The sequence below is a fragment of the Rattus rattus genome, chromosome 3 (assembly GCF_011064425.1).
Source record: "Rattus rattus isolate New Zealand chromosome 3, Rrattus_CSIRO_v1, whole genome shotgun sequence".
NCBI lineage: Eukaryota > Metazoa > Chordata > Mammalia > Rodentia > Muridae > Rattus > Rattus rattus.
This window is the reverse complement of record NC_046156.1, coordinates 39,627,309-39,699,397: the sequence shown is the minus strand read 5'-3', so window position 1 is coordinate 39,699,397 and position 72,089 is coordinate 39,627,309. Positions and strand designations below refer to the sequence as shown.

General features: G+C 38.9%; 1 pseudogene; it reads right to left on the bottom strand.

The window, feature by feature from the left end:
- Positions 1-17,520: 17,520 nt before the first annotated feature.
- LOC116895755 lies at positions 17,521-39,344 on the bottom strand (annotated as a pseudogene).
- Between the last annotated feature and the right edge of the window lie 32,745 nt (positions 39,345-72,089).

Sequence of the window (72,089 nt, the reverse complement as noted above, 5' to 3'; positions counted from 1 at the left end):
ACCAGGGTGGTTTGATGGGGAAATTTTCTCAAATGAGGATCCCTCTTCCCAAATAGCTCAAGCCTGTGCCACATTACATAAGAACTAGCCACCCTAGAAGGCATCGAAGGAGTGCAATTTTTAAGTTATTTCAAGGATGGACGCCTCAGCATAGGACTTCAATTTTAGCCACAATTTGGTCCAACTTATATAAAGTTATTGTGTTGTGTGCTCTTCATATAATTTGGTATATATGAGTATGTCTGATATTCTGCATGTCATATGTCTAGAATCTTATAATTAAAATGGTTATTTCTGTGATAAGACACCATGACCAAGTTACCACTTATAGAAGAAAGAATGTATTTGGACTATGGTTTAAGAGGGTTGGAGTGTCTAACCATTACAGTGGGTAACATGGTGGCAGAAGTAGCTGAGAACTTAAATCTTGAGCTACAATCATAAGGCAGAGGCCTAGCTGAGAATAATCTGGACTTTGGAAATGTCAAAGTCAGCCCCAAGGGACATACCTACTCCTATAAGGCCACAAGCCCCAATCCTTTATAAACAGTTCCATCAACTTAGGACCAAGCATCAAACATATGAGTTTGTGCAGATCATTCTTATGCAAACCACCACAGAAGAGGATGGAAGATTCAGTCACCCAGTGTTTGACTAGAATAGCTGAGCAAGCAGCTCTGAAATTGAATGAGGTAAATAGTACAACGAATGGAGAAAAACAAGATGTGCTCCATTTTAGACACGTTGATTTTAAAGTGCTGTGAAGTTTCATAGTAGAATTCTGTAGCAAGGGGCTGGAACGATAGCTCATTGGTTAAGAGAATTAGAGTATGCACTGCTCTTGCAGAAGACCTGAATTGAGTTTCCAGCACTCATGTCAGGCAGCTCTCAAGCACATTTAACTCCAACTCCGTGAAATCGAATTTCCTCTTGTGGATTTCATAGGCACCTGTACTCATCTATAAAAGTTGGGTCCCGTTCTTCTTCCTAACCCAATGCTTCCAGAAATAAGACGCACACTCAAACTATATTAATAAATACCTCGGCCACATTGCTAGGCTTTTCTCTTATTAGATCAGAACTTAAATTATTGCATTTATCCTAATCTACATTCTGCCATGTGACTGATTATCTGTGCTCAAGTACCATCCATTTCCGTACATCTTCCTGGGCAGAACTCCTCTGTCTTCCTCTATCCCAGAATTCTTTCTGCTTCCCAGATGCTCCACCTTCTATTCTACCTTTTCCTATAGGCCATAGGGTAATGCATCCACACAACACATAAGATATTCTCTCTACACTTCTGTGTACACAAACATACAGAGATATACATATATGAGCATAATTTATATTTATCTAGTAGTCAACTAAATATATAAAAGAGAATTTAGAAGAAAAATAAGAGAAATGATTTTCAGAAATATATTCCAGATCTTTGCTTGATATGTACATATTATATATTTGATTTTGAATCATATATACTTATAAGATTTCATAATAAAATATATCTTTGAAGGAAAAATAAGGGGGGCTCATGAGGGTGATGAGGACAGACATTTTCATCAATATGAGCCCAGCGTATAAGAGCTGAGTAACCAAGAAAATGGAAATTTTCTCTATGGTGTGTGGGTATAGGAGAGTAGATAAGCAGGTATGATTAAACAGAATTTAGATGGATTGTGCTGGAAAGTTTTATGTCAACTTGACACAAACTAGAATTATCTGAAAGGAGGAAACTTCAATTAAGAAAATGCCTCCATAATATCCAGCTGCAAGGCATTTTCTTAATTAGTGATTGATGTTGGCCTTCTCAGCTCTTGGTGAGTGGTGAATTCCTTGGGCTGGTAGTCCTGGGTCTGGGTTATAAGAAAGCAGACTGAGCAGGGTATGAGGAGTAAATCACTAAGCAGCATTCCTCTCTAGCTTCTGGATCAGCTCCTGCCTCCAGGTTCCAGCCCTGCTAGAGTTCCCGTCCTGACTTCCTCCAAAAATGGACTGTGATCCAGAAGTGTAAGCCAAATAAACCCTTTCCTCCCCAACTTGCTTTTTGGTCATGAACTTTCACCACATCAATACAAACCCTAAGACAGGGATATTTTCACAATTCACATCTTTGCCTTTCTGTGGATGGAATAAGTTAAGGTGTTGAAGGTGCCATTCCAGGCCATGACAATATTTGTTTCTTAATTTAGCTCAGTTCTGCCATAGGACTTAGAATAATCAGACACTCAATAAACCTTGAGCGGGTAAACACCTAGGAGCTGTAGGTAAGCACATAGGTTGGAAGGGAACCATTGCACTGGAGCTAGTGAAGGGAGCAGACATTCATGTGCTGCCATGGCTGGCCTGAAAGTTACTCTAACGATGTAAGGCAGTGAGGGAAACTGAGACCGGGAGAGGAAAACTAACTACTAATAGTGTCAATATCGTCAACAATGGCGTTTCAAGCTTACTGCTTGCCAAGTACAGAACTTGCATACATCATCAGAGTTCACAACCATACCCATTCCATAATGCAGAAAACTTAATCTGAATAACAACAACAAAAACAACAAAAACAACAACAACAACAACAACAACAACAACAACAAACCATGAGCCTAGTTCCTTGAAGTAGGAAGTTTAGGTGGAGACTCAGTGTAGGAGCATGATTTGTTGAACCTGGAACAGGATTAACAGGATGTTGGTCAAGTTAGAGTTGGATTGGTTTATTCTTGAGGTCCAAGTTAAGGAACCAGAATCACTAACTGTGGAGGTAGAAGAACCACATGTTAGATCTTGTGTCTGGGGCATAATGTAGACTCCTGAGTTGTAGAACGTTTTTGTCTGGTACTTAATCGTGACCTTTATAACTTTAATCATACCTCTCTTTATAGCCATCTTTCTACAGAGGTTACAACCAGCAATTCGATACTATAAATGACCGTCAGTAGTACCTGTGGAGATCATGAAGCTGAAAACATGGCTTTATCTAAATCCAAAGTGGTAAAAATCCTTTAATGTGACTCCTTGTCATCATCATTTCTTATAGGTTCCCACAGACACCATGTGAAGCCAAAGTTGAAAACCGCTGGTGTAAAGTAACATTTCTAATAGAAGTGTCCACCATTTGTCTAGATTTGACTGATAGTCCTTAGAGAACATTACACATTTGTATGTTTCATTTTATTATTTAACAAAGATTTATAATGTGTGTGTGTGTGTGTGTGTGTGTGTGTGTGTGTGTGTGTGTGTGTGCGCACACACAGAATGCCTTTGGAAATCAGAAGAGGGAGTCACATCACCTGGAGCTGGAGTGTTTGTGAACCAACTGACACAGGGACACGGAAGCTGGGAATTAAAATCAAACTCTGGTCCTCTGTAAGAGTGGCAAGTGCTCTTAACTGGTGAATCATTTTTATTGGTGAGCTTTTTATTTTTATTACTAAATTTTTTTTCTGATTGCAAGCTTAAGATAAATTTAGGATAGGCAATTTGTAAGACATTAAAGTACAAAGAGAAAATTAAAGTAATCAATGATAACTAATGTCCATTTACCAACATTCATTGGATTTCATTTCAGTTCAATTGAACATATTTTTAAAATTGCAAATAAACACTTATTGGATGCAAGAGCTAGTTATCATTTTCTGACAATGTGATAAAAACCTGACTCACAACACGGCATCTGCCTGTGAGAGTTAAAGGCCTGTTTTGAATGCACAGAGAAATGTGTAGGAAAAGTTCAAGAAATTAGTCTGAGTTGCCCAAATCAAAACTGGAACGAGAGCTAAAACTCCTTTGTCGGGTTGGTCATTTGTTTCTACACTAGGGACAAGACGAGCTTTATACACAGCCTCTAATGCAGGTAAGGGTCTGGTCCTCTGGAAGAGGAAGGATTTCAACCAAGTCCTCTAATGTGTCATAATACCTCAGTAAGAGAAGGTGGCAGTAGCACAAGATGAGTAACCTTTAGTAGGCTCTGTTGGGTGACCTTCCTTCACAGTATATTAAGGTGTTTCTCTGTGTTTTCAATTGTTAACTCTGTACTGTCAGAGAACTAAGTGTTGGCAGGATTTTGGTATCGTCATTTTTTTGGCCCTCCACTGAATTTTCTATTTGTAAATGCTTGTCCTTCCACATGTGCCCAAAGGATGAAGGTCAAGCAGCCTTCATTGTCTAAAGGAAATCCTAAGAGATGGACCAAGCCTTGTCTTAGTGCTGATTGAGAATAATAAAGAGCTGACAGCAAAGAGCTGGGATAGATAGGAAGTAAGGGGGCAGAACTTTTGGGTAGACAGAGACAGGACAGACGAAAGCAGATGGGTAGATCTGAGGCAGACAAGACATGGGCTGGGTCACATGTCAAGGATGACAGCTGGGAAGTTGGGTCAAGTTAGAAGCTAGCTGAGAGTCTTCCTCAGCAAAAGTCCTAAAGATGTAAACTATATAGAAGTCTCTGTTGCTTATTTATACCACAGGTGGAACAGACAAAGGCCTACAATAAGGCTCAGTTCAATGGGCAATATAATAGACACAGTTTATGTGTAGTCTCCGATTTGCTTTGCCTCTCCTATCTCTGAAACTCTGGTGGCTTCCTTATGCTGCTGCCTCTGTTGGATCATCCACTGCTACTTCATCTGCTAGCATCTGGTAGGTTGTAAAAGGTTGAAAAACCTTTGCCATGGGAATGGTAGTGTTCCTGGAATGACACGCAATTGTATCCCAAGGAGACCTAACTCCTTCAACTATTTCTGATAAAGTACCAATTTACTGCTAGGGAAAAATTCAGTTAAAAATTGCTCATGATTCAACCCCATTGCTTCAGAACTCTCTGGGATGCCAGGTAGATGCAAAGAACGCACATTTTTTAAGCGTACTCCGGACAGATATACAAACTGAGTCTTGTAAAGATAGATAAACTAGGCAAAATACAAATTCACACTGCTAGACATAATGAACAGCACACAATAATAAGGCAACAAAGGATCAAAGGATTGCACTGAGAGAGAGAGAGAGAGAGAGAGTGTGTGTGTGTAAGGGAGGGGGAGGGAAGAGGAGAGGGAGAGGGAGAGGAAAAACACTGAAGGAATTCTTCAAGAGATCCACGCCATGGGATGATCAAATTGTGAACAGATGTTTTGCATAGAGTCATGCTAGAACAAAGGTTTGAATGCAAGCATCGTATGTGATAGCCAGTCTCAGAATATATTAATAGAGTATACAAAAAATAAGAAAACATATAAATAATGTGAACGTAAAATCCTGATCTTCCTAGAGACGTTCCTAGTATGACAGGGTAGGTTATCAATTTCACATAATCTAGAAACACTTGGGAGATGGGTCTTTGGGTATGACTGTGGGAGACTATTTTTGATAACATTAGTTGAGGTGAGAAAACTCATATGCTGTGGGTGGCATCATACCTGGATGGAATCCAAGGGTACGCAGTCAAGAAAGAGAGAGTAGTAGCAGTCGTTAATTTAGCACCATCTGTTTCTGATATGGATGCAGTTGCCTCATACTCCTGATAGCTTGACTTGCCTTCCATGATGGATTTTACTCTTGAACCATGAACCACACTCAACTCTTTGCCCTTACATTACTTTTCAGGGTGTCCTTTGAGAGCAAGATGACAAACATGCTTCGGAGACATCTTAACTGAAATACAGGCAGCTGGGATGTTTATTAACTTAACTCTGTATCTCATTGGATGAAAGTTGATTATGGAGATACAGGTTATGTTGCTCATCAAGTTTACTTGGTGCCTTTGTTAAGTATGATCCTGGGGTTAGAAAAAGCATAATCAGGAAAAAGAATTATAGATTTCACTCATCAGACAGGCTTCCTAGTGGTGAATGTGAAGAAAGGGTTATAAACGGAAATTTGAAGATTTAATTCAAAAGTCTATATAAGACATACATGTCACAATAATGACATTTAAGAACAAACAACTCAAGATATTTTTAAATCTATGGATTAGAAATTTGAGGCAGAGAGACGTAGTGTTAAATATTTTTTCAAAAGGCTGCACCATCCCACACTACCTCTGGCTGCTCTGTAGCCCGGCGGTCCTGACATATTGCCAGCTGACTTCCTAAGTTCCCATGGCAGGTCGCTGTCATGCCAGACCCATGCAATGACCGCTCATCTCGCAGTTAGCTGCCACAAATCCCTGTACCCTGGCAAAATCAAAACTCTAGAGGCTTGTAAGTTATCAGATTTATATTAGTAAATTATCACCTCACAAAACGTTCACACAATAAACTCAGAGCCAATTGATATTGATGTAAACTGCCCACCTAGATGAGACAAATTGTCCTGTAATTATCTATCCTTTATAAGATATTTATAGTTTTTTTAAAATAAGATATTCATAGCTACCTGTGACTATTTAAAACCACATGGATCTGGGTTGTCCTTCTTCCTTCATCTTCCTTCATCTTCCTCTCCCTACTCTCTGTCCAATCTCTAAAAATCTCAGCCAGCCTTTCTTTTTCACTGCCCAATCACAGGCCTTGCCTTATCTTGCCCTCACCTGCATATACCCACAGGGTAATGTCCAGAAATCAGTGTCCAGTTAAATATTAGAAAGAGCTCAGAAGAGCATCAGTGAAATTAAACAAAGACAAGAAAATATAGAGGATATAATGCAGATGGACTAAGTAGAAGAAAATATCCAGTACATTCAAGACCAAATTTCTTGGCTCAGAAGAAGTACAAAATCAGACTGCAGGCTTGATTCAGCTTGTCAGTCATTATTCCTTGATGCATTCATGTTGGGTTAAATTCTACTGTTTAAAACCAATTGATTATGCATTTAGTGAGCTATAGCAAGCTGTTGGTGATAAGCTATGGCATTTATATTTAATTGAAAATTATTTTAATAGTATCTTTTCAAAGAACATTCTAGATGTTTTCTAGGAGCTTAAATTCTAGATTGATAGCTTGTTCGCTAAGCTGTGAAGATGCTATAGTTCCATCCCTGGCCTTGAGCAATTTTGTAATATTTTCTTTTGTTTATTCACAGTTCTGTTATTTCTGAGATAAAGGTTTTAGTTGAGAGTCTATATGGTGACTTTTGGTTATATCTGTTTGAGTATATCAGAGACTCTTGACTCTGACATTGTACGTATTCTAACATGGTGATTAAATTATCAATCATTATCCCAAGAGATTTTTTCTTATTCCATTTTCTATATTCTTTTCTTTTCTTTTAGCTACACTTATATACAGTGATTTTTTTTATATCCAAGGGATTTATCCCATGAAGGAAATCCACTGGTTGGCCAGATACACTTGGACCATCCTGGCAGGAGTCTAACAAAATGATTATGTTGTATTAAGTCACTAAAACTTGTTATAAAAGCAAGTTTAACCCTGACTGAATACATATATGGTTCTGTAGATATTGTGGAAGAAAAATAAAGCATAGAGTGCCTGATGAATTTATTGAGACAGGGGAGGAAAATTATAAAGAAGCAGAGAGCAGACAGGATTATGATAAAGAATGTGGTAAATGGTGGTACCAACGCCAAATGTGGTAATTGTCAATAGAACAGAGATGCAAGTCAAAACAAGGGCCCTCTCAATTCAGATAGGTAACCAAACTGAGGAGTATGACATTTTCAAAATACCTTCATTCAGTAGGTACATAAAAATGAAACATTAAAGGCTGAGGATATTTGACAAATACTAAAGCAATTCATCAGATATAGCTGTGAAGAGAGAGACATAACTCTGTAGACAGTTATTAGACAGAATTACCTTAAAGAAAACAAACTTTGAAAGAGTAAAGAAGGTCAATATTTAATGATAAAAGTATAGTTCTATGAGAATATATAAAAATCTGAATGCATGTCTTTATATGTATCATTTTGCTACATTTATATATATAGAAAAGTGATAGACTCATAATAGAAAACTTTTTTATTTAAACATAAGTAAAAATACAGCAGATTTAGGGAACAATGTGAGATGTTTACCCAAGTGTCTCATATATGTTTCACTTAACTGGAGATCATGCATGCTTCACAAATACACGTGGCATATTTATAACCACCCAGCACATCCTAGGGTAATAGTGCATGCACAGGAATTGAAGTGGCTAAACATGTTATCTTTTTTATAAGTACTTAATTTAGGTGTTATTTGAATACCATTTTAAAAATCTACTTGGAAAGTACAATAAAAACATACTTGAAAATAGTTCCTGGATCTAAGAAGAAATCATAATATCCAATAAAAGGTGTTCAGAATTAAAAATTGAGGGTTGATTTAGCTCAGTGGTAGAGTGCTTGCCTAGCAAGCGCAAGACCCTGGGTTCGGTCCTCAGCTCTGGGAAGAAAAAAAAAAAGAACAATGTAAAAAAAATGATTAAAATGCCCACTACATTCTAAACTATAGGGGCATGGGTAATATATAGTGGCACAGTTAACATATCACTTAAAGTCAATGTAATATTTGTACTATAAAATATGAAAATTAATAATACAGGTATTAATCAGAAGTACTAGAAAAAGGACAACAACAAAAACTGAAGGCAATAAAAGGAGAAAATAATAAAACAAGGAAAAAAATGTCTTAAGATTCACACAGCAAAAGCACATGACTTTTACAGAGCCCACTAGAATGGCTGTCCCTGGCAAGAATGAATAAGACAAAAATCAAAGATTCCATTAAAGTATGGCAGAAAGGAGAAGGGTGGCATCATCCAAAAACAGAACAGTCAGACTTTATAGAAGACATTATAGATAACTCCAAGCCAAAACGTTCAATTTTCTGGACATGTACAGGTAGGTTATAGTGACTCAGATATGAAAACTCTGAGCTCTTATGATAAAAGATAATATTTTAGGGTTGGCCACTTGGCATTGAATAATCGTTTAGGAAACTAACCCTAAAAACATATTCTTATAAGAAGTACTAAATAGGTTCAGCAGGTTGCATTTATGTATGTATTCAAATAATAATAATAATAATAATAATAATAATAATAATAATAATAATAATGTGGCCATAAATTTGAGAGAGAGACAGGGATGGAGGGTGGATGAGACAGGCTGGAGGAGGAGGAGGAGATTGGGGTGATGGAAATCTATTTTAATTAAATTTTTAAAAAGAAAAAATATTTTGTAGTTTAAAAATGTAGCCACCAATCACCTCATTCTGAGCTAGTGAAATAATAACAAATTATTGTAAAAATGTCAGCACACTTTTCTTCTTGACTATGAAAGTACAGAGCGTTAAAGTAGTTAACACAGGGAAGGGTCTTGGTGAGGAGGACTGGGAGGGGGCAGCGCTTGGGATATAAATTACTTAGTTAATGCATAATAAAATAGCTAACATAATTTTGTTGAAGAAAAAAAAAACAGAATATGGAGACCTCCTTATAAATAATAGTACAAACAACAAATCCTATCTGTAGCATTATAGGAAATTTGACGGGAGTGAAGCTATTGAAAACAGAGGAATGTGTGGATGCCTTGCCCACTGGTGGAGAAGGCTAGACCACTGCTTATAAATAAAAATTAAAAATTGTGAACTCTTGTTTCCAGGAAATCCCCTGATCTCAAAGCTACAGTTTAAAATACTTTGGAAGACTGAGAGGAGATCCTTGTTACTACCTCAGCTGTTGCGTGAAAAAAAAAAAAAAAAAAAGCAACATCCCACGCTAAGGGCGGCTACTTTCTGACCCCTGCTGTCTTCATGGTCTCCAGGCACCCATAGCGGGTCGCTGCCACACCGGCAACAATGCTTCCAAATTCCCGTGTCTGGCTGGGGTGCCCAGCCACCGTATCTTTCTCAGGAACTCAGGTGAGTTGCTGCCTGAAGGAAAAGACCACACAAACTTAGTTAGAATCACCAGGCAACTCAATCGCTGGGCACAGCAACTAACATCCTAATTTTGTAAGCTATTCTAAATATAACTCCTCCTGTGGTGAATCCTGGCGGATCCGCCATCTAAACCAGTGGACTCTTGTTAGACACCAAGCTCTCCCCATCCCAAAAGCAAGTCACCTTTTCCTGCTGCTTCTCTTTCCCTCTTCGACCAGTAAGTCCCGCCTACTCCTCGCCCAGTAATTGGTCCCCTGAAACCTTTATTCATTAGGGGAAGGTTCTGCCATACCTCAGCTATCTGTTTACTTAGTGATATGAACTTAGATATTAAGATTGTCTAAAACTTTACACTAGTTCAATAATTTTATAATAGTTATTTCTGAACTGTTTTTATATTATATGTTACACAGTACTGATGTGTCATTTTGGTCTTAAGTAGAATACTTTGGTATGTGTATGTGTGTGTGTGTGTGTGTGTGTGTGTGTGTGTGTGTGTGTGTGTGTGTGTGTGTAAGCATAAGCAAATGCATTTCCTGGCAGGAGATGGGGTTTGAAGGTCAGAGGACAGCCTTAAGTGCGGTTCTCACCCTCTATGTTTGACTCTCTTTGTTTGTAGCTATGATGAGTGTGCGAGGCCAGCTGGCCCAAGGGCTCCCATGCACTCCGTCTCTGCCTCACACATCATTGGAGGGTCCCTGAGGTAACAGACAAGCCATGCGCCCTCAAAGCCAGCTTTACATGGGTTCCGGGACTCAAACTTGGCTTCTCACACGTGTATGGCAAGTGTTTTGCCCACTGTGTCTAAGCACATTATTTCAGTTTAAATTAGTCAATAATTTAACTCAAATAATTTTAAAGAAGAATTTAAATTAATATCGTTTTCAATTTTGTATTTTTTTCCTATGGAGAGTAGGAAAAATTAAGTCAGAAATACACACTTACTGAAGAGAGAGACAGGAGTTGATGCATTTAATTTTAACTAAAATGTGATCTTTATGAATCTATGTTTAAAATTTATTCTTGTGCTGATTATATAAATGGTTATTCAGCGTATACTTATAGGTCATATACTTTAATAATAAAATTATTTGGAGCAAAGGGTTATTGCATATTTGTAGTAAAATATTTTAATGTTCATTCTCTTTGGTTAAGTGCAGCACCCTAAAAACATTCTAAAATTCACATAGGATGCTTTCTATGTCATACTTCTGACAAAGAAAAGGGTACAACTGTTAATGACAAAGTGCTCTGTAATATCACATAAAAATAAAACCTATTTATACACCACCAGCAGTTCTATAGATCTAAATGTTTGGTTGAATTTGATTAAATGTTTGTGCCTATGAGGAGTCAGAACTAAATTAGAACTGTAATCCTTTTGTGCCCCTTGCCTCTTTTACTTTAGGTGACAAAGCAGTTCCATTAACATGCCTGTATGTTGGCGCCCTTAAATATTCTACCAGGGTGGAAATGCAAAACCTATTTGCTTTCATTCACTTGCTTGATGAGTAACCATACTCTCACTTATTTTCTTACATCTGCTAGGGCCACAATTCCCTCTACACCTTCAGACGTCGGAGACAATAAAGAAGGCCGGCGACTCCAAATGTTATCTAATCATCCAGGAGAAGAGGCTCTATGTAGCATTCAGTATCATAGTTTGTCTTATTAGCATGGGTATTTCTGAGTGACCCTTGCTAATATTTGCAAAGAATTTGAATGAGAGATGGGAGTAGGGAATATATTCGGTGCACTGGCTTTGCATGGTAATGTTCCTCAGTACAATCTCCATCCTTTGCGGTAGTGTGCCGGGCAGGCTTGTAAAATCACTTTCTGCAGCGAGCTTTGTGATTCAAAGTGGACACTCATCTAAAGCGATTTACAAGGCGTCTGGCTTATATGATGGAATTTTGATGTCATGTCATCAGTAGCGTTTGGAAACCATTTTAAAGGATATATATATATATATATATATATATATATATATATATAAATATATATATATATTTTTGTCGTCTCGCTACCATCTATTCTCCTGTTGTTTCTGATTGGTTTTGTCTGTTTCGTTTTGTTTAAATCAAGCGTATGTTTATATTTGCTTGGAGAAGATGTTACTTTCTCTCCTTTACGTAGCAAGGTCAGCATTAATGACAGGAAATTCATACTGTCAAATATATACTGTAAGTAGCCTTTGGGCACTGCGTCACAAAACTGTACATAGCTCACTTGTGGAGAGGCTGATGGAAGATTCTAATGGATAGCCACAATACAGAATGTCTTACCCGTGGTGAATTTGCTGTATTAGGAATAAATATGAGACAAGAAGTTCTATGCAGAAATAGAACCCCGGAGTCCTGCTCATTTCTGCTGGGTCACAGAGTATTCTGTCCACCAGGTATAGATCCTCCAGATAAACTTAGATGGAACCAAAAACTAGGATCCAATCTCTGTACATTAATCAGGATTAGCATTCAGACCCAAAGCATGTTCCTGGGGTTATTGGGGCAAACCATGCTGAGGAATAAGGCCTGGACCATATAAACACTGTTGAGTAAGTTTGATCTTGGCCAGAATGATCACCCCTGCAGGGTGAAAACAAGAGTGGTCAGTTTGCAGAATGCACATAAGAATGTTCAGGACACGTCTGGAAATAGCTCACCACAAGTCACGAGTACTTATGAATCAGTGGAGGACTATCTGAGGTAAAGAGTGAAGTGGCCATGGAAGGTATCAGCGATGCTTTGCCTCCATTGCAACAGACATGAATGCTTCTGTCTGTAGGTCCGGAAGAGTAAATGCTTGACAGATCTGCACTGTAGGGAGATGAGGATTTGGGCGTCGTTCTTCCATAATATCAAGAGGGTTGTGGAAATCTTGAAATTTGTCTGTATGCTGAAGTGGAAGTGAATTGTCCCTGGGACCCATCTTCCCTAGCAAGCATTACTCCTTCCCTGGGCCAGCTGAGAAATCTTTACAAACCTTTTTCCCCACAATTCTTTGTGTCTGACTATATTCCCCCAAGAGATGAGCAGCGTGTTGCCACAGTCATCTCTTGGTTCTGCATCGTTCGTTGACTTCCTCCAGCAGCTCCATGTGAGCAGTTCCTACTTCCTTCAAGGTTCCTTAGACCAGCTGCTCTTGTCCCTGAAGGTCCCCTGATGTTCCCTCTGATGAAGTCACAGCCAGCTTTCAGAATCAGTCTTGATTTAAATCAAGCATCCCAGCATCTATGCATCAGCCAGACAAAGTGCTTAACTGATCATACTGATCCATTTATAGTCCCAGTCCTCCTGAGCTTTGCTAAACAAAGTTACAGGAAGATTCATAGGACCATGACTTCAGTGACTCAGTCAGCACTGAGCCTCTGCTTCTAGTTCACCATGCTCAATTCCTTCCTTCCTTCCTTCCTTCCTTCCTTCTGTCCTTCCTCCCTCCCTTCCTCCCCACCTCTCTTTCTTCTACTGACTGAAACCTTCATTTTTTTCCACTCATGACTTTCTTTTTTCTATTGGATAATTTATTTATTTACATTTCAAATGTTATCCCCTTTCCCGGCTCCCCCTCTGGAACCCCTCTATCCCATCATCCTTCCCCCATCCTTCTATGAGGGTGCTCCTCCCTTACTCACCTACTCCTGTCCTGGCATTCCCCTACACTGGGGCATCAAGCCTTCCAGGACTAAGGGCCTCTCCTCCCACTGATGTCAACAAGGCCATCCTCTGCTATGTATGCATCTGGAGCCATGGGTCCCTCCATGTATACTCTTTGGTTGGTGGTTTAGACCCTGTGAGCTCTGGGGTTCTACTTCCTATGGGTTGCAAACCTCTTCAGCCCCTTTGGTCCTTTCTCTGACTCCTCCATTGGGGACCCCGTGCTTAATCCAGTGGTTGGCTGCGAGCATCCCCCTCTGTATTTTGTCAGACTCTGGCAGAGCCTCTCAGGAGACAGTTTTTACGAAAACATTGCCAGGTCTGTCTTACTATACCATTTGGCCTGATTGAGCCAGTTCATTAGTTAAGTCTTGCCCCTCTGGAAATCAATGGCAGCCCCGTGATATTCTCAGATGGAAAACTTGCCCAACCTTGTGATGAGCTCCGAATCACTGAGAATTTTAAGGCTGCAGAAGCTGCAATTGTTTCGTACCATCTCCTGCCTTCAATGTGGCAAATGTTGCATCTCTAACCCGATGACCAGTCTGTATCTCTCTTGAATGTCTGCCTGGTTGAACGCAGATATCTAGCTCTTGCATTGGGGTATGCAGACTAAGGCATCTTCATCATGGAGTTCTGACCCATGGCTACAGCTGAAAAAATAAGTTGAATCAGCAGGGCAAAATGAATGGTAAGAAATATCGCTCTGAGGAGTAGAGGCACGTTGGTGACTTATCTCCTGGGATCGGAATTTCCAGAAGTGAATTCTGGCTGGAGAAGTCTGTGAGGATGTTATTCCTGCATGAATGGTTATGAAGAATTGTTCATAAAGGAACAGAACTTGTTTCAAAGCCTCTGGTATTCTCTATGGTCAATTAACCTGGTTTCAGTTTAAAGGTCAGAAAAGTCCTCTGACTATAGGGCGAGAAAAGGGACTGTGTTGTTTGAACAATGAGGTTGAAACTCAAGAGCTCACAGCACCCAAATAAATTGGAGCCGTTCTGGTCATGCGTTGTACTTTTTTGCTTCTCTCTCGGCATCTGTTCCACCTAATATGTTTGTGGCTGTTCAGTGGGCTAAATTGTCCTCCTAAAATGAGCCACACTGACACACCCTCTGAAGCTTTTCTTTTTCTTTTCAGTAGAAGTGCATGGTGTTAAAGTATAAAATTAAAAATATATATAAGAAAAAATGCCATACAAATATATTCCTGTACAAAGTGTATCAATACACACATCGTTTGGAGGTTCAAGTAGCTCTATTATTATCACAATAAAGGAGATTTTAGTCCTGGGAATATTACCAGGGATAAGGAAGGTATTCAAAGTGAATTTGAAATCAAAGTAACACTAGGCAATGCCTGAGGCAAAACTGACCTGAGGAGAGAAAAAGACAAAATACACCTTCATACCTAAAAACATCAAGGCTGAGTTTTCATAAATATTTGACCAACAATATCAACAAACAATAAACTTACATTTTAAAACAAACAAATAAATCATACACACACACACACACACACACACACACACACACACATATATATATATATATATATATATTTCCTAGTTTTTAAGTTTTTATTCTTCCCTTGTTCTGGCCTCTGAGACGACGACTTGTTGGCTGGTGTTTTGAATCAATATAGATACAGATCTACAGCTATGTTTTCTTCTCTACAAGATAGAAAACTAGATAATTTCTGATTATAGTAAAATTTTCTTCAATCTACAAGTATCTTTCAGTGGTATCTCTTAGCTGAACTAAATGGAAATGGCTATCAATTTGGACATAAATCAGTATATTATAAACACTACCTGAAAAGTATACTCTTGGTTTTCTTCTTCCATCAATAAGCCATCATGAAGTTCCATGGGGTTCATAGGCAGGTTTTAGAAGTGTTGGGAAAGCTATAGGACCTTCAGACCTGAAGCCATGAGCCAATGAAGTCATCTTGTGCTTTTCAGATACGTTTCTTTCAGATTTTTACAATATAATGCTACAGGGTACAACTATATTTGAGACAGATAAAAAGCCACAGTTGTCCCCAAGGATATTTAAGTACTTGTTAAAACATTGCTTAATACCGTAGAAAGTCCGTTAATGTGTAGGAAAGGCCATTATCAGCACCAAGTTTAATGTTTTTACCTTCCTCAAATCACTGGACCCAGGATGACTGGACTTTTCAATTCACACACAGACCCTGAAACCCTGGCTTAGTTGTGAAGAGAATTACAATTCAAGCAGCTGGGGAGACTGCTCTGACACCAGTCTTGCTACTAGGGCATTCTTGTAACATTCGAGGAGGCTATACTATAACTACAGCTGCTGTTGCCAAAACACACAGAAAATACCTTATTAACCACTACTGTTTTAGACACATTAGAGCGGATCTCTTTGTCAACAGTCTTTGTCTTTTGCCTCAGTGAATGTTCGATAACCCTGCATCCATTTTCTCCTCTGGCCAGAGTAGGAGTTCTTTCTCTGTGTCCCTACAGAAGGACTGTGCTCTTCTTGGTGAAAATATAACCTTTTACTTACGTGAAGAATCACCTTGATTAGTACAGATGCCCTGGCCACAAGTCCTGTCTAGTTATATAATCAGAGTGTTGGGTTCACTTTCCAAGTCAACCAGGGTGTTTCTTCTTGTGCTGCTCCATCATGTGATATTAAGCTTAATAGACGCTTCCAAGGTGGTCTTTTCTTACCTCTTTTTCTTTTTTTTTCTTTTTTTTCGGAGCTGGGGACCGAATCCAGGGCCTTGCGCTTGCTAGGCAAGCGCTCTACCACTGAGCTAAATCCCCAACCCCTGATCTTTCTAATTAGTAGGGCAGGTTGATCTGCAACATGAAGAGGTGGTACCTGGAACAATAGCAGGGCAATGGCAGAGATAAAGGCTGGGGTAGAGATAAAAGTATCTCCAAGAGTCCTAAGAATGACTAGGAAGGTGCAGTAGCCAAGACAATGCAGCCTGTGAAGAGGCGAAGATGGCGAAAGGGCTCCGAGTACAAAGTCGGGACTTAAGTACAAAGGATTCCAGAAAACACAGCTCCAAAGCTGCTGTAATGAACACAGGCTACACCATTCACCACTACCCGGGTTGAGGTTTCCAATAGCTGAGATCCATTTGAGAACTGTGGCATTAACAAACACTGCCTGCTGCCGTCTGCTGCTGCTGGCTGCTGCCACCGCTCTCTCCTCCTAGAAGCTCATAGTTACAATAATTGCCAAGGGGGATGGGGCTGCCATTGCTAAAGCACGGGACAATATGCCTTCCATGAGTATTTAGATCCATAACTATTTGTGCTTCAGAGCCTCGAAATATAAGCTCCTAGCTATCAAGACTTGGGGCTGTGATCCTTTCTGTCTAGAAGTCCAGAACCAAGGACTTGGGCACTCAGTGCTCTAAGACTGTTGCCACTTCAAGAGCTTCTCTTTGCTTACTGATGATTTTTATCTAGTTAGAGAAAAAGGATGCCAGGCAGCTCGGTAGTAACAAATGGAAAATTTGGTGAATCAGTGACCAATTACCTTATAGAAGACATAATGGTCTTATAGTCAAAGATTTAGGAAACACCGGGGTCCAAAAAACCAGCCACGAGCTTATTTTCAGATGCTAAATACTCAAGGATGTAGCAAGACAAAACTTTCTCCAAAATTTTGTTAGTCTGAGCTATGATTCACTTTGGCTTTGTCTAAGACTATACAACACCTCTGCCCTCAAAGGATACTGCTAATACCCTTGGAATACAGTAGGTGTACAACCAATCAAAAAGGAAGTTTGTGCATAGAAGTAACTGGGATGCCTCATAAGTTTCCAAATATCCTTAATGTTGTTTCTCAAAATCAAAGAAACTCAACAAGGCCTGAATCTCCTGTGTGTACATGTTAGCAGACACAATATATAACAATATATATATATCACTATAGAGGCTATTCCAATGATCCCTCATCTATTCAAGCTTTAGCATATTCTGTGCTCACTCTATTGAATTCCTTTTTTTTTTAAGATAATTTTGTAATTATATTTATGTACAGAGAACTTAGTGTACATTTAACCCAGTTTAGTGGCAAGTTCTTTAGCCTTTGACTTTTCTAACTTGGCAATGAGAGCCACAGACTTAGGACCCAGAGCGTTGCCTCCCTGGTGATGACAGATCTTGTCATATCTGTCATTATAATTGATACTAATAGCTTCCACCAGCTTATCCAGAGCACCCTTGTTTTCATAGTTAGCCTGTGTGAAGGCAACAGTGGTGAAGGCAACAGTGGTGAAGGCAACAGTGGTGAAGGCAACAGTGGGCAGGTCTTTCTGTGGACAAGGAGCCCCAGTCTGGCCTTTCTCTTGATGGTGCAGTAGGGCACCCCCATCTTTCTACACAGAGCAGGCAGGAAAACCACCAGCTCAATGGAGTCTACATCATGGGCAATCACCACCAGCTGAGCCTTTTTGTTCTCTACCAAGCTAGTATTGACCCCTGCTTGGAGGACAGACGGTCTCTTAGTTGGGACGTCCCCTTTGCCAGCAGCTTTTCTCTCAGCACGGGCCAGCAGCCTTTGCTTCTTTTCCTGCTTTGTCTCTGGCCTGTACTTGTGGGTGAGCTTAAGCAGCTGAGTAGCTGTTTGCCTGTCCAGGGCCTGGGTAAACTGGTTAATGACATGAGGTACTTAGAGCTGCATATAGAGGATGGCTCTTTGTCACTGCAGCCTGATGTAGCAGGGCCATTGGGTGAAGCGTGTTAGACCCCTTTTGGGCTGCATGTCTTGCCCAATGCCAAAGTTTTTGGGCCTTTTTTCAAACAAAGGATTGAGCACCTTTTTGACCTCCTGGTTCTTAATAATGATGGGGCCTGGGGCCACCTTCTTCCCCTTGGCTTTCTTTCTTTTGGGCAATTCGCTCAGCTGGAGGAGAGAGCCTATTGAATTCCTATACGCTGTGTGTCCTACTCCATGGTTCAATTACTAAAGGGCACTCCTTTTTATTATATTCATTTAGAAAAGTGTCACAAATATAGTATACTTGGGATATATTCAAGATGAAAGGGGTTGATGAGTATGCTATGGCACCAGGAGAGTATTGATAGTCCCGAAACCAGACCATAAGGACATACATAGATTTCCTTATCTATGGTTTCATAGTCAGTGATTTCCATTTCCCATGGTCAGTAGCCTCCAATACCACAGGGCCACAACATCACAACACTGAACAAAGCACATATGATAACAGAGAAACTAAATTCCTATGAATTTTCATATATTATATTTTTATAATTATTTTATTTTATCAGAAGTAATTAATTTCCCACTGGATCTAGTATATAAATTAAACTTCATTATATGCATGTGTGCATATATGTATAGGATTGAAATAAAACATATACATTTAGTAGTTGTGATGAACAATTAATTACTGACTTGACACTTAGAATCACATAGGAAGAATCTGAATGGGGGATTGTCTAGAACAGGTTGGCCTATGGAAATGTCTGTGAGGGACTTTTCTTGATTATCTTAACTGACATGAGAAAACTCAGCTTGAAACTGGGTGGACCCATTCCATAGTTATGGACTCTGGACTACGTAAGAGCAAAGAAAAATAGCCTAACACAAAGTGAGCATTTATCTTTTTCACTCTTTACTTGACTGTAGATGTCATGTAATGAGCTGCTTCAACTATTTGCTGTTGTAACTTTCTCAGAATGGATTATAACCTGGAATTGTGAACTAATATAAACCTTTTTCTCACTAATTGGATAAGTCAGGATGTTTTACCAAAGTAACAGAAATGAAGCTGGGACAGGGCTATCTACTGTTTCAGAACCCACTGGAAGTCTTAGAATATATCTCCCACGAATATATGAAAGATTACCAGACTATTATACCTTGTTTAAAAAATTCTATTTTTGCTAAAAAAAATATACAAAAACATTTCAGGTCTGTTGTGTAAAATTTAAAAAAAAAATGCTGTCTTTTATCCAGCACTAGCTCTGGCACCATAGTGCCCTAAGATATCTGGTAGATATCTTCATCTCAGTCAGCAAAGCGTCTCACCCACTTTCCTCTATCCCATATCACACTGCTGATGGCTACTCTCTGAGCCTGGCAACATTCTCTCTACCCATCTAGTTCCCAAGGCAGGTTGCCATCATGCCAGACATACACATCCCAATTCTGTAGTGGCCCAGTGTCCCCAGTCACCACATACTCTCTTGAATTCAATTAAATCACCACATGAAAGAACATACAACACAATAACCTCTGATCCAATTGATGATATATAATTGCCCACCTAGACATACAAAGCCCTGTACACATCCATCCCTTAAGAATATTCATAACAACCTGTAAATGTGCAGAGAGGAATCTTAACATCCCCCTCCATGTTCTTTCAGCTGCTCTTCTCTCTCCCCTTGCTCCCATCCCTTCCTCCTCTCTAATACTTTTCTCCCTCCCATCCTTCCTTTTCGTCCAATGACAGGACTTGTTCTATCTTGTACCTGCCTTCACCTGCATAATGACATCATCCTACACAGGTCAATTAGGCCAATAGCTGAATTCTGATTGCTTGTTTCATTACAGGTGTGACATCAGAGATCCCTTTATAATCGGTTTCTCCACATATCCATATAATTTGATCTGTAATAATCTACTCTCATTGTCTATGACTCATTTGGCTTGTGAATCAGACACAAACTTACAAGAAATGGAACTATTATGGATATTATAGGAATATTTAAACTCCAATGGTTTTACAAGCCTGCATAATGACTCTGGAAATCATAATGCTTGCTCTGGTTTACGTCTCATGACAAGTGTGGAGGGAGGGGAGGAAGTCCATCATTGTTACTTGAGGTTTCCTACCTGTTGTGATTTGAATGCATGTGACCTCTCAAAATTCATATGTTCAAATATCACCTAGCTGATGTCAATAGTTAGGGCACATAGATGTTCAGTTAGAACTTGGTGATGGAGTGCACATCAAATTAGTTAATGCCTTTGTTAATAAAACAGTCGATGAAGCCCCTTTGCCTCTCCACCATGAAGACAAAGGTAGAAGACATCATTCTAGAACCAGCAAGTGACTTTATGTGACACTGAACTCATTGGTGACTTAAGCTGTGATTCCTCTTACTGAAATGTGAGCAGTATGTTTCTGTTGCTCAGAAATGACCTCACGAGATAATTTGTCATAACTCCTTCAATAGACTAATGCATTGCCAGAATAGAGGTTACTCTACGCTCAACGCGTCCACTCATTTTCTCCTACTAGTATCCTGAGTTTAGCACAGACGATGAAGGCATTTATTTTGTTCTGCCAATCTGTTTCCTTTATGGTCACAGTGTGAACTTGACCTGTAACTGCACAGCCTAGGACGACAGTGGAAAAGAAGTTTCTCAGTGATGCCACTGAGGCGTCATCATTTTTCGCTAAGATCCTGGAGTAAAAATTTACACTTATTTATTTCTCCACAGACAATCTCCATGGGCTCATCTGGAGCATCCAGTGGGTCTCATCAATATACCAATTATCATTGTTACAGGAGTCAGTTAACACAGTCATTCATTCTCCCAATGTCTCCTTGTCTGGTCCTTCCCCCACATCATCAGTGAACTACTTTCCAGCTACTTAGAGCAGCAGGTTTTTAACACTCACAGGCTTGATAGGGTAAAATTAGAAAAGATAATTGTATATAGGATCGCTGGCGTGAGCTATGCCATTATTGGAGGGAACCTAATGATCCACTTTGATTAAAAAAGAGATAGAATTGGGATAACAAACACATATGTTTATTCTTCTTATAGTCTATAATATCCTAGTTTTATTAGTGAAATCAAAGCAGGAGATAAGGAATAGTTAGGGACCCTGCAAATGAAGCCTGCATGGGCCAGTTTTATGTTGCACCCAGAAGAGTAACAAGAGCATGCAGAGCCAACGTGTCTGTCAAATCCCACAGCTCTTCTAATTGGATAAGATCTATTATCTCCTGCTTCATAGTTTACATGTAAATTATGCTAGTTATCTTAAAACTCCAAGTACTAAATTGCCCATTGTCTTCTCTTAGAACACTGCTATTCTCTTCCTATCTTTACTTCCCTATGCAACTATATATGGATTATTTGGTTCTATAGGGAATTCGGGTTTTTCTTTTCACATTTTTGTCTCATAATTGTTTTGTATATGTGTATTATTCATGTAATGTATGCCAACTGTTTATCTGTGCCTCTAGAAGCCAAAGGTGGATAGCAGGTGTCCTTTTTCTGTTTTTTGTTTTCTTTCTGTTTTTGTAACAGGATCTCTTGCTGAAACTGGAGCTCACTGATTTTCACTAGAATAGCTGAGCCTTGACCTCCAGGGGGTGCCTGTCTCTGCTACTGTGCTGGGGTTATGGGTGTGTGTCAACATGTCTAGCTTTCATATGGGATCCAGACTTAAGTTCTTGTGCTTGTGTAGCAAACAAACAGCCACTGAGCCATCTCCCCAGCTCTATAATTGATTTTGTATAACCCATTTACAGTTGCACTGTGCTACTACTTAATGTATCACGTGCAGCGCTTATAAGGTATTTAATAAAAGCAAGCATACATGATATATAGTAATGATAGGGACTGTTGTGGACTTAAACTCTGTAAACAATACTGTTGTTTTAAGACTATGTCCTCAAATATAAATCATTTTCATAGCCATGGCAATTACGAATCTAGACACTTATAAGTCATGACCAAACTGCATACATATTTTATCTCAAATAACCGATAAGACTATTTGCTAGCAAGTTCCATATTCACATTTATTTCTCAGTTCTTGTGGGAGTTGTAATATGATATTATTTCATTGAATCTGAACATGTCTTTGGTTTAATGATTTCAGTTTGGGAGCACTAATGAATGAATTAATACATGTTTCTGGAATTTTGAAAGACATCTAACTGATCATGTGTAAGCTGGAAAGACATGTGGACTCTGAAGGAAACTAACATGTCCTATCGTATGTGCAGGCTGGGTGTAAGATGTCTTACGGGATTTAGGACCATGACACATATACTTAACATGCTTCTGTGAATGGATTTCAAAACAAAGGATCAGAATTTCATGGGTGGAAGATTTTTAGAGTAAAAAAAAATGGGTACTTTTTTTAAAAAAGGAAATCATTTGTTTTTTTCCTTATTTGGCAGGAATGACTTACTTTTGTATATAGCAAGAGAAGATACATTTTTCTGTTTGTAATTTTAAAAGATTGGCAGCATATCAAGAAAATTCTATGTCATCCAACTGATCCATTCTGTCTGCTTTATCAGAAAGTGAAATATGTCTTTTAAAAGGTAAAGATAATTTACCCAGCTTGGTACAAAATCAGCTTTGGTAATGTCAGACTGGTGGTGCATTACTGTAGCAGTACGAATATGCCTGATCAAAATCTCCCAGAGCGAAAAGACTGTTGTTATTGGAACACCTCAGCGCCAGCTGACATCGGTGTTGAGTGTAGCTTCCTCAATGGCAGTTATCTAGTGGGAGACCTTGAATTATGAAATGATGCCTGTATCATCTGTCATGTCAAGTTCACAAAGAACTCACTGAAAGTTGCTCTCTTTCATGGTTTTGACAATATTTCAGAAAGATTAACAGTGTGTCAATACTGCATAACAGTATGCAGACAATGAAGCTCTATGTAGATGGCTAGTCTTCAGAAATGTTTGAATATTTTCTGTAAATAACAGAATAGTTCCATAACTCCAAAGATATAATGGGTATCACATGACAATATCCAGTGTAGTATGACTAAGGAAAGAATAAGATAGGCCAATAAGGGTGTTTGTGAAAGGTGCTGTCATTAGGGTTGGATGGCAATGGTACACACCTTTATTCCCAGCATTTGGGAGGCAAAGTTAGAGGCCAGCCTGGTCTAGAGTGAGTTCCAAGGCTACACAGAGAAGCTCTGTCTTGAAAGAAAGAGAGAGAGAAAGAGAGAGAGAGAGAGAGAGAAGGAAGGAAGAAGAAAATGCTCCACTACGTTCATAGCAACCTTATTTATAATAGCCAGAAGTTGGAAAGAACCCAGATGTCCTTCAACAGATGACTGGATACAGAAAATGTACATTTACACAACAGAGTACTGCTCAGCTATTAAAAACAATGACTTCTTGTAATTCTTAGGCAAATGGATGGAACTAGAAAGTATCATCCTGAGTGAGGTAACCCAGTCACAAAAGAACACACATGGTATGCACTTACTGATAAGCAGATATTAGCCCCAAAGCTCGGAATAATCAAGATACAATTACAGATCACATGAAGCTCAAGGAGAAGGAAGACCAAAATGTGGATGCTTCATTTCTTCTTAGAAGATGGAACAAAATACTCACAGGAGGAAATACAGAGACAACATGTGGAACAGAGACTAAAGGAAAGGCCATCCAGAGACTTCCCTACCTAGGAATCCATCCATATACAGTCACCAAACCCAGATACTATTTCGGATGCCAAGAGGTGTATGCTGACAAGATCCTCATATAGCTGTCACCTGAGAGATTCTGCCAGAACCTGACAAATACAGAGGCAGATGCTCGCAGCCAACCATTGGACTGAACATGGGGACCCCAATGGAGGATTTAGAGAAAGGACTGAAAGAGCTGAAGGGATTTTAAACGACAATATCAACCAATCAGATCCCCCAGAGATCCCAGGAACTAAACCACCAAACAGTACACATGGAGGAACCCATGGCTCCAGCCGCATAGGTAACAGAGGATGGCCTTGTCAGGCATCAATGGGAGGAGAGGCCCTTGGTCCTGTGAAGGCTCCATGCCCCAGTGTAGGTAAGGCCAAAGCAGGGAGGAGAGAGGGAATGGGTGGTTGTGTGGGGGAGCACCCTCATAGAATCAGGGTGAGGGGGATGGAATAGGGGATTGCTGGAGGGCAAACCAGGAAAGTGGATAAGATTTGAAATATAAAGAAAATATCAAATAAAAATAATAAATATATTTTAGTGTTTCAAAATATTGATGATATTTTCTAAGACTGAAGCAATTCTTTAGTCCTAAGGCATTTATTTACAGCAAAGGCCAACATTTTTTTCTGTGATGGACTATTCAAGTTCTATATCCACTATCACAACTATTCAATATATCCTTGTAGTGGGACAATAGTCATAAACAATATAAAAATAAATTTAGGACTTTGTATAAAACATTGTGAAAATGATTTTGGAATTTTATATACTTTCAATATGCCACCAAATATTCTTGTCTTTTATTAATCAACCTTAAATCTGTAAAAATTATTCTTAAACAAGTAGGGATTCTTATTTGACTCATGAATAGACTGGGAATCACTTAATCTAAATGGCTGGATTTATCTTCTTTTATAGCCAGATAATTAAGAGTTCTGACAAACAAACTTTAGCTAGACTCGTGATACTATGTGGAACTAAATCTCACACTCCTCCCTTCATCTAATTTTGTCTGTCTCTGTCTCTGTCTCTGTCTCTCTCTCTCTGTCTCTCTGTCTCTCTCTCTCTCTCTCTTTCTCTCTCTCTCTCTGTATGTGTGTGTGTATGTGTGTGTTGTGTTAAAATATTACAACAAAGGCAATTTTTACTGGTTTTTTTTTTAGGTTTTACCTTTCAATTTTAAGTGTACATGAGTGGGTCTGAGTGTGGGTTTGTGCACATCAGTGCAGTGTCATGGAACACAGAGGATGAAGATGGGTCTCCTAAAATTGAGGTTAAAGGCCGTTGGGAGCTGCCCTACATAGGCACTAGCAATGGACCTTTAGTTCTCTGTAAGTGCAGTGTTCAGGGAAAGCAACTTAATGAAGGATCACAGCCCTAGGATACGGTCCTTCATTGTGCAGAAAGCATGTCAGCAAGATCTTAAGACAGCTCCCCACAGAGAGAAAACAGAGATGAACGCTCCAGTTCAGCTAAAGGTCTCCTCTTTATGCAGCTCTAGCCACAAACTGTGGAATGGTATTTCCCACAGTTGAGGTAGATTTTTCTCACCTTGGTTAACCTAATCTAGATAGTCCCTCACAAGTACTTCAGCATGTTAACTTTTTCTAGATAATCCCTGACACGCATGTCCAGGAGCTGGTCTCCTAGGTAATTTGTAAATTCTATCAAATTGACAGTAAATATAAACCATTTCACCTCTCAACAGGTTTTCATCAAAGGGAAGACAGTGAAAGTGAAGACACTTTTAGGCCAAGAAACGTAAATAGCAGTTGCAAGTTCACTGTGTTGGACACATTTTCTGAAAAGCTGAGGGAATAGTGTTCTTTCATACTCTATATTTTGATCATATTTTCCACTTGCGTCTCCTCATTCACCGAACTTCATGTTATTTCTCTCTCTTAATCAAAAAATCAAAAGAAAAAACAAGACAAAGAAAAGCCAGCAAGATAAAACAATATACCAAAACAAAACAAAACCACAGAGTTTGTGCTGTCCAACTATTCCTGCACATGGGGCTTGCTCTGAAGTATGGTTGATATCCTGAGTCATATTCCACTGGGAAAAACTGATTTGCCTTTTCCAGCAAGTGGAAAACATCTTCTTGGTTGGAGTTTGAGTTTCAAGTCCACTTCCCCATCTCGGTGCTGGAATTTGTCTGGTTTGAATCTGTGCAAGTCTTTTGCATGCTGTCACCACTTCTGTGACTTCATATGTGTATTAGTCTTGTGTCTGCAAGATGCTATTTCCTTGGAATCGTCCATCACCTCTGGCTCTTATGATTTTTCTCCATCCTCTTCTGCATAGATCTGTGAGCTTTGAGGGGAAGCGGTTGATAAATACATTCCATTTATTGCTAGAGTGCGCCGAAGTGAGAGTATTTCTTCAAGTATTGACACTAAGGAAAGGTGGACACAAAGGGACAAAGGAAGAAGAAAAATCTTAAATATCTTACCTTGGATATATGAACTAATAAGATGTTTATATACCAAGACACCTAAACTAAAATGCTTTGTGAGAAATAAGATGATTTTAAGACAAGGAAACATTGGAATTTATGTGTCACTATCTTTAGCATCACGAGTGCTAACAGCCTAGTAATTACTGTACTCAACAAGTATATTATGCCATTGTTTTATTAAAAATGAAGAATATATTTTCTGTCCTCTATTCTAGTCAGGTTGCCACCATGAACGAACAGTGCTGAGACGTTGTATAGACATTCAGCCATGAACTATTGTCAAATTTTGTCATTTAACTTTCAATAAATGAAATAAATAAATTTCCTCCTCAGTGAATGTAGCCAGTTTCCATTTTTCTCTCCATGATCACATCTACACTGAGGCTCTTCTCCTCTTTGTCCTTTAGACTCGATGTCCTTTTCTTTCCTACATCTCAGAGTGTTGTTCTTTTGCTGACTCTAAAAAGACTTTCTCTCATCAACTTTGTAATTCTTTCAGCTCTTGTTTTGTCACCATCACTTCTTTGGATATTTACTTGCCTCTCACAATGTTGATCACATGATTGTTTATCATATCAACTTACATATTTCCTTTTAAACATTTATTAGAGCTTAAATGTTGTATAGAATATATAATTTTTAAGATATGTAGGCTGCAGAGATCCCTGTGCTAGAAGTGACTTGAAGCCTAGCATTCATGGCATTAAAAGGCACCATACCAATTACAAAAGAGTGGGCAACCAAATCTTACCCAGCTATGACAGCAATGAACTACAATAACGAGCATGGCACAAAAACATTAAGGGTGCAGTAGTGGCATTCATACCTTGGCACTCAAAGCCAACAGCACTCAAAGAACTTTGGGAAACAAAGGAAAGCTGAGAGTTGGGGAGATGACCTTCTCTAGGGAAGAGCACAATTGCCTGTTCAGTGCCAAATGATCAGCTCTGAAAACATACATGCAATTTGAACAGAATATTATTCAGACTGAACAGGTTATATTTGCGAATATGTAACTGTACACATATATGTATGAAATAACAATAAGTGAAAGAAGAGGTCATTGATTTGAAGGAGAGTGGGGAGAGATAAATGGGGTGGTTGGGAGGAATAAAGGGGAAAGAATAAATACAATAATTAAATTATAGTTAAAAATATATGGATTGTACATTTCATGGGCTATGACAGTGTTCTTTTTGTTGTTAAGTCTGTTATCCCAGCATGGTATCTGGTGTAGACTAAGTTAGCAAAGCCTCTTTTTAAAATACTTAATCACAAAGGAAAGGCAAGTTAAAACAATAAGGATACATCATACTTTTCAGAATGACTGTCATCAAAAACAAATGAAAGATACTTGTTAGGAAAAGAAACTCCTATACCTGCTGATGGAATTGTAAATTTATGGAATCATTATGTCAAATGGTAGCATTAAACACAGAACTATAATAGTATATATCCAATGAAATGAACATCAATTATGTCAAAGAGATATCTGCCTTCCCACATTTGTGCTGGCATCAGTCACTGTACCCATGGTGTGTCATCAACAGATGAACAGATAAAAACAAGTGTGCTATTTATACATGATGGAATACTTGAGATCTCTTCATTTGTTTTCAAAAACATTTCCATCATTTTTTGCCATATGTATGTGGAAGACAGAGTAAAAGGAAGAAGCTAGATGAAGAAAGAAAAACTATGACATGAGCTCACATGTGCTCAGAATAGAAAAACTCAAATTCATAAAAAGAAGACACTGATCCTAACCAAAGGATGAGGTTAAGAGCCCGGGGAAATGCTGACCAAAGGGAACAAACTCTTTAAAACTAATTAATTAATTAAGTTTACATTCCACTCATTGCTTCCCTTCTGACCACCCCCTCCCACAATTCTGCCTCCATTCTTCCCCATACCGCTTCTCCACTGAGTGGGTGGGAGACACCTAGGTCACATCAAATCACTGTGCAGCTAGACGCATCCTCTCCTACTGAGAGCAGACAAAGCAGCCCAGGTTGAATAACTATTCCATGGATAGGCAATAGCTTTTGGGATAACACCCGCTCCAGTTAGGGAACAAACTTTTAGTTGGACAGGACAGCATATCCTAGAGCTTTACTGGATGTCATGGTAACTATGATTAACAACAACATATGATGCATTTCAAAGCTGATGTTGAAGTAGGTTTGAGGAGATCTTTCTCCAAAATGAGAAGAATGCGAAACAATGCATAGTTTCAAAACTTCCATATATTAAATATAAAATATGTACAAGTTTTACTTTCTAATTAAACACCACAAAGATTATTGGGTAATTGAACCTGTGAAGAAATAATTTCTAAGATATAGGGTTTTTTTATATTTGTTTTTCCACTTGCAAAGCATTTTGCTTTGTACAGAACTCTGATACCTGTTTTCTTACTTTTCTCATGTTAACACTGTGTATTTCATGCGTGAATGTTATTTCCTTTTTTCCCTCCTATGGATACTGATGCTTATTGTGCCTACAGTTAGAGATATCCAGCGATGGAATTCAGAGCAGGGATCTTGTCTGCTCACTGTTGCCCCTTTAATAATTTTACGTGGCATGTACCCAGATGGATGGGCCCATAGCGACAAAATGAATACAATATATGTTCGATATAAAAATTGAGTCAAATGCCTCATGAAGTTACTCTGACATATTTAACCTATGCATAAACTTTTCATGTGTGACATACTGATCAGTATGCATACTAAACATTTGGGTAAATTATAATAATGAATATTGCTCTTCTCTAGAGATATGGTAAACTGGACACTCAGTTACATCAATAACTACAAACTATTGTCAAGTGACCAGCACTGCTAAGACTCCCTAGGGGACAAAGACCAAAGAGAGTTTCTCTTTGGTAAGACAAGTAACAAGAGAAAAAGCATGTAGCGTGAGCATTTAAACTGGAGTCTCTGAGAAGGGCTAAGGGAGAGAGAGAAATGGAATGAGCATGAGAAAATAGGGGATGCTCAGAAGATGAGCAGGGCTAGGAGGAAGGTTTGAATCTCTTAAAGACAATAAGAAAAGAACAACTTGGTCCTTTGTGCACTCCATTCCCTGGACCATAATCGGTCTTTGTGCATCCCTAGAGGCCTGCTGCCACCCAGGGCAACAAGGTAGGATTCCTACACCCCAATTCTCTGCCTACTGGGTCATCTGCCCCTCCCCTCAAGTTCAGCAATGGTCACCTCTGCCCTGTCCCCTATGTGCTCCATTTCCCAGCTCACAGCTCTTCCTGCATTCCCAGAAGCCTGCTGCCATCAGTGAGAAGGAAGTAGACTCATCCCCATAAACCTCCTTTCTGCTGGTCCGCCTAAAGCACTCCCAACAGTGGTAAACTGTACCTTCTGCTCTGGGGTCCATTTTCTCGTCCACAACTCTGTCTGCATTACCCAGCTATCTTATTGAAGTGAACCCTGTGAATCCTAACAAACCTGAAGCAAAAGAAAATGACCTAAACTCAATCTTATAAAGACGATAGAGGCCTTTAAGGAGGAAATGAATAAATTTCTTAAAGAAATACAGGAAAATACAACCAAACAGATGAAAAAAATGAATAAATCTGCTCAAGAACCGAAAATGGAAATAGAAGCAACAAAGAAAATGCACAACATATAAATAAATAAAACAGATGGAGATGGAAAATGTAGGTAAGAGAACAGAAAGTACAGACACAAACTAACAACAGAATACAAGAGATGGGAGAGAGACTCTCTGGTGTAGAAGATGAAATAGAAGAAGTTGATACATTGGTCAAAGAAAATGTTAAATCTAAAAAGCTTCCAACATGAAGCATCCAGGAAATGTGGCACACTATGAAAAGATCAAATGTAAGGATAATAGGAAAAGAAGATTCACAGCTCAAAGGACCAGAAAATATTTTTCAATATAATCCTAGAAAAAACTGTCTTTAACAAAAGAAAGAGATACATACAAATGTACAAGGTTACAGCATACCAAATAAATTGGGCCATGAAAGAACAATCCTCCTGCCACAGAATAATCAAAACATTAAGTGTAAAGAACAAAGAAACAGTACTAAAAGCTTCAAGGGGAAAGACCCAAGTATTACATAGAAGCAGAACTATTAGAATTGCACCAGACTTCTTAATAAAGACCCTAAAAGCCATAAGGGCCTACGTAAATGTTTTGAAGACTCTAAGAGATCAAAGATGGCAACCCAAACTACTGAACCCAGCCAAATTTTCAATCATGAGAGATGCAGAAAACAATATATTCCATGAAAAATCCAAATTTAAACAATATGTATCTATAAATTCAGCTCTAAAGAGAATACTTGAAGGAAAACTTCAAGACATGGAGGTTATGGACTCCCAAGAAGACATAGGAAATAAATAATTTTACAACAGCAGTACCAACAGAAAGATACAACACACACACACAGACACACACACATATACACACACACACAACACCACCATCACCACCACCATCAAAATAACAGGAATTAACAAGTATTGATTATTAATATCTCTCAACATAAATAGATTCAATTCCCCAATAAAAGAACACAGACTAACAAAATGGACGGGATATCAGAACCCATCATTCTGCTGTGTACAAGAAACACACCTCACACCTCAGCAACAAACATAGACATTACCTCAGTGTAAAGGGCTGAAAAGGTTTTATTTTTTAAGCAAACAAGACACACAAACTCTTAGCTAAACTAACAGGCAGAGATACTGTATCCAAATCAACAAAACCAGAAATGAAATGGAAGATATAGGAAATCCAAAGAATCATTTAGTCTTATATCAAAAACCTCTTTGCTACAAAATTGGAAAACATGGATAAAATGGATGCTTTTCTTGATAGATACCACTTACAAAAGTTAAACCAAGATCAAGTGAACAATTTAAATTGACTTATAAACCCCAAGCAAATAGAAGCAGTCCTTAAAAGTAATGCAACAAAAAATAGCGGGGACAGATGGTTTAGGTGAAGAACACTACCAGATCTTCAATGAAGAGCTAATAGCAATACTCATTAAACTATTCCATAAAATAGAAACAGAAGGAACATTGCTGAACTCATTCAGTGAGGTTACAATCATCCTGACATCTAACCACACAAAGACTTAACAAAGAAAGAGAATTTCAGGCCAACTTTGCTTATGAATATTGATGTAAAAATACTCAATAAAATACCCACAAACCAAATACAAGAACACATCAAAAATACCATCTACCATAATCAAATAGGCTTCATCCCAGGGATGCAGGGATAGTTCAACATAGAAAAATACATCAATGCAATCCACCATATAAACAAACTAAAAGAAAAAAAATCACATGCTAATCTCATTAGATGCTGAAAATGCCTTTGACAGGATTCAACTCTCCTTCATGATAAAAGTCCTGGAAAGATTAGGGATATAAGATGCTTACCTAAACACAAGAAAGGTAGTCTATATACAAGAAACCAATAGCAAGCATGAAATTGAATTGATAGAAACTTAAAGCAACTCCACTAAAATCAGGGACACGACAAGTTGCCCATGTTCTCCCTATTTATTCAGTACAGTATTGAAGTTTTATTTAGAGCGGTAAAACAACTAATGGAGATCAAAGGGATATACATTGGAAAGGAAGACGTTTAAAATATCACTATTTTCTGATATGATAGTATACACAAATGGCCGCCAACATTCTACTAGAGAACACTTACAGCTGATAAATGCCTTCAGCAAAGTGGCTGGACACAAAATTAGCTTAAAAAATCAAATAGCCTTATTTTATACATAATAATAAACAGACTGAAGAAGAAATTAGGGAAATAACACCCTTCAGGTTAACCACAAATAATTTGAAATATCTTGGTGCAATTCTAACCAAGCAAGTGTAAGATCTATATAACAAGAACTTCAACTAATGAAGAAAGAAATTGAAGAAGATATTAGAAGATGGAAAGATCTCCCATGCTCAAGAATAGATAGGATTAATGTAGTAAAAATGGTCATCTTACCAAAAAGAGTTTACAGATTCAATGCAATTCCCATCAAAATTCCAACAAAATTCTTTACAGACCTTGACAGAGCAATTCGCAACTTCATATACAGTAACACAAAACATAGGATAGCTAGAATAGTCCTGAACAATATAAACACTTCTGGAGGTATCACCATCCCTGACCTCAAGGGTTTGCTGCAGAGAAATAGTCATAAAAACTGCATGGGATTGGTATAGCAACAGACAGAATGATCAATTGAATCATATCAAAGGCCCTGGATTACTTACATACCTATGGACACTTGATTTTTGACAAAGACGGCAAAAAACATGAAATGGTAAAAAAGGAAGTATTTTCAACAAATGATGCTGGTCTAACTGCATGTAGAATGCAAATAGATCCATATCTATTACCCTGCACAAAACTCAAATCCATGTAGATCAAAGACCTCAACATAATACCAGATTCACGAAATCTGATAAAAGAAAAAATGGAGAATAGCTTGAACTCATTGGTACAGGAGACAACTTACTGACCAGAACACCAACGGTTCTGGCACTAATACCAACAGTTAATAAATGGGACCTCATGAAACTGAAAAGCTTCTGTAAGGCAAAGGACACTGTCAATGGGACAAAAATAGCAGCCTACGGAATGGGAGAAGATTTTCATCAACTCTATACCTGATGAAGGTATACCTGACGTCTACCCAATATATATAAAGAACTCAAGAAATGAGACTGAGACAGCAACAAAACAATTAACTCAAATTTAAAAGAAAGCAGGGTACAGAGTTAGAGAATTCTCAACAGAGGAGATTTCAATGACTGAGAAGCACTTCAAAAATGTTCAACATCCTTAGTCATTAGGAAAATGGAAGTCAAATCTACTCTGAAATTCCTGTCAGAATGGCTAAGCTCAAGCACTGAAGCTACAGCTCATGCAGGAGAGGATACAGACGAAGAGGACAATCCTCCATTGCTGGTGGGAGAGCAAACATGTACAACTATTCTACAAATCAATTTGGTGGCTTCTCAACATATTGTGAATAATTCTACTGGCAGACCCAACTATACTGCTCCTGGGCACATATCCAAAGGAAGCTCCATTATTTCACAAGGACACTTGCTCAGCTCTGTTGATAGAAGCTTTATTTGTAAGAGGCAAAACTAGAAACAACCTAGATGTCCCTCAATTGAAGGATAAAGAAATCGTGATACATGTACAGTATAGAATACTAATCAGCAACTAAAAACAATGACATCTTAACATTTGCAGAAAAAAGGGATGGGACTAAAAAATATTTTCTCGAGTGAGGTAACCCAGAATAAGAAAGACAGACATGAGTGTACTCATTTATAATCGTAGTTTACCAATAAAATACCAGATAACCATACTACAATCCGCAGATCCAATGAAACAAATTAACAAGTAGGGACCAAGCGAGGATGGTAGAATCTCACTGAGAAGGAGAAATAAAATAGATGCCTGAGGTGGATGGAGAGAAGGACTATGTGGGAGAGGGGGCAGGGAGGGGAACAGAAGAAGTCAAGGGTGAGGGGAATGATGGGAGAGAGAACATGGAGAGAGAATTGGAATCAGTTGGGTGGGGGTATCTCTGGGACAAGCTAGAAATCTAGGACAATGGAAACTCCCAGAAATCTGTGAGGGTGACCCTAGCTAACACTCCTAGTAATAGGTATTATGGAGTTACCTCTTGTAACCAGGTAAGCTTTCAAATGGAGGGGTGAAGATACCGACCCAGCCAAAAGAAACCTTCAACTCACAATCCTTCCTATAAGAGGTGAGGGATAAAAAGTGAACAGAAAGTGAGGGAATGGCTAACCAATACTGGCCCTACTTGAGTTCCATGCCATGAGAGAGCCTGCCCCTGACAGTATCAAGAATATTCTGCTATGCTTGTAGATAGGAGGCTACCATAACTGTCATCTGAGTGGCTATACTCAGCTGCTGCTGAAGACAGATATAGATGACCGCAATCAAACATTAGCCCAGGGAATATTGAGGAAGATGAAAACAAAGGATCGGAAGAGCCAGAAAGATCAAAGACAGCACAAGAAAACCTACAGAATCAACTAACCTGAACCCATAGGAGCTCAGAGACTGAACCTCCAACCAGAGAGCATGCATGGGGTAGACCTAGGCTCCCTACACATATGTAACAGATGTACTGCTTGGTTCTCATGTGGGCTCTCTAACAGCAGGAGCAGGGGCTGTCTCTGATATTAACTGGATCCTCTTCCCCTAACTGGACAGCCTTGTGTATCCTTAACAGTAGAAGATGAGGCTATTTCTACAGTAACTTGATCTGACAAGGTGGGTTGATATCCTGGGAGGTCTCTCCTTTTCTGAAAAGAAAGGAGGGGGAACCTAGGGATATGGGAGGTAAGAGGGAGGGACTGGGAGAAGAGGGAGGAGAAGCTCTGATTTTGATGTAAAGTAAATTGATCAATTAATTAATGAAATAAATAAAACATAAAAAAGAAAACAACTCCAACTCAGATTCTCCTACTATGTAGCAACTGCATAGATCCTTATGTGATCACTAAAGATATTAAGATTTCTTCCTACTAGTTAAAAATTCAGCTACAGCAGACCCCTGCTGGGTGTTCTCCAAGTCAGTTCCCCAGTGACTTTCCTTAGAAAGAGCATCACATCTCACCGGTGGATAATTCAGTCCCAGGGTATGACAATTAGTTTTTATTATCAACTCAGGATGACCTATAACCACCCGAGAAGAGACTCTCAATGAGAGTGTCTAGATCAGCTTGGCCTGGGAGCACATCTTTTCGGGATTGGTCTGATTAATGGATTGGGGAAGACTCATAATGAGAGTGGCTATTGTCTGCGTTTGGATCCTGGAGTGTATAACAGAGTGCAGAAAGTACACAGAGTAGCAAAATGTCTGTAGTAGACATTCTCCCCATTCTCTTGGTTCTGGTCCATGCCACTCGGGCATCACCACAATGATGAGCAGTAGCTTGAAGTTTAAGCTAAAATAAGATCTTTCTCCCTTAAGTTGCTTTCGTTGGGGTATTTTATCACATCGACAAGACGTAAAACAGGAGCACAAAGTTCACCTCTATTTCAAATCCGGCCATAAGTCTAGGCCTTGGGAAGTTTTGATACACTGATTATATATTGGAGGATTCCCACGATCCCTCCTTGGATTAGGGTAATTTGCAAGAGCAACTTAAGCACTAATTAACTTGCCTTACAAAGGATATTTTAAAATGGTATAAGTAAGCCAGCTAGATGAAGAAATAGTAGGAGAGGTACAGAAATGAATCAGAGATTCCAGACACAGGCTCTCCTGCCGAATTGGAGCACATTGGTGAGGTCTTATTCACTGTCCTGTAACAGGTTGTAGGCTCAACTGCTTAGAGATTCTCTGAACAGGGTTCTTTTGGGTTTTATGGCGTCTTCATTGCATAGGCATGACTTTTCAATGGGAAACTATGTCAACATGTGTTTAGACAACCTATAACATAATGCTCATAGGATGGGTCAGAAATCCCAGTAAGACCATCACGTTAGTCTTTTGAGTAACCATTTCGCATGGGTAGGAGAGAGAATGCTTGCTGAAGCGGAGTCTTTCTAGTTCCTATCAGATGAGATAAGTCAGAGAATTTTTTTATGGTCAACTGTTTCATGGCAAGGGGTGGAGCAAGGGAAGATTAGAGTCTGGATGACCTGCCTTGAGAAATGAGTTACAACCTTGGAACTGTGGATAAATTCCAAAATCTATACATCAAACCATCACAGATTGCATGCTTTAACCCTGTGTGGGAGCTCAGGAGTTACAAGCCTTCTCATTTTGGACAAGTCCTATCCATCACATCTAGGGGTGAAGATCAATCTAGTTTTCCTCAGTAAGGAAGTAAAACACACCACCAACCGTGAAGCTACGTGTATCACATTCAAAACTTACTATTTCTCTTTTAGGAAACAGGAAATTTCTTGCACTACAAAAACAGCAGCGCCTGGGTACAACAGACCATTTCTCTTAGTGTCGATGGGACATGTGAAGATGATTTTCCTTTCTGTTTTTCTTTATCTCCCCCACGACACTGTAAGTATAAAGCAACATACTTTTGCATTTTAGCAATGCATTTTAGCATTTGGCGAGATCCAAATGAAGGAGCGAACTGAGCTGCTGTCTACTAATATCAATATAAACACACACATACACATGTGTGTGCATGCTTACACCTTACATAACTGGTAACATTTAGACTTTTTGGCTGTTTAAAATTGCTAAAAATGTTAATTACATATTACTGAAATGAACACAGTCTGTCACAAGGCAAGTAGATCTTAATAGCAAACGATGACTTCACACTGTGTTGAGGTTCAGGTACTCGGTTTCCGTAGTTACACACCAACCGGCAGCATCTAAAACATGTGGCAGTGCAGGCAGAATCTTCATTCACAGATAGAGACTGAATCTACTTATCTACTGTATAGATATTGAGACTTCTATATGCACATTAGATATTTAATCCAGGAGGGGAGGGAGTTGAATTTGTAAGAGATACATAACAATCCTTACCTTTGAGAAAGGATGAAAACTTCAATATTAATTAATAATCAAAGACAAATGAAGGGAATATGAGAAGTAATAAGACACACACACACACACACACACACACACACACACACACGCATACAGTGGCATAAACCAACGGTGAGTGGGCAAGATGGAAGGCCAAATGAGCAAAGGGTTTAGTCTTCCTTCTGCCCTTTCCTTCTGTCATTTGGGCTTCTACCAGGAAATGCCACCCATCCTTGGGCTGGACTTTCTCACATCTGGGAAGGGAATCATGAGAACTGCTCAGCTGAGGATTGCTACTCAGGTAGTTCTGATTTGTGGAATGTTATCAAGACTGAGACAACTCTAGTTGTTTTGCCTGTGAAGCATGTCATTAATTATTGGCGATTTACTACATCTTGACTTAGTGGAAATTAGGTAGCACTGGAACATCTGCCTTTATCTCCAGATCTTAGTTTCTTCATATACTAATTGCAAATAATGGTCATTCCAATAGGTTTTCCTGAATACTTAAAGTCAGCCACTATGTAGTGTGCAGGGATGAATGTGAACCACGTCATAACAGACGTGCACCCTGCCATTGCTTTGTAGCTAAAGAAGAGGAGGCATAATGACATCATGTAATTTATGCAGACTTACCATGTTCATTTGTACTCAAACAGGATTTGAATGAGGTCTTCTCCAGAGCCCGAGATCTTAACTGCTTCCCTAAGTATATCTGTCAGAACCTTCATGTTTCTATCACACTTAAGGCCCAGGCCTCACCCTCAGCACTTAGAAGATGCATCAAAGTCACAAGGATGGGGAAAAGGACTTCAAATGCTCTAGAAATCTACATCAAAAACTTTCTGGTATACCTAATGGCTAACTTAGATTAAGAACAAATATTGTATCTTTTCAAAAGTATTTGTTCTTTTGATTCAAATAATAATTGAATTCCTTTGACTTTGTACACAACTTCATAATTCCTATAATATTAAGCTTGAAGTACCTTTCAGAAAGACTCACTAGAAATTCTTCTCTTAAATGACAAAGAACAATAATAAAAATACTCACATACATACATACATATATAAACAATATATACACATATATGAATATATGTCTCACACACAAATATTATATATATACATACACATATACAACACATATACCATGCACACATGCATATATATATGCATACATATATATGCACACATATAATGTTGATGATGTGAGATGTGAAGATATATTATTATTGAATTTATTCCTCATTTGAGCTCTTCTAATCAAGGCACTTCAAGTCTTGATATACCTCATTTCCTGATAAAGTTGTAATATTGATGGGAGATATTTGCATTATGGATGATTACCACAATCAAGCTAATTAACATGTCCATCAACTCACAGTTATCTTTTGAGTACACTTGGAAAACATTTCAGATCCAATGTTTTATAACATTTTAAATAACATACTATACTTTATTAATTAATTAACTATCATTTCCATACACTGCCCTGCATCTGAACATATCCCTTCTGTCAAAATGAAGCTTGGAATTTAATCAGCATTTTTCCATAGAGTCAGCCTCTGGTATTGGCCATTTTTCTCTGCTCTGTGGGTCCAGTTTTCCCTGATATCATAGGTAAGTGAGATTGTGAAGCATTTGCATTTCTGCTCCTGGCTTATTTCACTAAACAGCATGCCCTTCACATTAATTTGTGGTGTGACAAATGATATAAATTCCTGAATTTTCAGGCTTTATATGTTACAAATACAAAGGACAAGAACTCTACAATTACATGTCTATGTATGTGGTTTTATTGGGATAGATAAATTCCTTATCTAAAATACATAGTGCTACAGCAACTGGGAAAACTGAAGATATCTCTTTTCCATATTAAATTTCATTTACTTTGCATATATTCTTAGGAGTAGGATTTCTGTGTCATCCCATAGTTCTACTCTTTTACTTTCTGTGGAACTGCCTCCTGTCCCTCTCTGCCACATGGCTATAGAATACGCCTTCTCACCAATGTTTACTTTTCTTCTATAATTTCACCTAACTTGTCATCTCTTGTCTTTTTATAAATATATATTCGTAGTGAGAAGTCAACTCACTCTGGCTTTGTATTCGTATTACCTGGACTGTTATACTTAGCATTGTTTTTGTGCACGCATTACTTGCTCAAGTACGTCACCTACTTGAGTAGGATTCTTGAGTCCAGTTCTCTGTATGTGTTGGCTATTACCCTCTGACATGTACACGGCTTGCAAAGAATCATCAAGCCTGCAGGTTTTCCTCTTTGAGTGGTTTTCCTTGCTGTGCAGACTCTCATTGGTCGTAACCATATCTGTCGGTCTTTGCTTTTGTCATCAGTGGGTTGGGAATTATGTACCAAAGTCATTGCCATCTCCAATACCTTACAGAGTCCCTCCCACTTTCCCCTAGGAGTTTTACATTTCCAGTTTTATTTCCAAATCTTTAACATGTTTTGAGTTGATTTTTGTATTGTATACAGTGTGAGGTAAAGGCCCAGTATTATTCTTCTGCCCATGAATATACAATTTATTCAATAGCATTGAATGATTAATGCTTTTTCAGAGATCAATTGACCATAAATATATGGTCAATCCTAGATTTGTGTTCCCGTCTGCTTCTGTTTAAGCCTATGTTGCTTTGAATGCTATAGCGTTCTGTCTGTATCTGACCTATGTGTAATTTGAAAACAAATACTACAAGTACTTTATCTTTGTTCCCTCTGATTAAGATTGTTGTGAGTGGCAAACTTTTTATGATCTTATGTGTGTTTGAAATTACATTTTCCATTATGTGCAACATGCTATAGGAATTTTAGAAATTTTATTGACTCTGTATGTTACTTTGGGTACTAAGTATATTTAGAGAGCATTGACTTTTAATCTATTCATAAAAATATTTTAAATTTTATTTTTGTCTTATTAAGTATCTTTCATTACTGGTTCAGAGTTTTGGGCAGAGATTTAGTTAAATTTATTCCTAAGGAATTTTTGTTCTAGATAATGTTATTTTATCTTCTTGATTTCTTTTGGATAGTTTATTGTTACTGTTGAGAAATGCTTATGGTTTTCACATGTGATTATGTTTGTTTAACTGAAATTTTCAGTAACTTGAGGGGGATTTATTTCATCTATCATCTATCTATTTATACCTCTATCATCTATCTATCTATCTATCTATCTATCTATCTATCTATCTATCTATCTAACATCTGTCTATAATCTATCTATCATCTAACTATCTATCCTTTATCTATCAGCATCTATCAATCAATCACCTCTATCTATCTACCTCTTATTAACACCAGGAGATCATCTATCTTTTATGTCTGTTTTTCTACATACCTACGTGTCGTCTATCTATGATCCTATTGAAGAGGACAGACAGCCTGAGAACTTGCAAGCCACTCCAGCCATGGAAGCAAGTAGCGTAACTATAGCTCTTCAGCTCTTCCTGATGTTGTGTATGTTCAGTTGGTGTTCATTCCTTGGTTTATGTCACTCTGTCTGGTTCTCAGGAGAACAGTGGCCATGTGTTGCCTGGTAGGTAATGCTTCTGAGATCCTACCAGGTGTGACCTCAAGGGGGAATTCCCCAACCAGAACTTGTTTCTTGGTATTGGAATTTGAGACTTAGAAATGGGGGTGGTCTAGAAGCTGGGGATGGTCTAGAAGCTGGGGCTGAGGGAGACTATATGAGGAAGGAACATATGGCGGGCCACCAGGAGAGTGAGGGGAGAGAGGGAGTAGAAGGCAAAGCTTGTACAGAGCTGGGGATGAGACTGGGGGTTGGATTTGGAGAAGAAGGAAAGAAAATATGAAGATCACCTACCTGTTTCTGGCCTGATTTTTTTAAGTGTTTTGTTTTGATTAGTCTCTCACATTATTTAGAAATCTAGTACAGGTATTCTTTTCTATGGTTGATATAAAGATTAGCACAGCCTAAAGTAATTATATGTCGATAATCTGTTTTAGTGTGAGAGTAACTTATTTCCAGCTTAACTCCATGCTTTGAAAGTCTCCCCTCTCTGCATTTCATGTTGTTGATATTAGCTCCTCTCAAATGTGCCTTATGTGTCCAATAGCAAATAACTGGGGCTGCAGCGACTTAATTATTCTGTCTTTTGATGTTTTTGTGTTAGAAACAAAAGTAATTGTTCATCATTACAATATGAGCTTACTCCAGTCTGATTGCTAACTTACCTTTACTCTTGCATGTGTTTTCATATTGTTAGTTTTCTTTTATTTCAGCTCCAAAATGGAAAATAATTTTGCTATCAAGGTGTTAAAAATATCTTCACAATGAAAGGAAAATCTCAGATCCATTTCTTTGTGAAACATTTTCCTGACAGATGCCAAAGGGTGGTGTGTGTGTGTGTGTGTGTGTGTGTGTGTGTGTGTGCATTTCACAAGGCCCCAGACACAGATGAAGAACCACTGGTATTCAGTGTCTGTTGCAAGAGATTGAGAGAAGGAGATAGAGATAGAGAGAGAGAGAGAGAGAGAGAGAGAGAGAGAAACAGAGATGGACAGACAGAGAGAATCTGTTTTCTCAGAAAAGGAGCATCCTCTTAGATTATCCAATCCTAAATTATCAGCTCCTATACACAGGAGCAGCACTAGCTTATAATAATACTGATTAAAGAAAAGGTCACGGATTTGTAAGGAAGTAGGAATGATATGGTTGGGGTGGAGGGGGAAGAGAGGGGAAGAGTGCCAGTGATGTAAATACAGTACTCCTGTATAAACTTCTCAATAAAATAAAAGTTTTAATTAGAACAGTATTCTCTGCCACGAAATTTGAAATCAATTACCATTTCACTTTACTGAATTAAACAACCAGGGAGTACGCAAATAATATTGGACTCATTCATTCACTTGGTAATATAATGAACAAAAACTCTGAGTGGGAGATCAAGAAGGATGAAGAAGACAGGCATTATGAATGCCTGATTTAGTTGTGTGCATATGTGCTCCAAGTAACATTATTTAATGAAAGTTGCCATCATGTCATTGACGGTGACTAACACATCTATCATGATTAGTGTGTGTTCACAGACATTATTTAATATATAACAATAAATAAAGCCGCAAAACATTTATATTTCATAAGTGAGAAAACCGAGGCAAAAGTAAATTAGGTAAGTGTCCAAAACTGGTGATGGAGGCTTCACTGTCTTTGTCACTGATCACCACTTGGAAGAATTTAGTTGAGAGAATCTGATTCTTAATGTTGATCTCATAGCAGAAAAGCTTCTTGAAAGAGTTATCATTAGCATAAGTTTACAAAAATATCCAGAATCTCATACTTCTAGCCTAGAAGAAATAGATTACAGATGACCACCCTCCCACTGCAAGCAAAAATAAAAGCTGGACAGAATTTAAATTTTTTAACGTGTTAGAATACACCAGAAAGCTACCAAGACAAGTGAGTTTGGATATGGAGGGTTCCAGAGGGTGAGCAGACTTGATAAGTATACTATTCTGCATGTAGCATAGGCAGGAAACATTTGGGGTTCCTCTTCTTTTGAATCATTGGTTGAGGTATATAGTGTAGGTGAGAAACCATTGCGGACAAGAGAAGACCGCTGCTGAGAGACACAGAATTGAAATGCTGGGTGAAGAGCCACAGAAAATGGCACAATAAACTTTCTAAGCATTGATTTGGACTCCAGCAGAGTATGCACCAGGAATGAGGGCAAATTGGGAAGTCAGACCTCAATGGAGGTATAAATCACAAAATCTCTGAGTACGTTCACTTCTACATTAAGTGGATGACAAAGAGGTTCAGAAGACAGGATTAAGGATTATGCAAAAATTAGCTTCTAATAAGATTTAGGAAGAATTGAAATATTGCAGAATAAGATGTATACAATATGCAATGATGAAGGAAATACATAGTTAGAAAGACATACAGGTTCACATGTATAAAACATTATGGGGGCTCGAACAGATTGAGGACACAGAAAACATACACACATGATGATGATAAATTGATTAAAAAATGACATTGAAGGGAAAGTATAAGAAATGGGGAAAGAGAATAAAAAACCTTTCAAAGGAGTTGTATCACAATTCTTTTCTCACTTCTTAACTAAAATAACACAGATGAGACTTGACAAACTTGCAACATTAAAATGTCGGGAAACATTGTTGTTAGGTCAAAATTCCTTTCTTAGGGAGTGTACTGGCTGCTTTTATGTCATGTTAGCACGAGCTAGAGTCATCATAGAGGAAGAATCCTCAATTGAGAAAATGTTCAAAGACCTCTACATAAAACTAGATACACTGAAACTATTAGAGAAAGCTGGGGAAGACCCTGAAACACATAGGCACAGAGAAAAATTTCCTGAACAGAACACCAATGGCTTATACTCTAAGATCAAGAATCCACATATGGGACCTCAAAGATTACAAAGCTTCTGTAAGGCAAAAGACAGGTCAATAGGACAAAATGGCAACCAACAGATTGGGAAACTACTACCTCTGATAGAAAGCTAATTTCAAATAACTCAAGAAGTTAGACTCTATAGAACCAAATAATGCTATTAAAAATGGGGTACAGAGCTAAACAAAGAATTCTCAACTGAGGAATATCGAATGGCCAAGAAATACCTAAAGAAATGTTCACCATCCTTAGTCATCAGGGAAATGCAAATCAAAACAACACTGAGATTCCACCTCACACCAGTCAGAATGGCTAAGATCAAGACTCAGGTGACACAAGATGTTGGTAAAGATGTGGAGAAACAGGAACACTCCTCTATTGTTAGTGGGATTGCAAGCTGGTACAACCACTTTGGAAATCAGTCTGGCAGTTTCTCAGAACATTGGAAATAGTACTACCTAAGGACCGAGCTATACCACTGATGGGCATATACCTAAAAGATGCTCCAGCATATAACAAGGACACATGCTCCACTATGTTCATAGCAGCTTTATTTATAATAGCCAGAAGCTGGAAAGAACCCAGATGTCTTTCGACAGAGGAATGGATACAGAAAACGTGGTAAATTTACACAATGGAGTACTACTCAGCTATTAAAAACGATGACTTCATGAAACTCCTAAGCAATTGGATGAATCTAGAAAATATCATCCTGAGTGAGGTAACCCAGCAACAAAAGAACACACATGGTATGCACTCACTGATAAGTGGATATTAGCCTAAAAGCTTGGAATACCCAAGATACAATTCACAGATCATATGAAGCTTAAGAACAAAGACCAAAATGTGGATACATCAGTCCTTAGAAGGGGGAACAAAATACTCACGGGAAAAAATACAGGGACAATGAGTGGATCAGAGACTGAAGGAAAGGCCATCCCAAGATTGCCCCATCTGGGGATCCATCCCATATGTAGCCACTAAACCCAGACACTATTGCTGATGCCAAGAAGGGCTTGCTGACAGGAGCCTGATATGGATGTCTCCTGAGAGGCTCTGCCAGAGTCTTACTGATACAAATTAAGATGCTCGCAGTAACCATCAGATTCAGCACAGGAACCCCAATAGAGGAATTAAAGAAAAGACTGAAGGAACTGAAGGGGTTTGCAACCCTAGAGGAAGAACAATATCAACCAACGGCCATCCTCTCCCACCCCCCCAGAGCTCTCAGGGACTAAACCTCAAACCAAAAAGTACACATTGGGGTGGGGGTGGGGAGCTCATGGCTCTAGCTGCATATGTAGCAGAGGATAGTATTGTCTGGCATCAATAGGAAGAGAAGCCCTTGGCCCTGTGAAGGCTTGATTCCCCCAGTGTAGGGGAATGCCAGTGTGTTGAGGTGGGAGTGGATAGTTGGAAGGGGTAGCATCCTCACAGAAGCAGGGGGAGGGGTGAGGGAGAGGGGGAAAGTGGGAAAGGGGATAACATTTAAAATGTAAATATATAAACTATCCAATAAAAACATTAATGATTAGTGGGGGAGGACCCAGACCACAGTGGGTGTTGCCATTACTAGGCTGATGGTCCTGGTTTCTAGATGAAAGCAGGTTGAGCAAGCCAGTAAGCAACACACCCCTCTGTGGCTTCTGTGTCAGCTCCTGCCTCTAGGTTCCAGCCCTACCTAAGTTCCAGTTCTGACTTCCTTGTGATGAACAGTAATGTAGAAGTGAAAGATGAATAACCCTTTCCTCCCCAAGTTGCTTTTTTGGTCATGGTGTTTTCTCACAGCAATAGGAACCCTAAGACAGTGGGAGTATTGTTTGAAAACTAGATCCTAAAAGATTTCCTCATAGAGAAAGATTGAGTATCAGCAGAGGCTTCTAAGCTAAATGTTTTTCTCAGAGGGAGGGAAGGGAGCACAGACAAAAACCAAACAAACAAAAAACAAAAAGCAATAAATAAATAAATAAATAAATAAATAAATAAATAGTACAATGGTAGAAACACAAATGAAGTATGGATGAGGTATGTAATAGAACCTTATAAAATTGCGTGTCAAGCATAACACGGGAGTAGTAAAATGAAATTAACATGCTTGTATCATCAAGGAATTCTAGCTCACATTATAGTTAGCGAATTCTTCCTAGCAGTGAGAAAAGAATGTGCAGGACTGAAATAGTTAAAAAGGAAAAAAAGCTAATGGAGAAAAACAATATAAGAATCTATCTATCTATATATCTTTATCTATCTATATCTATATCTATCTATCTATCTATCTATATATATATATATATATCCCAAAAGAAGATAAGAAATGATGGAAAAGAAATGTCTAGTAAATTTTGGAGTAAGAGAATAAAATATTACATTGTTGGATTTATACCCAAACACATCAGTATCTAATTCAATTTACAATAAATAAGTGAAGCCCTTAGGTGGCCCAAAATTATTAGAATGGTAACTTGTGCAGTTATTCACCACTTAAAGCTGACAGAAATGCAAACATTAAACAAATTGAGCAGGTTGTGCTTATGTATTTAGGGATATGTATGTTTAAGCACTTAGAGACACATACACAAACACACATAAACATATATACACATTTATGTAACATAAGAGAGAAGGGAGTACATGAGAGGGTTTGAAGAGAAGAAGAGGAAATGATGTAATCACATAATATTAAAAAGTTAATTGTAAAACAATTAGTATATTTGTTACTAATAATATACCAATATTAAATATTATATGTATCACATAAAATATATAACTAGATAATATATCATAATTGTGAATGATATATTGATAATATGACTATATTGTTATTTCTATATATTATTATATTATTATATATTAACTATATTACTATATAGTTATGTGGAAAACCCAAGTCAAATTAACAAAGAGCAGAGCAATGAATGATTGAAGTAAATTTCAGTTCCGCTGATGTCAGAGATCATCTACTTCAAGGCACTGGGCAATGTGGCAAGAGCTGCATTTCAGTTTGATGCAAGAGTTATTAATCCACATGGGTCATGGAGCAATTGTAGATGTATGCATGCCAAAGTATAAAGCTTATAAACAAAACCGGAAAGAATCGGTGCTTAAATGATTTCAAAAACATAGTGAGACATTTCAACACTAAAATTTCAGAATATTTTAAACAGAGGAAAAAATTAGAAAAAAACATATGGAGTATTTACAAACAAACATTTGTAAAAATTTTTCCCAGATGATGATAAAGATCTTTATCCAAATGATTAATACCTGTATGTGCATCATAGCATAATTAAAATAATAAGAAATGCTTGGGTAGTCCTTGCTAAGGATAAGGATTAAGTATCATAAAATGTCAGAACTTCACTTTCAACAATTTTCACTAGATAATATAGTGCTATTATTTTAGACTTTGCTGAAATGAAAAAAATAATATCTTTAAAAAATCATGATGGGATGGAAAGATTGCTCACTGGGTAGAGGCACTGCCAAGCAAGCTTGATGATCTGATTTCGGTCCTCAGACCCTAGGTAAGGGTTGCAGGAGAGCATCAACCCCATACACTTATGCCCTGGCCTACACACGTGTGCAATGGCAGACAACATGACCCTTAACACAAATGATAGTCATCACAATATTAAATGAGGAAATTATAAAATGTCTTCTCTCATACAATGCATCTGGACCACAGCCTTGCTTTGCTTCCTCCACTCTTTTCTGCTCTAACTGCCCCGCCCTGCCCCCAGCTCCTTGGTTTCTCTTCAGAGAACGGGCTTCCCCCATGATCAAACAGACATGGCCAAGCAACATGGGATAAGACTAGACGCAAACCCTCGTATCAAGGCTGAACAAGGCAACCCAGGAGGAGGAAAGGGGTCTCGAGAGCAGGCGAAACAGTTAGACACCACAACTCTCACTGTTAGGAATCACACAAAAAAACCCAAGCAAAACAACCACAGCCAGTATGCAGCGGACCTAGAGCAGACCCGTGCAGGCTTTGTGACTACAGCTTCATTCTCTGTGACACTAAATATTAATCACCCCGGAATTCCCCAGCACTGGCAAAAGGTAATACATCCATCTGCTGGTGCATTTAGAAGTGGAACATGATATCAGTTACTCCAAACTCCATTTTCCCGTCAGCACTCAGGCTCCCAACGGAAGAGGAAATGGGGGTAGAAGTTTCTTCTCATTAGGGAAAACATCTGTGTGGATTCAAAATACCGTGTTATTTTCTATTATGAAATGCATTTTAATTTCGTCTGTGGGTTGTGTGGAAGTGATGTTCGGTAATCATGAACCTAGGCTATTTCTTGTTCAACATAAAGAATTGAATCCAACTATTATGTTGAGTCACGAGGACAGATTGGTTTGTGTTTGTGCAAGCAGCAGGTACCCTGACACGTTCACTTTGTGATGAGGTCTGTAAAACTGAAGATGTCTAGAGCCGCGGTGAGAGGAAGGCTCTTCAGAAACAACAAATGACATAACCTCAGAAAACAGAAGTGAACAACACAGGCTGTTTCTGTAAATTAGCTCTCTGGACCTTCAAGTCACACCCTTTTTTGAGAATTTGGTCTTCAACTTTCAAAGATGAGGTTTCTGAATCTAGAAAATCTTACTAAACCTAAATTCTTAACTACAGTGCCCTTATGTAAGGAATATTTCTGTTTATTGTCCTAAAGCTAAGACATGCAGTACCAATTTAGCAGAAAAAAAGAGATTTGCCAACAGAAATTTGCTTTCTAGAATACAGCATTTCAAAAGATGTGGTTGAGATATATATATATATATATATATATATATATATATATATATACATATATATATATGTATATATATACTCTTACTTGAAAGTTTATTGCCCATTTTTATTAGATATGCTATTTATTTACATTTCAAATGTTAGTGCTCTTCCTGGCTTCCCCTCTACAAACCCCCTATCTCATTCCCCTTCTCCCCCTGCTTCTATGAGGTTGCTCACCCACCACCCACCCACTCCCACCTCATCTCCTTAGCGTCCCCGTACACTGGGGGGGTTAAGCCTCCAAAGGACCAACAGTGTCTCCCCTCCCATTGATACCACATAAGGCCATCCTCTGCTACATATGCAGCTGGAGCCATGGGTCCCTCCATGTGTACTCTTTGGTTGGTGGTTTAGTCCTTGGGAGCTCTTGGGGTCTGGTTGATTGTTGTTGTTCTTCTCTCTATGGGTTTTAAAACCCCTTCAGCTCTTTCAGTCCTTCCCCTAACTGCTCCATTAGGGTCCTGATGCTCAGTCTGATGGTTGACTGTGAACATCCACATCTGCATTGGTCAGGTTCTGACAGAGCCTCTCAGGAGACAAGTATGCTAGGCTCCTGTCAGGAAGCACTTCTTCACATCAGCAATAGTGACTGGGTTTGGTGGCTGCATATGGGATGGATCCCCAGGTGGGGCAGTCTCTGGATGGCCTTTCCTTCAGTCTCTGCTTCACTCTTTGTCCCTGTATTTTTTAGGCAGGAACAATTCTAGGTTAGTATTTTTGAGATGGATAGGTGGCCACATCCATCAACCGGAGGCTGTACCCAAACTCTAAATATGGTCCCTCAGGTTCTTTCTCCCATTTCTTGGGTATTTTAGCTAATGTAATCCCCGTTGGTTCCTGGGGACCTCTGGCTTTACTGGGACTATCTGGTGGCCTGTTTTCCACCCCCCACTGCTACATACCTCTGTTCAATTTCCTGACCTTCTGTACATCTCCCCTGTCTTCTCATCCCACACCTGATCCTACCCCCTTTCCCTCCCCCTCCTTTCTCCCTTCTAACCTCTTCCTTATCTCTACCTCCTGTCATTATTTTGATCCCCCTTCTAAGTAGGACTGAAGCATCCCCACTCTGTCTTTCTTCTTGAGCATCATATGGTTTGTGAGTTGTATCATGGTTATTTCGAGATTTTTGCCTAGTATCCACATATCAGTGAGTTACATATATGTATTTGCTTTTATAACTGGGTTACCTCCCTCAGGATGATATTTGCCTGTGACTTTCATGAAGTCATTGCTTTTGATAGCTGAGTAATACTCCATTGTGTAGATGTAACACATTTTCTGTTTTCATTCCTCCGTTGAAGGACAACTGGGTTCTTTCCAGCTTCTGGTTATTATAAATAAAGCTGCTATGAACATAGTGGAGCATGTGTCCTTGTATGTTGGAGCATCTTTTGGGTATATGCCCAGGAGAGGAATAGCTGGGTCCTCAGGTAGTTCAATGTCCAATTTTCTGAGGACCCTCCAGACTGATTTCCAGAGTGGTTGTACCAGTCTGCAATCCCACCAACAATGGAGGAGTGTTCCTCTTTCTCCACATCCTCAGCAGCATCTGCTCTCACCTGAATTTTTGATCTTAGCCATTCTGACTGGTGTGAGTGGAATTTCAGAGTTGTTTTGATTTGCATTTTCCTGATGACTAAGGATGTTGAACAATTCTTTAGGCCATTTGGGATCCCTCAGTTGAGAATTCTTTCTTTAGCTCTGTACACCATTTTTAATAGGATTGTTTGGATCTCTGGAGTCTAACTTTTTGAGTTCTTTGTATATATTGGATATTAGCCCTCTATTGGATGTGGGATTGGTAAAGATTATTTTCCCAATCTGTCGGTTGCAGTTTTGTCATAATGATTGTCCTTTTCCTTACAGAAGCTTTGCAATTTTATGAGATCCCATTTGTCTATAGTTGATCTTAGAGCCTGGGCCACTTGTCTTTTTTTAGGAGATTTTCTCCTGTGATTATGTGTTTGAGAATCTTTCCCACTTTCTCTTCTAATAGATTCAGTGTATCTGATTTTAGGTGGAGGTCCTGATCTACTTGAACTTGAGCTTTGTACAAGGAGATAAGAATTGATTGATTTGCACTCTTCTACATGTCAACCATTTGTTGAATATGCTGTCTTATATTTTAATATCTTGAAGTTAAAATAATTCTTGTAAAATGATATATTCTCTTCCATGGTGTGTCTGATTTTGAGAAATAAGTTTGTTTTGGGAAGAGCCAAATCATCAAAATAAAACATAAAAAGAGGTAGGAGACGGGGGAAATTTGGAAAGTGAGATTGATTACCGGCTGCGGACTGGTTTTTAACAGTTATAATATGAAGAAGAGTTTTGTTGTGTCAAGAATTCACTCTTGAGAACTGCAGTCATGGAAAGGTAGCAGTGATGATGAACTTCCCTATGAGAATAAGAACTTAAACCAAACAATCAAGAGTATAAAGGGACTGCCTGACATCTGCTTCATCTTCTTCTCTCACATAAAGTATCCCGTTGTTGTCACAGCATACAAATATTTATACATTGATTTTTCAGTTGTCTATGGACTAAGTCTTCTGATTGATATTTTTAAATTTTGGCCCTATGTCTGTATGCCGGGTGTTGCACAAATAATTCACGAGTACTAGGAAGATGAACGAGACCAATCGCTTTCTCCAAACTCCTGGGAGGCAGAGGTACTGTGAGTACAGACTGGTGAATTGGGAAAAAGCAGTCTATCAGCAGTTAGTCAATTGGCAATGCAATAGAGTATGAACAAGGAATGCCTTTCCTAGGTATTTGTGTCTGGGAAATTCTTACATGTGTTTCCTGGAAAGTATGTGCTAGAATATCGACTGCAATATTTCCTGTGGCAACAGAGAGCTGGGAGACACTAATAGAAGGTGTACAGTGTAAAATGCCACGCGACAACTAAAAGTGGAGCGATACACGTACACATGCCAACATGATGGGCCATGCAAACAGAGCCTGAGTTCAGGGACTGGAATTCCCTGAAAATAGTTGTACTGACGTTAATTAAAAATACATTCAAGTAAAATTACATATTTCACAAGTTCATCTAAAGATTGAATTGATTTCAAAGACTTCATAGGAAATGATAATTTAGAGGATAAACAATGAAGTGCAAAGCAAAAGTGAAGGTAAATTAAATTAACAAGTAAAGAATAAATAGTACACTCCAAAGAGGATCATAGACTAATTAAAGGGAATACGTTTTCTTTGACTAGTACAATTATAATCCTTAAGTTAAGACAATGGTGGGTTGGAATTTTAATGTCTTCCACACATTTTGAGAAAATGTTACTCTTGAACACTTAAAGATGATTGACTTAAAAATCCAATGTCCTAGGGCTGGAGATATAACTCATCTATTGAAGGCTAGGATCAAAATCAAAATGCTGAAATCAAGCATATTAACTAAATTTTCAAGCATAGAGAATTGGCCAATAATCCATAAGACAATGACTACTAGTGTTATTTGTAACTGAGTTTCAGCTTACTTTAGCATTTTATCAACAGGCAGTTTTTGTTGGTGGTGGTATTGTTTCATGAAAAATTAGGAGAGTCCTCAGAAAGCATTTATACTTGGCTAATATAAACTAGTAAACAAATCTGTACATTAGCGAATAGAGACTTTTAGCCATTGAAAAAAATTACATTAAAATTATCAACTCAAAATATAGGTTCAAAAACAAAAGAAACCAAAGAGATGATTAGTGAATACCAATTTTAACAGTGTTCAATGAAGCTCCTAGAAAGAAACCCATATGTGATAATTGAAATTGAATGCAGACTCAATGTTTCCCATCAAACGTTAGAAATAGCTAAAAGCAAACTTGTTAAATGTGAGATTGATCCAAAAATTGAAATTGTAAGCTGAAGCGCATAAAAAATAGATGAGAAATAAAGAACAATTAAAAGACATGAAAAAAGAATAATAAGTCAAAAGCATGTACAATTGGACTTCCAGAAAGAAGTAATAGGAAGGACGACTGGAAAGTATCCAGGGATAGAGGGAAATTTTTATTTTGTTTAACTATAAGATTTTTCAAATTGAAGAATCATAAATAAACCCAGGCAGAAGAAAACAAAGAAACAAAATTCACCTTTAGGTACTGCATTAGTCAGTGTTCCCTAGAGAAACAGAGTCAATACAATGAATTCATATAAGAGGAGAATTTATTGGACTGGTTTCCACAATATAATCTGGGTAGTTCAGCAAGGCCTGTCTTCACATTGAAGAAGCCAAGGACTGGATGGCTGTTGGGTGTGTGAATTAGATGTCTCAGTGGTCCTAACCTGATTCTAAAGGACTGCGGGATTCTTGGAGAGCCACCCCTGGTATTCAGCCTACCTGTTCAGATGGACAAAGTTGTTCTGATGTAAGTAAAAGACATCATCATCAGTAGTAGTTCTAGTAACAGGGTGGATGTGCAAACCAGCAGAAGTGAGAGCGAGCAGACAAAAGCAATGCAATGTGTTCTACAGTGTATGTGTATGTGTATGTGTATGTGTATGTGTATGTGTATGTGTATGTGTATGTGTATGTGTATGTGTATGTGTATGTGTATGTATCTGTTTGAATGAATGTGTACTTATGTTTTTTGTGTTTGTGTATGCATATGTTTGTATATATATATGTGCATTTGCATGTGTATGTATGTTTGTGTTTATGTGTGTGTTTGTGTATATGCACATGTATATGTGTGTATGTTGCTGTCTGGGTGCATCTGTGTATGTGTTTGTGCACGTGTTTATGTGTGTGTAGGGGTGTGTTTGTGTCTGTGTATGTTTGTGCATGTATATGTGTGCATTTGTGTATGTCTTTGTGTATATGTATGTGTACGTGTGTGTATGTTAATGTCTGTGTGTCTGTTTATGTACATGTTGCGTGTGTGTGTGTTTGTGTATTTTTGTGTGTGCTCACATGTGAATGAGTGTGTGTATGTGTTTGTCACACTGAGAAGATATTGCACACATGTTTCCTTAAAGATCTCTTTACTATAAATAACTACATTTCTTAAAAATATGCTGTCTTAGTATAGTTATCAAAACCAAGAATGAATAATGCCATAATATTTTCATTGGTCTACATAGCTACTGTTGAGATACTTTAAGTTACCATACAAAAGCTTTAGCTAAAGAATAGTTTTACTTATCCACTGTAGTTATTTTTCATTTTTCTTTCATTTTCTTTAATCTGGAATAGTGTCTGAGTTATCCATAAATTTTATGACACTACTTGTCATAAAAATTTGCTTTATAATATTAAGCGTGCATGTGTGTGACGGAGCATGAGTGTATGTACATGTGTGTGAGTGTCTGTCTATGTGTGTGAGTGAGTGTCCCTGGGCATTGTTGTTGCACTCAGGATTAAGTGATATTTTTCCTAATCAAAGTTTCCTTGTCGATTATATCAGACCCTTCTTGTAAACACTTTAGCTCATTTAGAACATCTTTGAAGTTCTTGCCTAATGATTCCTCTTTGAGGCATGCTTCTCCTTCAGTTTGATGACCGGCCCCCTTATCCAGTCCTTTCCATTAATCTCATGTCATTCTTCACGTGGAAAATAGTAGAATCTGAAGGAAAGTGTTGACTTTTTGACATCGTGTTTGGTTTTCATCTCTGCAAGTCCTGTGACTGGTGTGTGTGTGTGTGTGTGTGTGTGTGTGTGTGTGTGTGTGTGTGTGTGTGTGTGTGTGTGTGTGTGTGTGTGTGTGTGTGTGTGTGTGTGTGTGTGTGTGTGTGTGTGTGTGTGTGGTGTGTGTGTGTGTGTGTGTGTGTGTGTGTGTGTGTGTGTGTGTGTGTGTGTGTGTGTGTGTGTGTGTGTGTGTGTGTTGTGTGTGTGGTCACCATGGTTCTAGCCAGCCTCTTGGCTGATTTCTGTTCCCTCTGTAGCTGCACTTAGCCATCTCACTGATAACTTCCACCGCTATACCTGTTCTGGTGTGATATCTCCATGTGTTAGCTGGGGAAGGGCTACACTTTTATTTTCAAGACCTTTGTTTCTTCTTTACACTCAAGTCCTCCTGGATTCCAGAGCCTAGTCAGCTCCCGTACAGGCAAAACCACTGCTGACCTTCTTCACCAATGCGTCCCCTGTACGGCTTTGAGGAGGAATGATAACGGGACACTTTTTTTCCTCCTAAAACCTTGCTTTCCTGATTAGCCTCTGCTTTGATCAAAATTGAAATGTCTGTATATTTGCCAAAAATTCAACTATTTTCTTCTTCTCTTACTAATGTTTGGCCCATTTATTGATAGCAGACCCATTCTTCCCTGTCTTTGTCCACAGTGTGGTTGCCTATTCACAGGTTGGGAACTGCACAAATGACTCATAATTTTGAGATTTAATTCACCAAGTCTTTGTTACCTGTCCTCTTTGCAAGTCCTCGAGCAAGACAATTACTTCATCCAGATTCTCAGCGTTATCATGAGCTTCACATTTGTTTTGAAATATCTTTGGCACAGAAATCTTAACATTTCCAACAAAAATCTTAAAATCCTTGTTTTGCAAAGTGAAAATACTGAAAAAATCCAATTCTTTTACCCCAAACTGTAATTTAATGATTCTTATATTTTTATACACTATATTTATATTTTAATTACCTTTTAAACTATACAATCTTTCAAACAATATCTCTGTAATAGAAATTTCATGGAATGGAATGCTGGAGAAAAATTGTTTATATTTCTTAAATCAATAAAAAATTATCTTGCCAATGATGACAGAAAAGTATTTAGGCTTAAATTGTAAAATTTCAATCTGTTTTTGTGAAAATTTTGCAATGCCTTGTTGTAATTGTTCATATAACTTTTCTGTATCTGTTGCAAATAAGGAGATCAAATTTGTTTAATTCTACTGAATAATTTTGATGTAAGTCATTCAGACATACGGGATTAAGTGGTTGCGTGATACATAATTACAACATAAAATAATCATATACTTATGATACTGTACGAAATGGTATTGAGAAAAGTGCCTCTGATTCTAGTTCTTAGAGGGAAGCCATCGTTTTAAATAGATGAGCTGGTATAGATGTGGGTCAAGCACCTGAGCATCCCAGAAACAGTAAGTAGACTCTGCAAGTTGTTTATATATGCACATATAAATTAAAGAAGAGGTCACAAATTTGGCAGAAAGTGGGGGGCACTGGAAGCATTGAGGGAGTAGAGAGGGTGCAAATGTTATAATATTCCTATATAAAATTCTTGACATTTTTAAAATTACAAATATATTTTAATAGAAAAGTAAGTTATTCTTCAAGGGGTTAAACCATGAAACTGGTTGTAGCAGGATCTGAAGTTCCTCTCAATTCAGCTCTACATTTCCATGTTGTATTTCCTCCAGTACTTGGGAAGTACTTTGTGCGGTAGGGAAAATAGATTTGAGGGTCACTGGCTGATTGAATTTTAGGTTTAAAATGAGGCATTAGAAGCAAGCCATAATTTTACTGGCACCATAGTTATTCACAAACCCTGCAATCTCGGTACTTTCCAGATGATGTATCGATCCCCTTTGATACAGCAGGCACATTCAGTTACTGAGGCTCGCCCTCCCATATCCGAGTCTCTCTCATCACCGCTCTTCCCACCTTGACACGAATAGAACAAGTCTCCAAATCTAAAATCAGAAAAGTAAGCACGCCTCACATTTATCTACACCTGTTTTCCTCAGTCTTCGTCGCGTCCCACTTCCTAGAGGGACCACCCTCCTGAATCCTGAGCTCATTGTTTTGGTGTCTCCTTTGCTCTTAGTTGATAATCCAACTACCCCTAGTTGCAGGTGAATGTGAATTCTGCCGCCAGCAAACGTGTGTTAAGCATGCAGATCAGTCCTTTGGCGCGCCTCATCCAGAATGCGCTGTCGAGGTTACCGGGTAAGCTTCTGTTCACGTTAGGAGATAATTACAGTTTCCCCAAGTGGTTGCTGTGCTTTACACTTTTACAGCTTAGCATGTGAGGCTCTAAATTGCTCCATTACTTCCTCAACAACACAGTGTTATCTGACTTTAAAAGTTTTATGCGACAAAATGCGTAACAACTCGCACTGTGGGTTTTAGGTGCATTTTTCAAGGATAACAATGTTGAATATTTTTTTGTTTTGTGACCTTTTTAATGTTTTCTCTATGAAGTGTATGTTCCAATCTTTTAATTATCTTTGAGTTTCTACCCCTTTCTCGCAGGTTGCATAGATTTATAATTGTTGTTTATATTTTTAATATGAATCATTTATTTATATTATTATGATTATTATGAAACCACAATAAAAATCTTTCACTGTACTTATGTTGTGTTTTATGTGTGAGTTTGTATATATGTTATATGGGGTATTTTTTCTTTTCCAATGCCATAAATACATTTATCATATCTACTTTACAACTTTGGTCTAAAGAAAATTTTCTAACACTATTTTATATCAATGGATTGGTATATTCTTATCTTTTCTCTCTAGGTTTAGAATATGGCTGTCTGTGGGGCTGTCTGTTCTCCCACAGAACCCGTCTGAGTCCAGAAGTCTTCATTTTGATCATTATCATCCTGGTTGATTTCATTCAGCATCACAACTTTGAAAATATTGACATGATGAAGACTTTAAAAGCAGCGTGAGATGACTATCATAGATTTTTGAGCTGAATGATTTTCAAATCACATATTTCATGTATTTAGTGACTTTGTGAAATCTTCGCCTTGATCAGGTCAAAGACTTAATGTGATAAGTACACACATTCTCCATCAGAGCGAAAATCCAGTGGATGTGAAAATGTAGAAACTTACCACTTTGTGTAAATTTCTCTTATTGGAGAATTTTCTCAGTCAATGACTTTATAATATAATTATAAAATCTTTCTAAACTATTTTTTATTTTTGCAATGATGAGCAATCAAACCAGGTCTTTGTGTATGCTTTTCATGCACTGAATTTTGTCTGCAACCATTGACTTCTATCAGGCTGACCCTCTGGACGAGATGGTTGTGTTTCTTCTCTCTTTGATGGACTTTCATCATATAGAAGGAAGAAGTTCCTTCTATAGGAACACCTATAAGTTGGTGCTCCTAGCCTTCAATATCTAGCTCTTTCCCTAGGCGCATCTGACTTATTCCTATGTTTTAGGTCATAGGTTCAAAACTATGCTCAGAAATATAGCCCCAAATCATCTACCACAGGACCTTGCTGATTTTACTCAGAATTTACAACTTCTAAGTGCCATTCTTACAACTTAGATGTGCCTAAAAATTCTCCTTTTAATTTAAGTCTATCTCTCTCTACAACAGAAGTTTAAACTCAGTGAACCTGGAGGGTGTTAATTTAGGACAGCGGAATGATCTAATCTGAAGCAGGCTGGTGGTCCTGCAATAGGCCTGCTGTTTCTGCATCCTGCAGTCCTGGAGATCAGGGCACCTTTCCTTCCTGAGAACTTATCTCGTTTGTAGGGTTCTGCCAGGGGCAGCCTCTGCCAGGATCTGTGCTCTACCCTCCTTCCTCTCCTAGCATGGCTTCCACTCACCAGGAAAACCACTAACTATCCAGAGGGCATTTCTTTCTTTCGCACCCCCCTTAAAATGCTCAATTATTTTTGACATTTTCAAACAAAAGCTAGAAAGAAGCTGAATGTCAATTTTTTAGTTTGTTTTCCTGACACAGTTTTCTCCTGGTGCTCGAATGAGGAAAGAAAAAGGAGAAAATAAAAGATGTAAAAGACTCAATTAGAATCTTAAAAATTATGCATAGAGAGTCACTAGCAGTTGAGTTGGACTACATCTTTCTTAATCTACTGGGACCTCGTAAAGACAATGTCTTCTTCTGTTAGGTTCATTGTCTACCTGTATAGCTGAGCATGTTTTACACCTCGGCAAGGGTTCATTGACAGCATGGATTAATATGAGAGGATATTTCCTTTTATAACTTTATTAAGAACTTGATTTATCTAGGATGCAGCTCAAGATGCCACCAGAAAGATTGCAAACATGAAGTCATCGTATCAAATAATAATCATCTTTCTAAATAATGAGAGATTCCCTTGTTCCCGTTGTCTTTCTTTTTGAAATTGAAAAATACTTTCAGAAAAACTAAAACCTGATTTTGCTTTAGCAGCATATTAGCAGAATCAGTGACCACAGGTTAAAGCAGTATCTTCTAGAAGCATGGCAGAGAAACACCTAGGGAAATACATGGCCCTACTGGGAGGAGAGAAGCAGCTTAGAAAAATCCTTGCTTATCCAGAATGCGTTTCCTATGTTTGTGTCCCTAGGTAGTCACACACACACACACACACACACACACACACACACACACACACACACACACACACACACAAACACACACACACACACATACACACACCATACGCACACACCATACACACACCATACACACACATACACATGCATACACACACATACACATGCATACACACACATGTACACATACACTCACACACGCACCATATACACACACCATACACACATATACACACACATACACACACATATGTACACATATGCATGCACGCGCGTGCACACACACACACACACACACACACACACACACCATACAGTGATGAAAGAGGACAGGAAAACCATAATGCGTGCCTTGGTATTAGTTATCCTATCAATAGATGGTGAGTAAAAAGTTCCTAAATTGCAAACTAAACAGGTTCCTAGGAGGCTGAAATATATCCTGAGTATAAGGTGACCAGGTTTGATTCTGAGGAGCATTCTCTTTCAGTCCTTTACTGGAACACATAAAATCTCAATTATCAAATGTGAACATTATATAAAAGTTAAGAATAATTTATTAAATATCATATTTTAGGAAGTTTCAAGAATTATAAATGTCATTTCATCATTTCTATAATCCATGCCAAAATTGTCTTTTATTTGAAAAAATATTCTGTGTACTGTGAGGAGGTTGATAAACATCCGGAGCAAACAGGGAAAGGCACCTGGTTTAAAATGAAAATGTTTTCATACTGATTCAAATATGGTGACCTGACCAAGATTAGAGGGGTGGAGACCTGGGTGTCAGCACTTCATTCACAAAGGGCACGGCAGTCTAATATATAAACAGGAGTATCATGGAGCTGCCAGGCAGGCAGATCGCACAAACACCAACCAAACGAAATAAGTGGTGGTGAGACAGCTCAGTGACAATAGGGCCTGGGATCAAGCCTTAGAGGCTGGAGTTCCATCCCCAGAGCCCATATTGAAGTGGAAGGAGAGAAGCAACCCAGAAGTGCTTCTCAGACCCCCACATGCACGCCTGGCATGGATGCCCCAGTGCTGATATTAAATGAGTTGATTAATCTTCAATGCTACTATGTCTTTCTGCTGGAGGACTGGACTCTCATGAACTCAATCCCACTGCACTCAGAGCTTCTTCTTCCTCGTGTGCGGCAGGATTCACTACTGGCACAAGGACTTTTCCACACTGGATCCCATCAGGAGGAAAGCAGTAGACTAATGTGGGCGTTTCCTATGATCAAATGTTCAGGAAAGGTAGAGAGCAGGGGCTCAAAAGATAGCTCAGTGGTTCAGGCACCTGCTGTAGGCCTGAGGTCTGACGTTCAGATCCCTCGCATATATAACAATGCTGGCTGCATGTGGGGGCCTGCAGTGTTTAGGGGATGGAGACAAGGCATCATCAAGGCAGGAAGGATAGCTAAGGCAGCTTTATCAGTGATCTCTGGGCTGAACTGAATGACCCCATTGGATGAGATAGAGAATGACTGAGGAAGAATACTAACAGCAGATGCAGACCTCCAGAGAATGTCCACTCCTATACATGCAAACACATAGAGTCATACCCATAAAGACCAGAAGAAATAGGAATTCTTTAACTGAATAAAAAGAAGGTTATAATAGGAATTCTTCAAATAACTGCCAAGTTGGAAGCAGTTGAGATGGTGATCCAGGAGGCTTTCCACTAGCTCAAGGCTAGCCTGGGCTACAGCGTGAGACCTAAGGTATAATAGTTTTCCATGCTTGTAATTTGATGTAGTATCTATCCATCACTACTGTAGCTGTTTTTGGACCTCATGAACTAGACCAGAAGTTCTTCCTAGGTTTCTGCTGGTTCTGAGGGGGAGGACCAGAGAGAAATAAAAAACAGTTAATAGCTGGGGACACGGGCTGGAGAGATGGCTCAGAGGTTAAGGGCACTGTCTGCTCTTCCAGACGTCCTGAGTTCAATTCCCAGCAACCACATGGTGGCTCACAACCACCTATAATCAGGTCTGGCGCCCTCTTCTGGCCTGTAGTTGCATACATGCAGGCAGAAAGCTGTATGATGTATACATAATAAATAAATGTTAAAAAAAAGGGGGGGGGGACAGGAGGGCTGTGATGACCCAAGGCAGCAAGTTTATCAGATCACAGATCCTTAGATGCCCCTCAAATAGAGAAATAGATCAGGAACGTTCATTAGACAGCAGAATCACAGGAAACTTAGAGCAGCTCCGGTTCATCCTTTGCAAGGTACATGCTGGCACAGTAAGCAAAACTTTTCATATCTTAGCATCTAGAACATCTGAACACAGCTTCACAGGGAAACTATCAAGCTTCAGACTCCAGGCTTATAGGAGCTCTGGTGCCAGCCTATTGGAGGGGAACAGGAGCTCAGCACTCCTTGTTATGACCATAGGACTCACGGGCTTGGCCTGCTCATCCATGACAACCTTCCTTCCGTTTGCTTCATACTTTGGTTTATTGAAAGACTTTCAAAAGAATGGCAAAAAGAAACGAAAATTAAAATAATTTCTTTTAGTTTACAAATACATAATGATTTATTATGTGAGATTATACTAATTTTATTTTTAAGTATCTATTACATCAGTTCTAATGCCAAAATGGTAGTCTGGATTAACAGAACAATATTTTGGTTTCTTATTAAACAATGAAGCAGTATTGTGACAGAAATACTTAGGAATGGAATATGAGGCAGTATGTTCCTTACCTAGAAATCACTCACAGGTATGGTTGGACATTGAGCTGTGTGTGGTAGGACAGTGCATAGGTGGCCTGTCTGGTCTCTCATCTGAACAGTTACTACTACATCAATGAAACCATCACGAGGAAGTCCGTGGGGACTACACTGAATTTTCTTTGAACAGTGCAACACCTGTGGTGATTTTTTTTCTGCAGATTTTCCCTTTTGGATGCTCAGCCCCATGGAGGACCCTGGAAATCCCCACTGGTTCCGAGCTTCAAGAAACATACCCCTAATGAAAACCTGACACACAGACAATTTATTCTACCGTGAAGTGGATTCTGGGACAGAGGTAGGGATGGAATTCTGAAAGAGTATAGAGAAGCACTTGTTAGTGTCTTCAATTACTGCACTGTTTCAGGAGGACTATTTCATAAATATGGAAGAGAAAAATAATCTTGCCAAGTAGGAAAAGAGGTGTAGGGAATATTTTCCAGAATATAGCCCATGAGTATAGTGGTTAAAGAAATTTCAAATAATTTAACTCTTAGAAGAACAGAGATCTATAGAAACACAAGTAGGCCACAGACCACAGGGTACACAGCAAGCAGTATGAACTTTATCCTATAAGCCATGGGGACATCTAATGGGGACATCTTTTTTTTTGAAAAAAGAGAAACTACCCCAATTATGAAAATGTATATAGAGGGAAAACACCATACATTGTGAAATAACCTCCTGAAATGAACTGAGACCTATTTCCCTTGTCTGTGAGTGTACACGCTCAATAATTAACTTGAATATACACCGAGTTAGCAGTGACCAGAGGTCTCACGTCATCTGTGAACTTCATTTGACAGTAGTTTCTAAATGACCAGTGGCTGCTGAGGAGGGAAAGAGCCACAGTGAGTTTAATCAGGCTAAAAATGTAATCGGGGTAAATGTTAGAAGCGGCACTAACTCAGAGGTCAACGAAGAGGGGCGAGCAACTTAAGAAAGTCTCAAGGCTCACCTTTCCACAAATGACTCCACTGTCCGCGTTGGAAGCATGTATTCAGCCCATTCTCATCAGCCTGGCCAAATCCATTCTTTTCATTCCTTGCAGTCTCATTCCTACGAGTCTTGCTTAGCTAACCTGGTTTAGTTGGGTCAGTAGACTTCACTGAAATAGCAGCAGGGGTTATCCCAGTGCTTTGTCTGTCATGCTGCAGAAACAGCCAAATATTCTTTTCCATTGATAAGCTCTCTGCTTTCAGGGAAGTTGAATTAAAATTGTTGAGTCAAAATAATTAGATACAGTAACTCGGAGTATTAGAAAATCAATCTTTGCACAGTCATAGTCCCATCATTGAGGCATATGTATATATGTACAAGCATGCACACACCAGCCGTGGTGTGTGTGTGTGTGTGTGTGTGTGTGTGTGTGTGTGTGTGTGCATATGTGTGGTGGGCAGTACCATCCTCAGGCAACTGTGCCAGAGTTGTATAAGAAACTATGCTGAATGTAGGTCAGGGAACAAGGCAGGAACATTCCTCCATGGTTCCGTCTTCAAGCTCCTTTGCTGAGTTCCTGTCCTGACGTTCTTCAATGATAGGTATAACCTGTGAGCTGAGAGAAACCCTTATATCTCTATATTAGTTTTGGTCAGCATTCAACAACCACAACAGAAAACAATTGAACATTTTTGTTAATTTAAAATATATTGCTTAAATTAATTTCTGTTAAAAGAACTGAACCAAACCATTACTATTTCTAGTGTAGAGGATACTGACACTGTGATCTAATGTTTTTATTTTGGTGGCATAGACAGACATATGACTTCTAGTCTCTTGTTCTGATTCTATTTAGATGCTACCTTGGTAACTTAATTTGACAGACTCGGGTTTTTTTTTTTTTTAATGTTCTGTTTTGTTGTTGTTGTTGTTGTTGTTGTTTTAATTTGAGTTTCCTTACATACCAGGCCAAACGGCTACAATTAAGAAAGATTTTCACTGGGAAAAAAATTTTTAAAAATATTGTTTCTCTCTTTCAGGCCTGGAAATGTGTGTGGTAAGTTCTGAGAATCAGTATTTGTGGAGCTAGTTGCAGACAAGATCTTGTCAGGCTGCTGTCTGGGTTGGAGAAGGACGACATCTTGATTATTTATATGCATGAAATGCAGAGGGAACTCAAGAACCTTAACCCACATCATTGCTAATTACCACTACGGTTAGTATCTAAGAACTGGGTCTCAGGAGGCTTGTATTTCTGAAGAAAATACAGTGCTATATAGCATAACAGGATTTTGGTATGGTATTCACATGGTGGTAAGGATTTCTTTGTTCTATCAAACCTCTCTTCATTTGAATTCTATGCTAGAGAAGTGTCCCAGTCACTCAGAATTTGACTAAAAAAAAGCCACTTTCATTTCATTTAAAAAACAATTCCAATCTTTTTTGTGTGTAATTGTAATTCATTTAAAGACTAAGCAAGAAAGAAAGGGGCTTGATAGGTGCCCCAAGGCCTTCCCTCAGCACACGGTGCCTGCGTGTCAAAGCTTGTTTCTGTAATTAACACGGTTTAATCCTGCTGAACGAACTCTGCCGAATCAAATATATTTTGTAATTATCTCCATTTAGATAGGAGCCACACCTTCTGAAGAGGGAGGCAGTAGCACACGGCGTTGGAAAGGAAATGTCCTGACTACATATACTCATGATCTACAGAGCAATCTTACATCTATCTTGTTAATAATAGACCACGTGTGGTGTATGAAATACATGAAGATTTGTTATAGTGTTTCTTTTTGAACGTTAAATTTCAAAATATTCCCCTGTGAAGACTTCTGAAGCTAGCTCTGGCACGAGAAGAGCTTGAAAGTGATTCGTTACTCCAGCCCTCCCAGTAAGAGCTGAAAGTTGACTACTACTATTCCTGTACCAGCGAAGGACACAGTGGAGGACCCAGTGGAGGACCCAGCGAAGGACTCAGTGGAGGACCCAGCAGAGGACTCAGCGGAGGACCCAGAGGAGGAGAGGACCCAGTGGAGGTTACAGGAAAATCATGACCTCGTGGCCTTGCCATCTAGAGAGAGAGGGAAAATATAGAGTCCTACCTGTCTCTACCATGTGAACACTGGGACTTCTCCTTTCTTCCTTCCTCCCCCTCTAAGTTACATTCCCATGGGTCTAGGTTTTATTTCTTGAAATTTTGGCTATACACTGGAATTGGAAACCGAGGCAAACGGGTCTTTAATGTGGTGTTTTATGCTGATCCAACTGTGGCTGGGTGTTCTGTTGATCTCACCCTTGTCTCCCCTGTGGACCTTGGTCTTCATTAACTGCTTCCAGAGTGTCTGTCTTGTAGCTCCTTCCTCTAGAGCCCCACTGTGACACTGGAGACCACTAGTGTGGTGACAGATATGAGGAGGCACATTGCATACCTATGATTGGATTTCCCATGGCCTAGAGGGAAATATTCCTAAAACCCCATGTCATGGTTACTTCTCAGAAAGAAAGACCATGGAAAATCAGAACCACAATACAAACTGTCCAGCTGGCTAAGATTTAAAGTAAGATAGAGCTGAATGCATAAAATATACATCCATACTGAATGTGGCGTAGCTGTTAGAATTATCAAAATAATGTAAAATTATAACTGGTAACGGTAGAGTCTCCAAGAACAAAACTCATCATGGGGTAGGGAAAGAAGCAGGAAAATGATAAGTTTAGAGCGAAAGGAAGAGAGTGAAAGGAGTGTGACAGAGATCAGTAGCATCCAAGTAGACACATCAGGACAGTGAGGTAACACAATGGTGGGGTACTTGACAATAACGCAAAAACTCAGGGTTCAGCCCCTCATACCACCAAACAAGTAAGTAAAACTACGCAAAATAAGAACATGTAATAAAATAGAAGAGTTCAGAAATCATTTCACTTATTTACATTTAATTGACTTTGGGCAGAGCTACCAAGTATAGCCAATGTAAAAATGACTGTTTCTCCCAAAAATAATGTAGGGAAATCAGATAATCATATCATAATTAATGAACTTGGACCATTATGTTCATATCGCATACAAATATCAAGAGAAATGGATTAAAACAGTCATAAAACCTAAAATTTTTAAAAATTTGTTTTTAATTTTTTATTTTTTAAATTTTATTTTCTTGGATTTTTTATGTATTTACATTTCAAGTGTTATCCCCTTTCCCTCCTGTTCCATACCCCTATCCCCTCCCCCTCCTTCTATGAGGATGCCCCCTCTCCTACCCACCCACTCCCACCTTAAAGTCCTAGTATTTCCCTACATTGGGGAAATGAGTCTTCACAGAACCAAAGGCTTGTCCTCCAATTGATGCTAGACAATGCCATCCTGTGCTACATATGTAGCTGGAGCCATGGGTCCCTCCAGTACTCATTGGTTGGTGGTTTAGTCCCTGGGAGCTCTGGTGGGGCCTGGTTGGTTGATATTGTTGTTCTTCCTATGGGGTTGCAAACCCCTTCAGCTCCTTCAGTTCTTTCTCTAACTCCTCCATTGGGGTCCCTGTGTTCAGTCTGATGGTTACCTGTACGCATCTTCATCTGTGTCAGTAAGGCTCTGGAAGATCCTCTCAGGAGACATGCATATCTGGCTCCTGTCACCAAGTGCTTCTTGGCTTCAGCCATAGTGACTGGGTTTGGTGTCTGCGTGGGATGGATCCCCAGATGGAGCAGTCTCTGGATGGCCTTTCTTTCAGTTCCTGCCCGACTCTTTGTCTCTGCATTTCCTCCCATTAGTGTTTTGCTCTCCCTTCTAAGAAGGACTGGAGTATTCACATTTTTATTTTCCTTCTTCTTGAGCGTCATACAATCTGTGAATTTTATCTTGTGTATTCTGAGCTTTTGGACTAATATCCACTTATCAGTGAGTGCATAAAATGATTTTTTTAATGCTGGATAAAAATAGAAATTTTTCAATCAACACTTCCAGGAGAGTTATTGATTGTTACAGTGAACCATGCTGCTCGGACACTTTATCAGGTGTGACAAGTGACATAACACAAGGAATGGAGGGAAGGAAAGATTTCCTTAGTTGACAGTTTCAGACACTTCAGTACCTACTCTGTTGTAGCCGCAGTGAGGCAGACCATCATGATAGGAGAAGCAAATCATTCTTCACTTGATGATGTTTTTCCAGGTTCCCCCTCTCCTCCCAGGGTGTCTAAAGGTATTGGTTGTGACCTGCAGTTTGCCACTTCCCTCAGGAGCATCAGACCCCACCGCTTGCCAGGCCGGAAGCAGGAGGCAACGTCCAGAACAATATTTTGTAGTCCGGCTTCTTCTTATTTCTCCCTTGCAGGGTGTCCAGACACTGCTGGGTGAAGGTCTTCTCCAAAGATCTTTAATGAGGCAAGTCTCTGAGGTGAACTTAGCTTGTTCGTATTTCTTTATTCAGGTTGGGTTTGAACACATACATTTTATTTAAAGTGAACCAAGGGTAATATAATTTTAGGGAAGGGCATGGAAAATATCCAGGGAGAGAAAAGATCATTGTCTGGAAGTTAAGGTACTGAGATGCCTCATAAACTTGGGGAGAAAGTCCACAATGCTGGGTCATATGACTGATTTATCTGTGGTTGGTTGGTTATGTGCTCTGAGGCAGACACTGAACCATGGAGGGAGCTAGTTCCACTTTTGCTGGTCTTGCTGGGGTTTGAGCATGCTCTACCTCACCAGCTCCACATCCGCTCCTTTTGTGGCACGGTCCACATGCCCCACATGATCGTAATGGAAGAAGAGCGAAGAAAGGAAGTCCAGGGACAATACAGAGTCCCCAAGTACTCAGTCTCAGTGACTGTTTCCTTCAAGAAGGCCTCTGATTAAAGTTTCTGAAACTTTATCACCAGCCTGAAACCAAATATGAACTTTTGAACTTCAAATCCAAACCATCCCAGTAGGTAAAGTTCCTATATCATGCGATTTAATTTCCTCAGAGAGTCAGTCTAAAACAGTCTCACTGCACTGCAAAAGGAGCAACTTTATGAAATGACAAGAATTGTGGTATTATTTTACAGTACATATACATATCATAATCCACACACACAACCAATATATTTCTGTGTCAATGAGATGTCAATTAAAGTAGAAACGCACATTTTGGCTTCTAGAGACCCTTGTAAGCTTTTAGAGAAGAAGTTTTAGTTGGTATTTCATGAGAGGAAATAAAGTGGAATCAAAATAGTCAATTAAAGCCAATACATTAAAAACATATGACAAACATTAATAAAACAGCACAATCATAATTGCAAATAAGAGTACCTATTGATCCAATGATAACGTTTTAAAGGTCATTGTGTAAATGCATCAATTAAAGATACATATTTCTGAGTGTATGAAAATGAACTCAACTGTATCATACTCAAAGCTATATAATATCTACTATAAATCCTCGGTAACATAAAGTCCCAGATAACATCAAAGCAATGTGATAGGGTGAGAAAAGCCAAACCATCTGAATAGCAATCAAATCAAAACTCTAGTCAGAACATTAACTGCGCGCAAAGGAGGGTGGGTTTTTTTATTGTTTTGTTTTTCAAGAGAGTTACCAGGGATAGGGAAGTACATTGCATACTGATAAAATTATCGATTGTTTGAGAAAACAAGACAATCTTAACTCCATGTGCCTACCACCAGGTTCAAAACATGAAAAGCGAAAACGATCACACCGAGAGGAGAGATACCCACGACTCGTACAGCTCTAACAACCGTACATGCAATTGATGGGTCAAGCATGACAGGACATCAGTAATAGTGGATCTGACCTGAATAACACCGTGGGCCAGTTTGCTGTCATTGATGTATACAGTACAGTCATTTCAACAACAGGAGACGGTCCTCACTGAGGAAGGTGGATGATATTTGGCACCATAAAACATATCTATATGTATTTTTAAAAATGTAAGTCATGTGTTGTGTTTTCAGACCATAGCAAAACTGAAACAGACATCTAACAAAACAAGTTAACCATGAAGATAAACAGCAACCAACTTATTCATAGCTCATAGGAAAGGGTACAATGATATAGCAATTTTGGAAGTTAGTTTATGTCTGTTTTCGAAGGAAGCATCTAACCATGTCATTTTGCAATCCTAGTCCTAGGTACAGCTCAATTAATTTAAAAAGTCTTGTCTATACAAAAGTAGATAGCAATTGTATTTGTAACTTTTCGAAAATGGAAGCCATAAAGACATACTTCACTGGGTGAGTACATTTTAAACTGTGATTTATTATTATTATGTAGTGCATGTTATTATAATGTACAGATAATCTTACAGTGCTTATCAATAAACAGCCTTTCCAAATCACAGACAGCATGAATGACTCACAAATGCATATTTTAAGTCACGCAAGCCAGTAAGGCACTGTAACGTGCTGTTTCAATCCGATTCAAACACATTCTGGAAAAGGCGGCACTATAGTGACAGCAAAAAGACCAGCAGTTGTGTGTGATTTCATGAAGAGGGAGGTGGGAATTTCTAGGGCAGCAAAAAAAATAATTCCATAGTATTCTTTCACAATAAATGCATGACACCCCACATTTGTCAAAACCCACCATATTTTACAGCACAGAGAGGGAAAATTACAATATAAAACATAGGAAAAAGTATTTACACGATGCAAGGATCCCAGAATGAAGTGCAGAGTGTGTTAAAGCAATCTAATTGTATCACTCATATATGAAACCATCTCACGGAAGAGAATGGAGGCGCTAACTGACAACGCAACTCTGGGGACGGGGAAACATCTGTGAGGCAGAAAATAATAGAAAACGGCAAGTATTGTACTCAGTTCATAAGGTTTTCCTGACACTGGTGCAGGTGGTACTCGTTAATCCCACTATATCATATACTGCATATAGTCTAATACTATAGCACACTGTAGAACCCTATACATGTATGCAGCAGGTACACAATGAAGTAGGATATAGGAACCACTTTGCTCAATGTTTCCATGTGCATTTACATACAAGCAAGACTTAAGATGATACTATGAGGATGCCAGAAAGAACTCAAGTACCATTCAGTAAAGATACAGATGGTCACATACCGAACAATTTGGAAAATCCATATATGAGCATTTACATGTTCTGATATGCAGACAAAATGTCCTTGCTTTTGCCATGATTTTGAAAGGGCCTAGAATAGTTGACATTTAGCATCAACACTTAACTCTCCAATAAAAGAAGCTGTGGTTTTGGGTGGATTGACTGGTGACCATTTTGCTAGAAGGTAGTAAGAGTTAATCAAAGACGTTGGACAGGGATTTGGGAGATTTCTCTGAGGCTGAAGTGATTGCCTCAAAAGCAAGAGGATCTGAGCTTAGATTTCTGGCAGCCGCATTAAAAAGTTGGGAGTGACTCGCAATCCCCAAATGAGGACTGTGGAGACAAAAAGTCCCCAGGCTTGCAATGAGTGAGCTCCAAGTTCAGTAAGAGACTCTGTGTTAAAAGGGGGTGAGGAAGAGGGGCGACAGAGTAAGGCACCATCACCTCTATGTTGACATTTACTGGCAAATATAAATGCATTCAAAGTCTGTCTCCTTGGAGTCCTCCAAACTCATGGTTAAAAGAGAGTAAGGTGAAGACCAACTTTAGCTTTTCTGTGTGAGCATGTCTGAGTGCCTGCTGGAGTGGCGCCAGAAGAGGTTGGTGGCTCCACTGGGGATGGAATCACAGGAGGATCTAAGCCACCCCACACAGGTGCCGAGAAATAAAGTTAAGTCCTCTGACAGAGCAGGAAGTCCTTAGCCATGTGTCCAGCCCCAAATCAAGTTTTATGTTAAGATATTTCTCTATTACACACATCGCAAGTAAGAAGTGAGTATACAGATAACCATAACATTTTGGGCCTTTTCGTCTGCTGGATTAGAAATTATAGTTTGTGCGTTGCCTACTCAATGCTGGCTCTACTGCTTAACACTGCTGCCAATTGTAAGTCGTGTGTGCACAGTTTAAGGGAAACTTATTTTAAAGGGACCAGGACCAATTTACCACCCCTCAAAGGTCAGTCAATGGCGTCAGCACTGTGGATTGTCCTGAAATTGCTGAAACGGTCTTCACCGTGCTGTGGATATTGCTCTAAGCTGTGGCATGTGTTCTATATAAAAGCTCATCTAAGTAAAGGCGACAGCTGCTTATATTTACTAAAGAATTTCTTTTGGAAAACAGAAACCAAGGAAAGTGACTTCCATTGTGCTGTAAGTGTATGTATTTTACTTAGAAATTCCTCTTACAGCGATTCTACAGGTTCACTTAGAACCCTGGCCTATCTGTGTGGGGGAGGCCATTCTGTTTCTATGCCTTCACATGGATTCAGCCAAGAGTCATTAGTAGAACTTTTCTCCTTTGTTCTGTTCCTCCTTGTCCCCTTCTGCCGCGAAGAACAAAAATAGACCGTGTGTACTGCATACAAAAGAAAATCTAAATTAATATTTTAACTAGTTTTGGCATAGTGACATAACAAAACACAGTAAAATTAAAAATGATCATTTAAAATTAGTTTTGAAATATTTAATACGATGTTAAAAACTTTAACCCGATAGTATCACATTTTTTGTGTGACCTGTCATAAAATCCTCAGACAAGGCAATGGACTTAGTGACTTAAATAAAGCTACCAGATATAACCTGGCCAGCTGATGGCATTCTAATAATATCTTCAGCTTATGTCACATTCAGATGTTTCACCCTTTTTCTGTGTGACAGAGGAAAAACCATTTTAATATTAATAATCTCATGGCTTCTCTTTGACACCAAACCCAGGCTCACCATTTGTCCTTGGGCAGTTCGTTCTCCCCATGCCTCGTCAATTTTGGTGAATGGTTAAATATATTTTAATTTCCAATGGCTAGGATGACAGAGACGCTCTGACCTGTCCTAACGGGATATATTACATTCTCAAATGCTCGTAATAAATCCTCTCTCATTGGGCCACACTTTCTATGGGGGATTTAGTGAGCTAGTTTATAAGTTTATAAATATTGTAACTTGTCCCCGCCAGCGGGGACTCAGTTATTCAGGATCCCGAAGAGGCTTTCTACCTGTGGGCCAAATGAGGGTGAAGAGAAGAAGGAGACCAAGCAAGATTCTATTGTCAAGGTCTCGTTTATTGAGAGAAATATACAGCATATAAAGCTCTGAGGCAGGAATAGAAGCAGGAACTAAAGCTTAGGGTGGGGGAGTTTGGGAAGTGCCCAAGGATATAAGGTGAATCACTACACTGCAAGATATCCTCCTATAACAAAGAGGCAACAGTCTTCCGGGGACATGTCCTTTGAAAAGGTCGAACCCTTCTCAGGAATCTGCTCAGGGAAATCTGGTGTTTTGCTCAGGCTGAAACATCCTGTCATTGCTCCCAGGGTCTTCCTGGGAGAGACTTTAGTTCAACAATCTCATGTCTGTATGGCAGTCATTTCAAAGTTGAACCTCTGTAGCCATGCAGCCCAGAGTCACGTAGCCACCTTGAGTTATGCATTCACAAAGTGGCCAGGCCCAAATCCAATATGGCTCACTACAGTAACTCACTTAAGTCCTCACTCAGTGTCTTTGGATTCCACCACATTTTTGGAAAGGAAACTTTTATTCTTTCTCTCAAAGTATCAGTGTGTGATGTTTAGGGCCACCATACTCAGAACCCATGCGTATGTCACACTGGACGGGCAATGATAATTTATGAAGAGAAAATAGTTCCACCCTCAAACAACCATGCCCGTCTGGTTTTGCAACAGTCTGTTGCTTGATGAGTTCATACTTTGGACTTCCAGCCATCCTCAGGCAGCATGCACAATGGCTCGAAGGAGATCCCATGGAGTTTGGATCCCAGACAGTAGAGTCTTCCATTTGCCTTCTGTTTTTAAGGTTATGAAATCTCACTGTATGACCACTTCCCTCAGAATGTCCATACCTCCCAGGATTTCTAATATCAGTTATGATTCCATTCCATACACCCAAGAGAGGCACTTTTCATCAGCCTTTGCTCATGGAATC